The sequence below is a fragment of the Ictidomys tridecemlineatus genome, chromosome 12, assembly GCF_052094955.1.
Source record: "Ictidomys tridecemlineatus isolate mIctTri1 chromosome 12, mIctTri1.hap1, whole genome shotgun sequence".
In the NCBI taxonomy this organism is placed as follows: domain Eukaryota; kingdom Metazoa; phylum Chordata; class Mammalia; order Rodentia; family Sciuridae; genus Ictidomys; species Ictidomys tridecemlineatus.
Window position 1 is genome coordinate 48127658 of NC_135488.1, and position 72089 is coordinate 48199746.

The window sequence follows — 72089 nt, forward strand, 5'->3', positions numbered from 1 at the left end:
AAATCAACAGAAAGAAAACTATCAACCTAAAAGGGCTAGCTGCAAAACTCTAGGGGGAGGCAGCTTGTCCTTCAATATCTTAGGGGAGAAACGGAACCTGAAATTGCAATAGAGAAATATGTGACTCTCCACGTCTAAGGCCTGGACATTCTATCTTACCTTTGGTTTTTTGCTTTTGTGAAAGGATTTGTTTATTCTATATACTTTGACATTAATTTAATATTTGCTCTATGAACAAGGGCCCCATAGATTGAAAGAAATCTCTGGATAGGAATTGCTCTCACAGCTTGTTTTCATCACAGTAGAATAAAAGGTTCTCTCAGCATTCAGTAGATACCATAGAGGAACAAAAGACCTCCAGCCCCTCCTCCTGGGTCAGAACAAAGGAAACCACCATTAGAGGTGCTGCAAGCTTGCTGTGAGCAGAGAGAATTCCCTTAGTTAGTGTAATGAGTAGACACAGCCTCGGAGGTTAAGGGTAAAACTACAGTACAGAAATATGAGTGAAAAATAGATATAAAAATGAAAATCCAAGAACAAACGCGGAATCAGAGGAGACACAGCGGCAGGAAGGTGAAATCAAGATGGATGTTGAAGACCACAGAAAATGCAGAAGATCAGAGAACAAGTGAGCTCTCATTGAAAAGCCCCACAGATGAAATAATCAAAGCTAAATATATTTGTTTATTTTGAGTCATGAAACTTTTGATTTTTCTTTGAAAGGTGTTATATCTGCCACACACACTCCCACAGGCTACTGTTTTTTTGCTTTTTTGTTTTTTGAACCTCAATAAATCCCACCCCAGTTGTAAAACCAAAAAACAAAAAAAAGAGGTATAATATTTTTGTTCTTTTCCTTATTCGTGAAGATTCCTCATCATATTGTTTAATCCTATGCAAATTTAACCCAGATTAATTTTAAAGTATGGGGAAATCCAGCTGAAACTGAAAGTTTTGGGATGTAGCAAGCATTAGTTATTTCTGATGTAGTTTTGGGTTTTTTTTAACTGATATTTCTGCGATTCTTCCTTTCAGTTTTTTTCTGGTAGCTCTCTACTTTATCAGGCTGTAATCTATGCAAACATGGAGGCAGGAGGCAGCCATGGAGAGTCTGATCAGTAGTCAGCAAAAACGAGATGTGTGAATTACCTCCACCCTTTCCTTCCTTCAGATTTATCCCTTCCCTGGGATTTAATATGAGCTGGAAAAAAATTCCTGTCCAAACCAAAATGAATCCTCATGAAAGATTTTACCTGGTAAGAGGGTGAGATATCAACTTTTCCAAGAGTCGACTTGCTTCAAAGTCCTAAGAATTAAGTGAGCTGAAATTCACATTTATGACAGGCACTTGGATATTTTGTTTGCAGGACTTTGCTTTCCAATCCTTTAACCTCAGCTGATAAATATCTGCTTTCTAGCCAAGCAAAATGTGTATCCTTTAAGGACTACAGCACCCAAAACTGGAAGTTTACAGGGAGGGAAATCTTTTTTTTATTTTAATCACCAAAGGATCTACAACCAAAAATTGGCCTGAAACTTAAAATTCAGTCCATATAGAATTCCTTTCAAGGAAAATTCATTGTGCCTTCCGTCATCTCACGTTTGCTAACAGTTTAGCTGGATTTTCATCAATTTTTGAAGACTGCATGTTAATTTCTGGCATCCTCTCCTCTGCCCATGGTGTATGCTTCCTTGTGCCCTGGCTTTGGTTCTCAGATGCAATCGTGCCGAACATTGTTTGAGGACTCTTTGTCCATGGATGATATTTGTACCTTCAAACAAAATGCATCTCCTGAGACATCAGTCTTTGCGAATCTCTACCAGACGAGCCTTTTGCTTGCCTGCGTGGTGTCCTCCTGGCTGCCGGCTTCTGTCCCCTCTTGGAATATCCGTCTTCGCTCACTGTCTCCACTTTGCTTTCTTCCATTGATTCTCAGTCCAGTTCTGTCAGGCAATGCCCTCCTGATTCTGTCTAAATTCACCCACCGGAGCCAGTGTCTGGTTTCAGGACCAGTGTCACTGCCCCTAAGCTGCATGTGGCACAGCCAATGACTCTGTCCTGCTAGAGATGCCTCTTCTCTGGGCTGCACTCTTGTGGGGTCCTGCTCTTCCTTCACTTGGTGCCTTTCTCCTTCTCCTTCATGAGTCCATCCTCACCTCTTACGGAATGTCAGATGCCCCAGGCCTCCTCTCGTCCTTAAAGATTGTCTCTGCAGATGTTTTCCTTTAGACTCATGTTTGTAAATCCTTTTTGTACACCAGCCACCCTGAATCCATGCTCGCAGCCTTAGAACGCTCCCTAGAACTTACATTTTCAACTTCCTCAATGTCCTCTTTCAGTGTCCCTGATTAATATCGCTAAATCAAAAAGGTTGACCATGAACAACTGACTTTTTAACCCACACACACAACTCCCATCAAAGTGTATTCCTCTCACGTTTTTTCCTGCTTCCTTAAGTACAGTCTCCAACATGATTGCTCATCTGTATCTTCGGAATGGATCCCACGGTTTTATGTTCAGGATGGCTCCAGATGTTTATCAGCCTATTTTGCTACTTGGTAGGTGATCTACCTGTGTCATCAATGAGAGTAGAAAGCCCTGGAGATGCTCTCTGTGAAATTATTGAAACAAAAACAAAACCATCAAAATGAGAACAATAGAAAACAATGTCTGGTACCTATTCTTAAAATTTTACAACTAATCTTAAATCAACACTGGTACTTCTCCCACTCCTCCTCCCAATTATTGCACACACACACACTCACACCAGTGCTCAACTAGAGTCACGGCACCTTGCCTGCAAGTTCATGGGTTCCCTGCATGACTGAGCATCATTTGTACGACTCTGTCTTTCTGCAGTCACAGATGTTGTCAGAGGCTCACAGTCAAACACAAACTCTGCAGTGAAATGTGTCTCCACCTTTCCCAATTTTTTTTTTTTTTGCTTTTCTTTTAATATCATTTCTAGCCACAGATGTGTTAGTTTTCTGTTACTTTAAAGGAAGAAAATGTCATTGGGGCTCACAGTTTTGGAAGTGTGAACCTGAACAATGATGTGTGTTGCATCAGGACTATGACAGTTGAGGACATCACAACAGCAGCATGGGGTGAAGGAGATCCATTCACTTCGTGGCCTCCTATGAAAAAAGATGAAGAGACAAAGGTCCTGCAAGCCCCCTGAGAGCATACTCCCAAGGACCTAAAACCCCCCACGAGGCCCCATCTCCTAAAGGCTCCACTGCTTCCCAATAGCATAGAGATGGGACCCAGCATTTAACACATGGTAGACATCGTAGTCCAAACCGTCGCAAGCAGTCAGAAACGTCCATAAGTCATAACATCTGCAGTTCTTTCACTTAGAGGCATAAATTAATAAATCTCGTGTTAGCAGTGGAAAGTCTTTCCTGTCTGATTTCAGTTATAGTTCTCTCATTTTTTCATAGAAAGTGACATTCTCTGACATGTATTGGCTCACCTCTAAGTTTATCTGCCATCGATTATAAAAATACCAATGAATGCACCATAAAAAGTTTCAGTAAACTGTCTGATAAGAAGGAATTTTTACATTTTTCACTTTTAGAAAACAGAATATTTAATATTCTATTTCATTACTGTCAGAGGAAAATAATATTGCCAAGGGCCAGGGCTTTGTGATAGGAAAAATTCTGATAAGCATTTGGTTCTTTCCAGTTATCAATGTTACTGCAAAGGACCACAGGGTCTGAATCCCAGCCTCCTAAAGGGACGAAAAACAATACTCAATAGGAAGCCATCCCATTTCTGCGATCTCCATAGGTGCCATGACTTATTACCTTTCACACAAGAGCAACCCAGAGGGAGGATGGTACCAATTAGACTTACCAGGGAAAGTCACTACCACAGAGGATTTCCAGGCACGAGCCAAGACGTTGCCCGGTCTGAGAGTCACACTCTTCAAACTGCTCGCTGCAGAGAAAAGCTTTGCCTATTTAAATATTTCCAAAGAATAACCAACTCTACGTTTCCCCAGGATGGTTAGAATCATTCATGACTTTTCTTTATTACTGAGGCACAAAATCTAGATATGTTTCACTATAAAAGACTGAGATTTTTCATGGTCAGAAATGACTTATCCCCTTGAAAGCAAAGTCCACTCTGCACCCAAAGGATACCCAGTGTTGAAGATGTTGACGTCTATGCTAGTTATAGCTAGTGGAAACAGGTGACTTTAAATATATTGCAGTATTAGAAACCACCTTTCAATACCAACAAATTTATTTGGCTTTGTTGGGTATAGGAAGTAGAAGAATACAGTAGCAACAGAGACGTCTTCTCTTCTGCAGGTTTTAAGGGAGAATTATTTGCCCCTGGGATCTCTTCCTGTTTCCTGGCTGAGCTATCTGCCTGTATATTCATTTCAACTCATTTCTTATACAAAACTAAGGTGAAACTAGAGTCCACCTGGGACATCATTATTACAAATTTGTGAACTAGGAATCAAGCCAATTTTTGATGTCAGAAAAGGATGCTTTACAACCCCACAACTCTCTTTGAAAAACTTATTTCACAGACCCTAGACAGGCATGCTGTCTTGATGAGGCATTTCCAAGAGTGAATCAAGGACAAAACTCAGATTGAAACAATATTTGTGTGGGCAGTATTACCTCTGAGCTGGTCTAAAAGGTTTCAATTCTACCTCAGAGTCCTTCAGTTGAAAATAAGCAAATAATTCAACATAACCACTTGGCTGTGCATCTCTTGCAACTGCGTTGACTCCTGTCCGATCGGTGTCCATTGCTCGCTATTTTACTAAAAGGGGAATAATGGAAATTGATACTGTTAGTGGGTGGATAAATGACAACTCAGGCAATCGCTTGAGAAGTTTGCTAATGAAAATAAACCTGATAGAAGTTGATTTTTTCTTTTATAGAACAGGATCTTGACACCCAGAAGATGTTCAATAAGTTTGATAAGTTCTCACTAACAAGACACAGGAAGGAATACATGGTTAGGATAGAACTGATGCTCCTTTATGCTTCAATGCTGACGGTTCTTCCCAGTGACCTAGTGGTTACTGTTGGACACCGTCTGGAAAGGAACTGATGGAGGATGAGCAGACCCTTTGGTGGCACATCACATGAGAACGGAATGGATTCCAAAGAGATCATCTCTACAATATTCAATGTAGCCACCCACTTGTGCCAATTTGGATGTGGGGAAATCTGAAATGAATCTGATCTGATTCATGAAGACTTCAGTTTCACAACAACTTTCAATATTTTAAGAGAGGGAATGTGGAATATGATGGTCGAGCTACAGCTGAGCTATGGCTGAGACATCTAAGTCATCATCATTGGAAAAGAAGATGCAGCAGCATTTCAACCAGACCGATTCCTTTCCACTGCAAATTTCCCATGCAGAGTTCTGTTCTTATTTCCTGATTAAATCAAAACCAAAAGTAGAAACCTCTCTTACAGTCTCTCTTGACTTCCTCTCCAGCCTCATGACCCACCGCCCCCGCTTCATGCTGGCCACCTCCTGTGTTTTCTCTGAGGCCAATGAGTTTTCCCATCTTGCCTCTGGCTTCCCTTCCTACGGGACAAACTCAGGCCTGTTATCACAGGCTGCAGTGAATCCTTATGATTTTATGTTGCTGTGGCATCCATTTCAAATGGGTTAGATAGCCACTCCGATGTGGCAGACTGTACTACTAAGTTAGAAAATGAGGCAATACACACTGATGAAGTGATAGCTTTACTTCCGAAAGTTTGCTTGAAAATTACAATAGCTGCCCCCACCCCCACTCATGGTTTTACTTTCTGTGGTTACAGTTACCTGCAGCCAATCATTAATGGAAAAATTCTAGAAGTAAGCAATTCCTAAGTTTCAATCATCAGTCTGACTGGTGTGAAATTCCATGCTATCCCATTTCTCTAGGTGAACTATAAGTCATTCCTTTGTTCAGTGTATTCACACTGTATATACTACCCACCCTGTGGCAGTTTAGAGACAGAGAACGTTCATGTAACTTTTATGACAGAACAGTGTTCATCTATTTTACTATTAGTTGTTATTGCAAATCTCTTATTATATCTAATTCATAAATTAAATTTTACTATAGATATTCACATGTAAGAAAAAATGTAGTATTTATAGTGTTTGGTATAACCTGTTATTCCAAGCATCTTCCCCTCCTGCTTGCTCTCCCTCTCTCCTTCCCTCTCTCTCTCTCTCTCTCTCTCTCTCTCTCTCTCCCCCTCTCTCTCTCTCTCTCTCTCTCACACACACACACACACACACACACACAAACACATTATTGTTCCCAAACAAAGGAACAAACCGACAGTGTGCTCTTCACTTTGCCTGAAGGATTAATACTACATAGAAGAATTAAAATCTACGTATTTATTTAAAATGACAAACTCAATTACTTACTGACATTCTTTCTACCTAAATAACATCTGAACTAAGACAATGCCTAGCTCCCTCAGTGAAGAAATGCATTTTTTTCTATAGATTTTTAAAAAGTTTTTTAAAATTAAATTCTTTTTGAAAATGATACATAAATCATGTGAGTTGTAAGAATGAATGGAGCACCCTTGATACATGTATACCTCATGTGATGTTCAAATCAAGTTAAACATAGCTAACTCTCAAATACTAACATTCCCTCAAGTCAAAAACATTCAAAGTTCTTTCTTACAGCTTTTTGAAATACACGTGTTTTAATTATAGTTATCTCTACACACTTCACTGTCAGCTCACCAGAGCTACTTATTCCTGTGCTATTTATAACTGTGCTTTTGTACCCATGGGTCAAACTTTCCCCTTTCCTCTCTTCCCAACTCTTGACCAGCCTCTGGTAACCACCATTCTATTCTCAACTTCTAAAAGACCATTTTTATATATATATATATATATTCCACATATAAGTGAGATCGTGTGGCACTTGTCTTTTTGTGCCTGGCTTACTTTGCTCAACACAATGATCTCCAGTTCCATCCAAGTTGTCTCGAATGACAGCATTTCAAGCAGTTTTATGGCTGAATAGTATTCCATTGTGTACATATACCTCATTTTCTTCATGCATTCATCCATTGATGGGCACTTGGATTGTTACCATTTCTTTTTGAATAGTGGCTGCGATAAATCTGGGAGTGCAGATGTCTATTCCACAGCACGATTTTATTTCCTTTGAGTATATACCCAGTAGTAGGGTTGCTGGATCATATGGTAATTCTCTTTTTTAGCTGTTTGAGGAAACTCCATACTATTTTGAGAAGAGCAATTTAAATGTGTGAAGTTATACAAGAGGGAATATGAGCAAGACATACTTTATTATCAAAAGCAATGAGGCAGACTTGACAAACGTTTCAGCACAGTCGGGCCCAAGCCTGTAATCCCAGTGGCTCAGGAGTCTGAGACAGGAGGATCACAAGTTCAAAGCCAGCCTAAGCAAAGGCAAGGCACCAAGCAATTCAGTGCGACCCTGTCACTAAGTAAAATATAAAATAGGGCTGGAGATGTGACTCAGTGGGTTGAGTGCCCCTGAGCTCAATCCTTAGTGCTCCCCAGAAAGTTTCAACACAGCTTCTAGAAATGAAGCATTCACCATGGAGTGAAAACCTTAACAGATAAGTATGCAGGTGAGTGGTGTGAATGGAAGAAGTGAGAAACTCCAGGAAGTATGAAGAATTACATGTGGAGACAGTACAGAGTGAGGAAAAGCAGAGACAAATAAAAAATAAAATGTGCAGATTTTGTGTATACCTAATCACAATTTCAGAAAAAAATAACAAGAGAGGGAGGACCTGAAAAGACAAAGGAGGAGAAAAGTCATGAATTTTCAGCTCCAGGAAGGTCAATGACTCTGGATTCTAAATAAAATACATTTAGTGTCAGTCCATGAACAAGGAACTAGAAGAGATAGTGAAGAGAGTGGGGGGAGGGGTGTGGAGGGAGAAGGAGGGGGCTTTTGATGTAAGAGGGATGGAAAGACAGACAAGCCACAGAGGAAAGACTCACTCTCATTAGCATTTAGGGAGATGGGTGGCAGAGGAACGCTGCAGGAATCTCTAGTGCCCTGGGGAATCTAGGTGCAGACTTAGAATTCTGTTCAGAGTAAGTCTTTCTTTCAAGAATGATGAAATAGAGACAATTTGGGACACATGAAAAGTGAGATGCGGCTAAAAAGATCTTGTCTAAAGGAATTTGTGTGAACCTACATGAAAGGCCTGAGGCCCACGAAGGACGGCAGTTCTCAAAGCCAACGTAAACATGGTTGGTTCCGTAAGCCCTCTTGACTCCACTAGGAGGAAGGCCCTTCTAGGAAGCAAGTCTAACTGGACGGAGGGCAGAGTGAGCCAGTGGCAAGGCGAGTCAGAGCCAGGCACTGTGCCCGCTGCTCCGCTGTGGTGAAGGACAGATGTCGACTGCAGAAAACAGCAACGCAGTGTCTAATACGTGAAGTAAACAAAACGGAAACACTGGGAAGTGGCAAAATAATTGTGGGTGATTAGAATTTAGTGTTCTAAGATTGTCGTGTGGTTCAAAGGAAAGTGAAAATATTGTGCTTATCGGGATATGTGCTAAATTTGCTAGAATAACCAAAAAGAAAACACAGAGGATAATGGTTTCCTAGCATGTTAAGCAGAAATAACTGGAAGAGAAAAACAAGAGAGTAAAATATACCCACTGATGAGAACTTGAGGAAGAAAACAGGATGTTACTGAAACAAAGAGCAAAACCTTAAGGTAAGAGAAATCCAAGTACATCAGTATTTAGTATAAATCTAAATAGGCCAAATTTCATATTCAAAAAATAAAGATTGCACAAAATAACTGTTGGATAAGAGACCTAAGTATGCAAAATTAAAATGCAGTTAAAGCATAACTTACAAAAGCTAAGCAAAAGTAATTGAAGCAGCTACATTCCCATGTTAAGTAGACTTAAGGTAAATGCACTAATAATGATGAGGAAGGTTATCACGTACTAGGTAAGTTTCCATTGTTTCAGAAGATACAATGATTCCAAACCTTTGTGACAGTTTTCAATTACAAAGCAAAAGCATATCTTGCAAGTAATGATGAAAAAAGTCAAATTATTGTGGAAGATTTTTGACACACCTCTTAACAGTAACTTAAAACTCAAGAGAAAAAGTCAATTAAGATCATAAAAAATTTGAAGAGAAAATGATAAAGCTCCAAAGCTCTACCTCATTGACCAATAAAGAATGTATATTACCTCTGTCTCCATATATCTATGAACAAAATAAAAAAGTCAGCCTTATTATATAGATGTATGCACAACATTCTTAAGTATTAACGAGAAACATTTATAAAAATTAGTGTTGACAAATTTTAAAGTATTACTAACATCCAAAAGCCAGAAATCAAAATAAAATTAAATTCCATCAGAATTTAAAGTTGTAAATAATGAGTAAGCCTCCATGTATGTAGAAATTTAGTTCATAAAAGAAATCATAATATAACTTGGAAAAGAGTTATAATTAAAATTATAAAATTTATACATAAATAACTTGGTGGATGTGGATAACATAGAATTCGGAGAGAAATATATAATAGTTCTTTGGTATCCATGGGTGGATTCTTCCTGAATACCCCATGCATACCAAAATACGTGGATGCTCAAGATTCCTGTATAAAGTGATGGAGAATCTTCATATAAAATACATCATAGTATCTCTGCATAGCCTCCTGTATCTTTAAGTCATCTCTAAATGACTTGTAATGCCTAATATAACATAAATACCTTGTAAATGCCTTATACTGTATTGTTTAGGGTATAATGACATGAAACAAAGTCTGTAGATTTTCACTAGAGATAGGGTGTTTTGAGGTAGTTGATTGAATCTGTGGATACAGAACTCACAAATACAGAGGGACAACTATAGAACATAAATGCCTGTTAGTAGAAAAAAAGAAGACATAAAATTCGAAAAGCTAAAATATTAGAAAAAGAGCAAGAGAGTAAATACAATTAGAAGAAAAGAAAAAATATTAGTAGAAGTTAATGCAATATAATATGTGTGTACTACTGAAGATTAACATCATCAAAAGTTTCTTTTTTCTAAAATTTAGTAAAGTAGAAACCTATGGTTACGGTAGAAACTTGGATTGTGTCAGAGATGACATTTACATCACTGAGAAAGCAGTGGACTACTCACTAAATCATGGTACCGATCACACATACAAAAATGAGTTTATCACATGTATACAATGCTCGATGGACAATACAGGGAAATATTTTCATGATTTTAGCAGAGAGGGTTTTCTTAAAATAGGTGAAAAAAATAAGTAAAAATTGACAGATTCAAACATTTTGTCAGAAAACATCATCAAGTGAGAATATAATAAACAAGAAATAGTTTGCATGTCCATTAATAATGGAGTGGATAAACAAAGTATATTTATAAAACTGAATAACACACAAAGATAAAGTCAATGTCCAGCAAAAGTCAGCAATGATAAATATTAAAACTATAATGTCAGCAAAAGAATCTTATGGAGCCTTGTAGATAACATAATTTTATATAAAGGGTGTTGAAAACATCAAATTAATATAAAGGTATGTTCATATTTATGCTAGAGAAGATATTAGAATTTGAAATCATAGCTTATAATTCGTATAACACAAGAAGAAAGAGTTTCCATTTTCACCTTTTAAATATGGGTAAGATCTTGCTTTGGCCTAGGGGACATTTTCAAATGTGATAGGAGCAGAAGGTTGAAAAGTAACTGCGTACGAGGGTACATACATGCTCTTTTGCTGAACTTAGAACCCCAAAGCCATGTCAGTGAGCCTGAACTAGCCTGGTGGAAAATGAGAGTACGCCAAGCCCCTGGCTTTCACCTGCCAAATGCCAGACATTCTGTTGAGGCTATTGTCATTCATCAAGCCCCCAGCAAAACGGCACATGAGCAATCTCAGCAGAAATCGGCTGATTCAATCTAGTGAAAGAACTGACCATCTGACCCACAGAAATCAGAGCTAAATAAACACTCTTGTTTTAAACCATTACGTTTTAGGGTAGCTATTGGCACAAGGTAAGTGATGGAAAAGGTATATCTGTAGGACTTCTAAGGTACTGACTGGTAGTGTTTTATTAATTCAAATAGCAATTTTAATCTATTCATTTTATTACTGTCCTTCAATAACAAGTAACTACTTTGTACTTTTTAGTGTATGAATTATTTCATTATAAAAAGGTAAAAAGTTCTTCAAAATTTTCTGTCCACTTTAAGGACTACTGAAAAATAATTAGATATTTTTAGCTAAATAAAAATTGACTTAACCACAGCAGGTACTTATAAAAATCTGTATCTCAACCATAAGCATAAAGATCCTAAAAGAATGTTTTCTGATTTACAAAAGAAAAGAAAGCAAAGAAGTTGATATTAAATCTGAAAAATCTTTGAATGTATAAATAAAGAAGGCACACTACAAGAGCAACATGGTAAAAATCAGAAATTGAAATAGAACATATTTATTATAGAAAAAAAATGTGAAATTTATTTAAGGTCAAGTTTAGCATATAGATTCAAAACTTAAACACTAAAAAGCATAAAGCATTGCTGAAATAAAAGATCTGAGAAAAATGATATGTGTAAAATAATTTTTATATATTAGAAAACAACATTGTCAAAATGTAGTTATCTCCAAACCAATTTACAAATTAAATATAATTCCATGCAAAATCGCAGAATGTTTTTAGAAATGATCAAATTTATTCTAAAATTTACATGAAAAATAAAAATGACCACAGATAACCAGAATCACCTTCAGAAGCTATTCCACCCGATGGCAAGTCTTATTTTGCAACTATAGTAAATAAAAAACTGGTGTAAGAATCACTGAACAGAAGAGAGCCCAGATTAGATTCACGATTACATGTTCAACTGATTCTCCAAAAGTTGCCAGTGTAACCCAAGAAGAAGGGTCATCTTTTCAACAAAATATATTCTATAACTACTTAATTTTTCACAGATAATAAATAAGCACAACTTAATTTTTGCACCACGCCACATGTCAAAATTAACTCAAAATGGATCATATGCCTACAGATAAAAGTTATATAATCATTTTTTTATTGGTTGTTCAAAACATTACAAAGCTCTTGACATATCATATTTCATACATTAGATTCAAGTGGGTTATGAACTCCCATTTTTCCCCAAATACAGATTGCAGAATCACATCGGTTACACATCCACATTTTTACATAATGCCATATATAATCATTTTAAAAGAAAACATGTGAGCAGGTTGTTGCAATTGGGGATGTGCACAAAACTTCATAGACAACACACATAAATCATGAATCATAAAAGAATAATAAAAAGAATAGCACAATTAACCTAACCTAAATTAAAAGTTTACTCTTTGAATACAAAACAAAAACAAAAACAAAAAACCCACAAACTGGAAGAAAATATTTGCAGAACACACCATCTCAAAAAGGACTTGTATTAAGCATGTAGAAGGCACTCTTTCAACTCAATAATAAAAATAAACAACTCTAAAAAATGCTAAAAAGGAAAAAATCCCTTGAAATTCAAAGTGAATGTCAAATAAACTCATTAATATATGTTCATTATAACTAATCATTAGAAAAATGTAAATATATACCACAAGGTGAGACCTGTATGTTCTCATTAGAATGGCAAAAAGTGAACAGAATGAAAATTCCAAGTGTTAACAAAGGATGTGGAGAAATTGGAACTCTCATGTTAGTAGAGGGAATACAAAATGGCACAATCTTTTGGAAATCTGGTGGTTTCTATTACATTAACCACCGACTGGCAATATAACCCCGTGGTTCCACTCCTAAGTTGTTACTTAAGAGAAATAAGAAAAATATGTCCAGGCAGAGATCTTTTGCATGAATGTTCATAGCAGCTTTATTTATACTAGCCCCAAACTAGAAACGACCTCAACACCATCAATAGGAATGTTTAAACGAGATGCTGTGTGCCCATACAATGGAATGGCTTATTTTAATGGAGCTATGTGAGGTCTACAAGCTTACAGTATTCCTAAAACTTTGAAGTTGGCTCTTGTTAGCTGGTGCAAGTTAGTTCTAGCACACCTGTGGGACATAAATAATGTCTATGTGAAAATCAATTTGTTTGCTTCATGTTTGTATAGTTCCTTTCCATTCATAGTATTTTGCACAGATCTTTCTGGAAGACAAAGCATTTTTATTTGTTTAATAAATAAAGCACTTAAAACTCCGAGAGTTTTATCCTGTGATATCAGGATGGATGACTTTGGCAATCAGGAACAGAAACTCTCACTTAAACTGACTTAAATATAAGGAATTTAATATTTTCTCTAATGGAGAGACCCAAGAAAAGGCAAGGTTCCAGACTGCTGATGTGTCTAATGATGTGTTTAATCCCTGGTATCTTCCCCTTTCCTTCGTTCTTATTTGACATTGTTGGTGTTAATGGGATTTTTGGACTTGTTGGGGGAGCACAGCGGAACTCAGCAACGTCCAGTACAAAGACAAAGACTATCTCCTCCTGAGCCCGTGAGGTAGACTCAAGGACCCTCCCCCAGAAATTCCACCTACAGGTTGCTCTCATTTCTGCATTGCCACAGCGGGCCACATGCTCCTGGCTAGAGCTCTCAGCAGACAGAGGATGGGGGATTCTGCCTGACTTTGGCTCAACAGGAAGTACCACTCAGGGTGAGTCACTCTCCTCCAGGATCCCCTGGAAGAAGGTGGCTATCTGCACACATGTGACATCTGTGAAGGAGGAAGAGATGTGGGTAGAGGAAAAAGTGGTGCTAAAGTTCAGAATCTGTCTTCATAATAAAGCACCACCTCCCCAAATACGGCATAAAGATGTTGACAAATATCACAATTCTCCTCTGAACCCGTGTCATTTTGGAATGTTCTTCTTTGACTACTTATTATTTCAATAAAATTATCTGCCTTGATAATCATATCTCAGGTTCTAGGGGTAGGTGCGTATGTGTGTAGGTTTCTATACGAGCACCTTCAGTAACTCAGTATTTTAACCAATTAAATGCCTTTCATGGAAAAGGAGAAAATACCCATTCTATGTATATTTTATAGATACAAAAGCACATGGTATTTTTTTTTAAAAAATATTTTTAAGTTGTCCATGGACACGATATCTTTATTTTTCTTTTTAATTTTTTGTGTGGTGCTGAGGATCAGACCCAGTGCCTCACATGCCAGGGAACTGCTCTGCTATGGAGTCACAACCCCAGCCCACGTGGTACGGTTTTGATGTGTCCTCCAAAGTTCATGTGTTGGATCATCCTCAGTGTCACAGTGTGGGACCCTTCCTTGCCTTTTGCCTCAGGTCAAGTGTAGCAAAGTGCTGGGAGATCGGAGCCTGAGGGGAAGTGATGAATGTCACTATGGAGAGAACTGTCAGTCACCGCAAGAGTGGGCTTGTCCGGAGCTCCCACTTGCTTTCTGGTTTCCTTGCACACTCTTGCCTTTCTGGCTTCTGCCCTGGGAGGATGCAACAAAAGAGTTCCCACCAGATGCCAGCACCTTGATATGGAGCTTCCCAGTCTCCAGAAAGTGAGGAATAAATTTCTTTTATTGGTAAATTACCCATTCTGTGGCAGTCAGCTACAGGAACATAAAATGATCACAAAAGAAAGCTAAACTCTCCAGGTTTCCCTTCCACTGGAGAGTTTGAACTATTTTCCTTAGACTTTCAATATTATTCACAAACAAGAGAGACAAACTTTAAGAGTTACAGTCCCAAATGAGAATTTTTCTGGAAATCATTGCAAGCAATGGAAGATGAAGAGTTACAGCCCCAAATAACTTGCGATTGCAACTATGGTGTTCACTGTAGTGATTACTTTAATGTGCACTGTGGCAGAATCGCAGTTGCCATGGGAACCATAAATTTGATTTTCTGGGGTTTTGTGCGTGCAAAATCTCTACTATAATGCTGCCTCCACATATCGTCTTTTTCATCTGTTCTACATGTACTTGGGTCCAAAGTAGACCACCAAACTGAAGACAGAAATGTTGGTAACTTTCCTCAAGGATTTCTTTAGAACCTCAGCAGCATTTGAGTTAATTCTGAGAGTGGATATATTAAAAATGTATTTTTGATCTTACTTCAAACACAGTAGATTGATCTCTTCCAACCCAGCTTTTACACCATTCCCTGGAATAAAAATTCCCTCTATGTTTTCAGCTTTTGATCTACTCACTTTAAAAATGTTTATGTGAGTTGGTGCTATTCCACATGGATGACAGATTTATTGATGCTTTGTTGGTTATCTTTTGTTTTCTAATAATTCCTTTATATGCTTTTTCAGAGTAGATTATCTCCTGGCTTCAGTATTTTTTAATACAATGAAGCTTCCCTCATTTCCTGAAATAGAATGCTTTCACTAATCCCCGTGATACATGGACCATAGTTCTTTCAACCAATTGACCTCCTTTATTTTTTCTTTCTATGTCTATGAAAATTTGAAACACTAGGGACTCATGACTCAGTGACTTTAATGAAAAGACAGGTTGAATTGCTATGGATATTGCATCCTGGTAGAGTCTAGATTTAGTCTTTATTCCCTATTATAGGACCGTTTTATTTTAGGAGGAAAAGTTAACCTTCTCATTAAGTATAGAAAAAAATCCAAGTCTTCTTAGCTATAGTGCATCAAAGGAATGCTTTCATCTATTTCCGCCCCCTGCAGAGGTCAGTAAGCATTTCCCATGCTCCTGCCGTGGCATGGCCAACACCAGCAGCTCACGTGACTTGGCTGATTCCTGCACATCTTGTGTTATCTATAAGGAATGGTTATAATTGCCCCTAAAACTTGGACCATAGCTGTTTTGCTTTGAAGAATTTACACTGTTAAGTTTTCAAATTTCCTTAATGTGGATGGACAAAATCTAAATTCTACCACTGTCAAAGGAACTCTGGAATTGTAGATAAAAAACTTTACTTGACAGAAAGCACTTTTTGAAAGGTAATGGTTGGAATCAAACATAAAAAAGAATATGACAGTTCCAATGATACCAGTTTCAATAAGGGATTAACATGTAATGCGATGTATTATACTAACTACAACTAAATCAAAAGCTCAGAGACAAGATGGCATATTTAACAAACTCAGGCATTTTGTAGTGATGTGATGATTCATCACAAATGAGTGGAAGACAAATGCAAGGTTCACTGCATCAACATTTCTGCAGGCAGATCGGGTGGTGTCAATGGTCTCCAAGTTGCATGCATGGAATTCATTGGCATCACCTCCAGAAACCTGCAGACTCACGTTGAGTTTTAGTTAATCAGTTCAAAACAAAGGGCGGAGGAAAGAAGATAGCATAAATTAAACACACTCATATGATACCAAACTTTCCTTCTACTCACTAGCTAGATAATTCTACAATTATTGGTAAGATTTAGTGAGCTAGGTATGATCTGAGTAGCAATTGTCCCCCATGTCTGCCAACAAAAGAATAATACAGAGAGATGTGAGAACTGGTTCAGAGAAATGGCCTTGCTTCAGTGCATAAGTGGTCAGCAGACAGCGTAAAAGGAAAAACTACACAGTGGACTAAATTCATGTGGATGGGACTCAGCCCACCAAAATAGATGGAAATCCTGAATAAATTATTCCAAAAATTAAAAAAAAGAAAAAATGGGCTATTCATTTAATTCTAACAAAAATATGATTGAAATAACAATGAAATAGCCCTATATTCCAAAAAATGGTCAGTTGCGAGAGGGGATGTATAAGAACTTCCATGCATTGCTGGTGGTGATGCAGAATGGTTCACTTTGGAAAGAGGATTGGCAGTTTCTTAAAATGCTAACCACAGTATTAAAACATGATTCAGCATATGAGTTGTGCTTCTAGGTTTTATAAACTTATATCCATGCAACAGTCTTCATGCAAAATTTATAAGTGTCAGAAACTGGAAGTGTCCATTTTGTTCTTTAGTAGGCCAGTAGATAAGAGTCCATACATTGCAACATTATTTATCAACAGAAAAGAATGAACTGTCAATATAAAATAAAATAGAGACCCTTCAATTCAACACTGTGAAGTGAAACAAGTGTGAAGAGGTTACATGTAATTCTAACTACATGACCTACTGAAAAACGAAAGAGACTGAAAATGGATAGTGTATGCCAGAGCTTCTGAAAGGTTGAATAAATGAAGCATGTGGATTTTCTTTTTCTTCATAGTTTTATCTATTTACTTATGATTTTATTAAATTTTAAGATGATTTGGGGTTAGACAAATATTGCAAAGATAAAGCAGTGTGTTCCTACACACCCAAACTCAAATTCTCCTATTATCAACATTTTACATGTGTAAGGTATGTCACATTTGTCACAATTAATGAACTGTACCTTACTATTAACTAAGTCTCATACTTTATTCCGATTTTCTTCGTACTGATTAAATGTTCTTCTTGCCCTTCCAAACTCCACCTCAGCCAGCTGATCAAGGCCGACACCAACAGTGACATGTCAGGCTGATGTACCCGTAGCGTGATGTGATGAGGGTGACACTGGATCTCTCGGGATTTCCTCCCAATCACTCACAAAAGTAGTCTACTCATGAGAAACACATCAACAAAGCCCAAAAGGAGAGATACTGGACAAAATGACAGGCGCTCCTCAAAACTGTCAAGATCATCAAGACCAGAAGCATCAGAGAAACTGTCACAATCAAGAGAAATTTAAGGAGACATGGGGTCTAATAGGGTGTCCTGGGTGGGGTCTGGGACAGACGTAGCTTCTAATGTATGTGGGTCAACTTTCCAATAATTTGGCAAATACCTGGAAAAAAGAATTGAAAAGAAGAAAGTTTTGTTTTGGTTTGTAGTTTCAGGGGTTTCAGTCCAGAGTTGCTTGTCTCCATTGTCTCTGGGCCTGGGCTGAGGCAGAACATCGTGGTGAGGAAAACATGGCGGACCAAAGCTGCTCACCCCATGGCAGCAGGAAGCAGGGAGGAGGGGGGACTGGGTATAAGGTCTGGTTTTCAAGGGCTTGCCCCCAAGGACACACTTCCTCCTTCTAAGCCCCACCTCCTAAGTCTCTACCCCCTAACTACCAACTGCCCATTAAATTTTGAATCACTCAATGGATTAATCCACTGATAGAATTAGAGCCTTCATGATCCAGTCACCTTCCAACCTCCCACATTTGCTATGAGGACCAAGCTTTGTGTACATGAGCTTTGGGGGGAATTTTTAGATCCAATTCATAACGTAATGTATGACGTTCTTAATTGGAAAAACTGTCTGTAGGACACCAGGGAACTCTTTGTACTATGTGTGTCACTTACCTATGAACTAAAGCGCTCTACAACAACAACAAAAAGAAGGTTAAGAACTTCTTAACTAGCAAACTTAAGCATAGAGATATTAGATAAGTTGTCCAAAATACTTAAGTAAATAGCATAAGCAGAATTCAAGCATAGCAATAATAGAGTCAGAATCTGAACTTTAAGCACATTTCTATACAATGTCATTAGGTATTGGCATGCTCAGATAAATAGGTGATATAGGTGATAGGTGGATAGATGGATGGATGGATAGATAGATCGATGAATTTCTAAGTGTCAGAAACAAACAAGAAACTAAAGCCTATAAGTAGACTTTTTCCCCCTTAGTGTCTGACTGTTGGCGGCTGCAGGTTGGAGTTTAATGCCTACATGGACTGATGTGGTATGACGCTGTGTGAGGTCAATAGCAAGTGCAGAGAGCCCAGCAGAAAGCAGAGCACTTTGAAGAGCTGAGCTGCCTCTGCAAGAGGAATGAGAAAAACGCAGGCTACCAGCTCAAGGATGCTAGAGAAACTAACTTGTTTCTCAGCCTAGGGCACATTTCTCACTGACTTAAAAAAATCCTGAATGTTGCGTAACATATCACCCCAAAATAGATCCTGAGTGGACCAATGAGTTTCCAAACTTTAGTCCAATCCACAATTTTTTGATAACTTAGAGTCTGTGTGATAAAAAGAAAAAAGGAAAACACAAAACTTCTGCTCTAAGACTGTGAGTATGAACCTGGCCCTGGTTAGCACCTTATACCTAAGAGAAAGATTCACATCAGAACAGGGACAAGAAGGAAAGATGAGCAACAAAGGTACAGACAACTTGTTCTCCTTCAGCAACTCTCTGTCTGCCATGGTGTTCAGTAATTAACAGTATTATTATAATACATAATGCAGTGATTTTAACAGTAGAATGACTCCTTTATTACTTACATAGCTCCATCATCTTGTTTCAGTCTCTTGTTTACAGTAGGAGCTCAGTGAATAATTATTGCACTGCTGGTGCAGGCATTCAAATGTGGTGGGCGTAGGAGCAAGCTCCGTGTCAGCTACCCAGACACCTCCCCAGATGCACATAGGATGATGTGTTGTGCATTGCTTTAAGATCTTTGACCGAATGATGGAACATTTCAAGAGAAATGTTGTCTCTTGAGTCTTGCTGTTACTTCAAACACAGCACGACACAGGCAGAGTATATTCTTTTCTTTCTACACCGTATGCTACCATCTTATTTTTCCTGATATTTTTATCACTACGAAACAGGATGTCCTAGGGATACAAGTGTGAAGGTGAATGTTTCTAGCCATCTGTAACCCCGCTGTCCTCTGACCCACCCTCACACTGACCCTAAGTGGTCAGTGCTCTGCTCAGACCCATCTCCAATGGCTAGAATCACCCCACCTGGGTCCTGTGGAACTGAGAAGTGATTTGATAAAATAATGGATAGAATGTGAACTTGGAAAATGACCTTAGGGGACGACATTCCTTAAGGTCAGGGAGACTTTTTAGATCATCAGCACAATCCTCGGGTTGTAAAAGCGTGGGTTTGACAAGAAAATCTGGGAGTCGGAAATTAAACCCAAGTATCTATTTTATGTATAGATGCTGTTTGACTTCTAATGGGGGTTACACCCCAATAAACCCACCATTAAATGGAAAATACTGTGAGCCAACAGTGCATTTAACACAATCTACTGAACAGTCCGTGTTAACCTCTTTTACCTTAAATGTGCCCAGAACACGCACATTAGTCTACAGTTGGGCAAAATCATGTATCACAAAGTTGATTTTATGGCAAAGTGTTAAATATCTCCTATAATTTATCAAATACCTGTATTCAAAAAAATGCTGGCAGCACAGTACCCTGCCGTGTTGGCTGTGTCTTTTCATGATTTCAGAGCTGACTGGGGCCTGCACTTGTTGTTTCTGCCCAAAGCCACAAAAAAGAATTGGACCACATATCACTAGCCTGGGAAAAGATCCAGATTCAAAACTTGAAGTATGGTTTGTACTGACTGCGAATCACTTCTGCACTGCAAACAAGGAAAGCATCGTAAGTCAACCACCTCAGGCCAAGGGCCATCCTTACAGAGACCCTGAAAGCAGAGAGACCTGAGGACCAGCACAAGTCCACACAGGTACGGAGCTCCAGGGGGGTTCTGCAGGAAACTCCCACCCCGGCTTCATGAAGAGTTGGCTCTTTTAGGTTCAGAACCTCTCAAGGCCATTCGCATTGAAATGTATTTAGTAAGAAGGGGGTGACGGATCCCTCTTCTCACCCTCTAGGCTTTGCATGACCTTACCAAGGGTCGGGGAGGAACAGGCATTTTTAGAACTGCCCCTCCCAGGCTGTGTCCTCAGAGCTCTCTGGCTGCCAAGCGCCTCCAGAAAAGTTTCTCCAGTCGGGACTTTGCGCCTGTGCCGTGGAAGTTCAGAGCAACCTGGATCTAGTGGTCACAGAAAAGTCCCTCTCTGCCCGTGGAGATAAGGCCCTCCAAAGGACTCTCCACAATGAAATGCTTAGGTTCGCTTTGACTGTGACAAAAATCGGGGTCTTTTGTCACAAACCCATTTCTTTTTGTCGTATCTTTTACAAGACCGCAGAGGGTGACTGTTTGCCTTGCTTTAGAGGATGGAGGTGTGGGGGCATATTCATTGTGTTCTGGGTCTTAGAAAGATTCACATTTTGGCTTCTGGTGCGTCCACCGGCCTGTGTGATGCTTTACTTCCAGACGATGTGCAATGAGAGCAGTACCAGCTGCTGGGGGCTGAGGCTGAGGCTGAGCATGCCCTGGCACAGGAGCCTGGCTCCTGCAGGAATTCCTCCCTGGGGCTGGCCCTGGGGGGGCACACCCTTGGCCCCTTGCTCCTCCAGGTCTATTTTTAAAGGACAGCCAGCTTAATCGCTGGTCTTAGGGATGTCCCTAGAGGTCTGCCCTCTTCATTCTTGACCCCATTCACCTTCACAGATGGAGGCGCCCTAGTAACCACCATGCTGTAGCAGGGGCTCCACGTGGGCCCCAGAGCACGCAGGTCAGTCCCCAGGTCACAGCTGTGCTCTGACATCTGCGTCAAGGCTTCTAGTGCCCAACATGAGCACCGTGATAGCTGACCCCCATGGAAGTGGTTTTCCAGCTCAGGGGTAGTGGAGGATCATACAGCCGCCTGTCCACGGTCATTTTCTGGTCTACACCCCAGACCTGCTGTGGTGCTACTGAGGTCAAGCACTGCATCTTCACCGGTTCCCCAGGTGACTCTGACTGGGGTCTTCCTTGGGAGCTTCTCTCTGTTGTGATCACACACAATCTCCTTCTTTTCCAAGTCAACTTTCCATCATGGTCTATACCTTGAGGTTCATCTCTGCAGATGCTTTTTCTCAACAACCAGAGAGTCAAAAACAAGCTTTTTAGGTGGCTCCATTTTCTGAATTGTGAAATGGATTATCAAATTGTACTTGCTACTTTCTTGCCCGAGAGAGAGGGATTGTGAATACCACTGTGCTTTCGTTTAGAAAGCACTCCAAGCTTGAATATGAAAAGTACATTGTAAAATATTGATGACCCATCTGTTCCATAAACCTTAACTGTCTTTCGTTAGGAGACTTTCCTTCTCTGTGTTCGAAGATGCTATTATTTCTGTGGAGAGAAATTTTTCTTATAATAATTATAAACATTCTAGATTCATAAGCAAAACACGCACAGTAATTTCTCCCTAAGTTTTCCCGTGCTCCTCGTCCTAAAATAATAGAAGTTGAGAATTGTAGACATGAAAACTAACCTGACTCACTAACTCGGCCAGAGCTGTTTCCAAATTATTCTGGAGAGAGATTAATACTATTTTAAAATACTTCTTGCTCTAGACAGAAGCAAGTACTTTTTCCTGATGTGTAGAAAGTGTCCTGAATTGCCACTGCCTAGTAAAATGTGTGGCATTTTGCAGGTAATGGACATCGAGGAAGTGAATTTCAAAGGAGGCAAAATATATTATGCCACTGTTTCCACAAAGAACATTATTACCATGGGTTATAAAGAGTATATTTCACATCAGATATAATAGTATACCATAACACAAGTTTAGAAAGCACAGGGCTGGATGTGCTGAAGCAGAACACTTTGCAAAACTCCCCAAAGTCTATGACACACCCACACGCATTCTCAACCTCAAAGAGAGGGTAGTAGATGCCACATGGGCTCCCCAATTGCTGATCTTCTCCGTATACATAGTAGTAGTTAATAGAAAATGGAGCACATATTCTAACAGGAGAGAGTTGAAAAATTAAATCTTCTTGTGCCTGTGGCTACTCACAAGGAAACTTTGCCTACTGTAATTTTTTCTGTAACATGAATAGCTGCCACAAAAGAAAGAGATGGTAACAGTGACCAGATAAGGAAAGAGATGCTTTGAAACATGCAATATACGGAGATATGCTGCAACCCTGTTGAAACTTAGTCCTTGACATCACGTATCAGTGATACTTGGAGAGGGGTCCTTCAACTTGAAGTCACAGCGGGGTGGCTGCTCTGACTGCATTAGGGGCTTCAGGTAAAATGGAGAGGACTCAGAACTGGTGTGCTGGCTCTATTTTACCACGTAATGGCTGATCTCCCCCTCTGTAGTCTTCCACCAGCAAGAAAGACCTCACCAGAGGCTGAGCCGTTGCCAGCATCATGCACGTGGACTCCCAGAACTGTGAGCTAACAAACCTCTCTTCTTTTATAAGTTACCCAATCTGTGGTATTTAATTATAGAAACATAAAATGAATGAAGACAAAATTCTTCCCCAAATTGTTTTACTAGAACAGTGCTACCCAGCTTGAAGTTCCATCTGTGACTGATTCAAAGACTTTGTGTAATTCCGGAAAAAAAAAATGCTACTTTCTCATCTTTATACCATCTTCAGCACAGTGCCACAATGCCCATTGTCTGCTGTGCTACTGTACAACAAGGCCCTGGCAGTACTCAATGCAGCCTCCACCACCACACCTCAGACCCACAGTGACTCACATTGCCGAACTGTGATGGACAAAACCTGGAGCTGAGAAAGGCTTTTTCCATAAATCACCCATCTCCATGTGCTTATTCTCCTGTTTCCCAGACTTATCTGCTGACGAATCCACTTTCCTGTGTAACACTTACAGTGACTTGTGAGACATCATCAGTATTTTGTTCTCCTTGCTTTCGGGACTATCCTCGTTTGGAGAATCTCAAACTCGGGAAGATTCATTAGTAAAGAGCCTTCACACACTAAGTACTGAAAATAGAAGGTACACCAAAGGTAGCCCATACACGAGTCTCTAAGTTAAGGGGGAAAAAAAAGGAATTCCAGTGGCAAAGAGTATGTATCAGATTAAGAATCTCACTTCAGGGAGGACTGAGACATGCAAGAGAAACGTCATGGATATGACTGAACAGTGTGTGGAGAAGGGCCAGGAAAGATGGAAAGGCAGAGAGCAGGGCCCAGGGGCAGCAGAAGTGAAAACATTTAGAAGATGGTAAGTTAAGCGTTGATGCTAGCATTGGCAAGAAATTGCAATAGAGGAAAAGAAGACTTCTGTAAGTAGAAACAAATCCAAATTAACTAGCTGTCTGGAATCCACGGTCCTGACGGTCTGCAGCAGAATGGAAGAGCTTTGCACACCTTGGTCAGCACTATAAGCCTTGTTGTGCGGCCTTGGTGAGCACCAGGGTGACTAACTGCCCTGGTGTCCCTGAAAGTATCCCAGTCTTAGCACTGAAAACATCGGGTCCTCCACATCTCACAACAGCTGCAAGAGCAGGACTGTTGCTCTCCCCGGTTATCACTCATTCAATACACAGTGCAGTCTGGGACACACTGCAAAACAGTTTCTCCAAGTTCTGCATGAAATGATCTGCTTCATGTCTACCAAACACAGAGCTAAGGGAACCTTATAGTATGTGGTGGAGACCAGTGCAATTCCTTTCTTTTCAGAAGTATATGAGGGACGTACAATGCATTCAAACTTAGTTCGCTAATTTATATGGAAAAACGATGCTTTAATGTTTATTTAAAGGTTAGCTTTCTCCCTGTGCATTACTGTACAGGGTAATGCATTAAGGAGGAAAATCAATAAAAATGCTTAAAAGTTTCCATGTTCATAACGTCTTTATTTTTCAAGTATGGGAAAGGTGGGAAAGTCAATCTACGTGGACACGTACATTTTTTGATGATGTTGATAAGGAACCTTTATTTTGTGAAAACATAATGTTCAAATGTTTTTGTGTACTTTCCAACAACTTTCTAGTTACATTTTAGGGCTAAATATTAAGGTTGATTTGCATTCCGTAATCATTTAATAATTCAGATTTTAGGGTGATAGACTGTACACATGCCAAGTGATATGGGGAAGTTCAGCTAGGTTGACAACGTGCCACAGATAATTCACCACGGAGAATCACTTTCCCTGTGTCTTAGACCAAAACATGATTCATGTGTAGAATCGGAATGTGTTCTGCCATGCCTAAGAGCAATCAGGAGAAAGGGCACCCTGAGCAGAAGGGGTGTGATTTGTTCCCTGGGTCAATGTCACAAGGAGGAAGCCCTGCCTTGCCTTCCCCCAAGGAATGGCACTGAGATATGGCCCCATCTCCAACATCCAGTCTTGTGTTGCTTGGGTAAGGGGGAAATTCTAGCCTGGGAAGCAACCAGAGGCTAGAGACCCCTACTTCTCTGTAAGGTAGAGAGAGAGGAGTCGACGGCAGGTGAGTGACAGTCACAGAATAGCCAGCTGAGCAGCTTCCAGCTGTCTGAATTCAGCCTTCTGCATTATCGCACAGCAAGAGCCTGTGCACCTGAGAAGGTGTGCATTATGGATTCACGGGACTCACAGTCCTTAGTGTTCCCCAGCCAACCAAGCCCCACAAGTTTTCAATCCCTTTCCATCACTCCAGTTTCAGTTTTAGTTCCCTTCAATCAGACCTGGGCTTTTTTTTTTTTTTTTTTCCCTTCTACTGATTGATTTATAAAGACAATTCTAAGACTCTGGGGAAAGTGGCTAGTGATTTGGAAACTCCTACAAGCTCAGGAATTCATTTCAGTGAGATTCAGGATAACACACTTCTCTAAGTTTTCATATATAAATGATGTCTAATGTCTTTAATTTAGAAGTATGACATAAAATATTTAATTTATTATAAATAGCTTATTACATAAACAATAAAACTACTCAGTGAAAAGATTATAAAGATAAAATGTAAATCATATATAATCCCCCAACTCATAAATAACACTGTTGTCAATAATTTCATACTTGTAGTCAAGCCTTCTTTTATATTTAACTGTGTTTCAACAGATTATAGAATCACTACATCTTTGTAGAACATTCAGAGAAGACTGTACAACCACCACAACCTTATCAGCGATAATTATTTTTGACAATTTGTTTGTATTATTTTAGTCACACCTCATAAATATACTCACTTTGTTTAAGTTTACAAAATTAGAATTGCATTATCTGTTTCCTTGTCATGAGCTCTTTTTATTCACCAACTATTACACTGTTTAGTCTACTTTAGGAATTTTAGCTGTATCTGACTATGATTTTCTCTGTATTGTATTTCCTCCATTACATAGTCTTAATCTAGTCCAGGTTTTCAGAAAGTATCTCCTATAATAGTGACTCTATAGTGATATTCAATATTAGTGACATCTTTCAGCGGCTATTTTCTTTCTTCTAGCGTTTATGTGCTCACTGTGTTGGGTACTGCGTTTAAACCACAGCCCAGGAGGCAGAAGCCTGAGAAACTCACGGAGTATCCATAACGGGGCTAGGGATGACTGGTCCAGGTGACTAGGGGACTTGAGAGGAGGCCTGGGAAGAGAAGAGTCCAGCATCAATGGCTGGATCAAAATTTTAAGCTAAAGCAACTGGATATGTTTTAAAGACAGAAGAGAGGATTCTCCACTCTCTGCTACACAAAACAGCTTCTCTGAACACATTTATTGACATCAGGAGATGGGGGAAGAGCTCAGGGAGACTGCCAGTAACGTACCAGCTCTATCTCTGGTTTTCTGAAAAGCATCCAGAAGAGGCATGATGTGATGAGATGTGCATTTTATCAAGAACCCCATGGCCGAAGTGTGGTGACGACAATGCAGAGTGTCGATTATGAGAGAGGAGTTAGGAGACTCTAGTGATGGTCTAGGAAAGAGTAGATGGGGCAGAGAATTACCATGGAGAAAGATCTGAGTGATGTTTAGGGTATGAAAGGTCAGGAACTGAGGGTCCATTAGATGTGTACAAAGAGAAGACCTGGAGAGATAGAACTGTTCTTAATCAAGAGAGAAAGCAAAGGATTTTTGTTCTTAGCTCTAGAAGTTTAAGATATCATGCATTCAATTTTAGACCAAACGTAGTAAGAGTTATCAATTTGGCACAACAGATCGATTAGGGCTAGAGATGCTGCTGTAGGAGTCCTAACTTTATAGATGATATTTGAAGCCAAAGGGAGTTACAGTAAAGGTTTGATAATAGAATCATGGGGAAATAAATGTCACATTCCTGGAAGATAATGGCGATGTGGGAAAAGAAGAATCAGAAATAAATGATGTCACAACACCGAAGACCAAAGAGAGGAAGACCCAGAGCTCCAAATATGCGAAGAGGACATGGGATTAAACAAGCTCATGTTGACTGATCTCATAGAAGTTAATGGGCAGCTTTGCAACAGCTGTTCTTTAGGTGTTAGGGACAGCCACCAGGTTTCATTGGTTTCAGGAATGAATTGATGTTGGATACCTGAAATAGTCAAAATACTAAATTCTATGAAGAATCTTAGCAATTAAAGAAAGAAAAGAGCCAGTGTCTTCATTTATATCTTTATTTTTTTAATATTTATTTTTTAGTTGTATTTGAACACAATATCTCTATCAGTGTCTTCATTTAGAAAGACTTTGTAAATGATATTTTTAAAAATATGTGAAATAGGGCTGGGGATATAGGTCAGTTGGTAGAGTACTTGCTTCGCATGCACAAAGCCCTGGTTTTGATCCCCAGCACCACACACACACACACACACACACACACACACAGAGAAGTAGCTCACATATATATACAAGCTAAAGAGAAGCTGGAGGTGAAGAAAAGTAGAGACACAGGAAGCTGCATGAATGTTTTATGGACCAAGCAAGAACTGAAAGAAGATATAGCCAGGCAGCAACTTCCAGAGAATAGTCAACTCCTGCAATTTGTCTTGGGCTGGGAGAGAAAGTTCTCTGGGATAGCACAGAGCAAGTACGGAGAAAAGGATACGGCAAACTGAGGCAATTCAAAGTCTGCTTTCTGATTGGGTAGCTGGATTGCATAGGGAATAGAAAACACTTTGGTTATTATTAACAACAGTAAACCTCCATAGTCTAATCTTCTTTTTAATGTTTGTGCACACATTTGCTCTACGATAAAGACAATGTCTGCTGACACTAGTTGCGTGGCTGAGCTCTTTCTTGAGCATGCCGTCTTGTTCCTCTAAACGTGCACAAGGGATGCAGTCTCCTCCGGTTCTCCTTGTTCGGTCTGTTCTCTGATATGTTACCTATATAAATTCCGCTCAGTTTTAGTCATGACTTATCTGTCACCCCTTTCAACCATCTTTTTCTCCATGCCCTAAGTACCCAGAGGTGCCCCTCCTCAGCTCTGCTTTGTCAGGTGAAACAAGCAATCCCCCAGCGCTCGGGACTTGACACAGTAAAATCCACTGCCAGTCCTGGCCCCGTGTGCAGAGCTGCTTTCTGTCAGTGACTTGACTAGCTCCTCTGCCTTAGTCTTTTGGGTGCAGTTATCTGAATGCAAGGTCTTCTCCACAACCGGAGGCAGGTGAAATTGGAGGATCGTGGCTCTCATGGCTTCAGCCAGAAGTGATGCATTTGCTCATATTTCACCCTCTCTATTGTCAACGTGCTTCTCTTGGGTGCTCACATTCACTTCCGAGATTTCAAAGTATCACCTCTACACGGGCAACTTCAAGTTCAGCCTTCGACACCAACCTCTCCTCTAGTTTTGTTCCAGGTTCCCTGTTTAAATTTTCACATGAGCTTTTGAGGCTTTACAAATTTAGTGCAACTCGAATTGGATTCTGTGCCCACCTGGCAGGGTTCATGCTCCTATTCTGGCCCAGAAACAATGGCTTATGTATCATAGTTATCAAGGACACTGCAGATTGATAACTCCTTGACACAGTCATGGTGGAGTCTCTATCTTCTCACCTCCTGTTTTGACTCCTTTAATTTGTTCCTTTGCTTTTGTATTAAAATTCACTCATCATTTATCTCTACAACTGTCAAGAGTCTATTTGATAATTATAATATATGTTCTCTATACTTCAATATAACTATTGGCATTAAAAACGTGGTGTAACATAATTGAGCACACTAGGAATCACCTCAGTTCAAACTGACAGAAAAAAGGAAAGACTCTTGCTTATCCATGTGACAGCGTGATGTTACTATCTATTTCCCCTTGATGATAATGTCAGAGTCTAGTCCTTATGGCCTGAAATTAGCACTTTAATTTGCGAAATGGTCAAGTAAGAATGCCAAGACCAGACATCAGATCATTTTGTTTATTTTAGCATGGTTTCTATGTTTTATATTCTTCCCTACTCTGAGCAGTTATTCAACATCTGTCATGTGCTGGTGTCGTACTGGTTGCTGGATGCAGCATCTATCTTCTCAAGCACACTTTCTTGGGGTTCTATGGTATCATTACCTTCACACATATCACCTCTGATGGTACAGTCTCCCTTTTCAGGGTTCCCAGAAACACAGTCGAGACAAGGCAGGACACCCAGATCTTTGTTAGAGCAAGCCCAAAGATGTTACTATGTCTCATCTCGGACTCCAGCTCCTTGACTTATATCTTTTGAAACAGTCGGAGCTCCCTCTCCATCTTCATTAAGGGCCCCCGGCACTCTGCCAAGGAGAGCCTGAGGTGAGGATGTAATGTCTGGGTACTCAGGCACAGCCTTGGTTTGGATTTAGAGCACTAGCATATTCCCTGGGGAAGAACTTGGGGCCCAGTTGATCCTGCAGTGATTTCATGATAGTGGAGCGGCTACTAATTTTATTCTGGAATGAAAATAACCTGGGCAGGGATATCCTGTGGTGAGGTAGAAATACCTTTAGTGGTAGGAGCTCCAATAAAATACACAATTCTGGCTGCAACTTCCCAAATGAAAGTGAGGCTGTGGTTCCTTTGAACAACGGTAAGACCATACATCTTCACACTGAGAACACGACAGGTCAAGATTGAGTCTGGGCAGTGGCTGACAGGCAACACCAACAGGGGGATGCAGAGGTCAGCTGCGTACTTGGTTTCCACAAGTGCATTAAGCTTTCCTGTGCAGCCCCCGGAGCCGGTACCTTTTATGCTCAATTCCACAGGAACATTAAACCATCCCTTATCAAAGCACTTGCATTTTTTGTTCACAAAGTTTAGACTTTATTTCACAATATCTAAGCTTTCTAGATGTTCTGAGGTGAGAGTGTGTATCCTGAATTAGCCAACTTGTAAATGTCCTTTTGTTATTACTGAGAGAAAAGATGCATCTTGGACATGGGATTGGCTTATCCCTGGGCAGTGTGTAACAGGACGTGTTTATTACACTGGCAGCAGAGACGGAGAGGGAGGCACATGGAAAGATGGGAGCAGGGGACAAGAATTGACATTCTGATATGAGCCAGTGATGTGTTTGCATCTTCTGGCTGTACTAGAGGAATACTTTTATTTGCTGGGAAATGCATTCTTGCTAATATTTTAATCGTAGAAATCTGGTAATAAGTTGTCTTGGAAACATGCTTGATGTATTCTGTTGCTTTGTCTCATTTTAAATTGAGCATTAAGAGAATGCATTATTTTTGTAGCAACTCTGCCAATCTGTCTATCTCAGAGGCCTGTTGCCATTTCTATCATCAGTGAAATTTTTTGTCCCCATGAAAGATGACAATATTTTTTGTAACATTTTGAGTTGATATGGTGTATTTTTTTGAGTATCAAAAATACTCATGTAGCTTTGGGATTCTGAATTGGTGAATATTTATGATGTGTGGAAAAGCATGATTCAATCCCACCAAATGGGATGCTGTGTTGTGCATAAGAACGACCTGGAGGGACACATCCAACTCAGCTGTTTGTGACTGAATGACTTTGTTCTTTGATTTTTCCTCCCTTTTTTCTGTAATGCCCATATTAACTTAAAAAAAGTAAAAGCTATTTTAAAAACTTGAAAAAATATTCCTTGACCCCTGGCGTTTTAGTTCAGATTTTTGGTTCCTGTGACCCGGTCACCTGACATGAACGACTTAGGAGAGGAAAAGTGTATTTTTGGCGCAGGGTTTCAGAGGTCTCAGTTGATGGATGACCAACTCCATTTCCCTGGGCCCAAAGAGAGGCAGCCCATCACGAGGGGCGAGCCGAGAAAAGCTTCTCAGTCCTGGTGGAGTCAGAGGCAGACAGGAGAAAAGACGGGGAACGGGCCTCAGGGAAGATGTACCCTTCCCAGCACACCCTCAGTGACCACCTCCTCCCGCCATCCCTCACCTCACTCACCCTCAGGCTAGTCAAGCTGGCACGTACTGACCAGGTGACAGCTCTCACAGTCCAGCCATCTCACCTCGAAACACTCCTGCTTTAACAGGAGCTTGTGAGGGACTCCTGACATCCAGATGGCCACACCTGGAGTGAACTGAGGGCTGTGGTGCCCTTGTCATGTCCTCTATCAGGAGGAAGAGGTGGTGTTCCTAGGAGGGGGTCTACGATGAGTGGTCCCAGAACTTCCACCGTCGTTGGCCCACCTACGAAATGCTCTGGTTCCGCTCTGCCGTCTTGGCGATCGTTAAGCAGAGTGTGCTGGAGGCTGAGCCTGAAAGCTAGCCCTATATGGCATCCATGAGTAGGAAAGAAGAGACTCAGGGCTGGAGTGGGAGAATGTCAGTGGGTTATTCCATCCTGACCCACGTCACAGACACGGGAGCAGCTTCTGCTTTCCTCTGCTGTGGTTAGGCACAAAGCCCCTTTGGTAAACTACATTGGTGCTGCATGTGTGGCCACAGACCTTGAAGCTGGAAAATGACCCGTAGGCCACATCCCAGTGGAAGAGACTCATAAACTCTGTTTTGTAAGTGGACACTCTCACCCGTCCTCTTTGCAAACTCAGAGTCAGAAGCCTGTTCCCGCAGGATTCTCCTGGCTACCCCTGTTTCTTTTCCCAGCATCAAGTTTTCTTAGAGACGGCTCCCCTGCCCTCCCGGTTCTGTGAGGAGGTGCATGAAGGAGACCCACAATTCAGACTCAGATGGAAAAGAGATTCTTCTGCCGTTCCTGGGGCTGGCGAAGGACAAAAGGATGGGCAGAGGAGGGGGCCATGTGGCCCAGCGCTCCTGCAATGGCTGCCGTTGCCTTTCCCCCTTGCTGCCATCCCCTCCAATTTGGATCATCCCTTCCCATCGTCTATGCCTGCCTGCCCTTGCAGAATCCCAGGGTAGAATCCCAGCAGGTCCAAAAGGACTCAAGCTGTAGTCTCCCATATCCAGGGCCTCAGCCTCCAAGGAAGCCCTGAGAGTGACGGGGGCAGTGCCCACTTCTCATGCAGGACAGCCTTCTGCCCCCATGGGTCACTCTCACTGCTGGACCCCCCCCCCAAAGCTGGCATTTTCTATGCCACCCTCCCTGTGAGCTTCAACGTGTCCCATGTCCCTAATTTGCTGTGTTCTGCCTCCCTGAGTGGAATGGACAGGGTCCAGCGCTGAAGATAAGCAACATTACCTCCCAAATTGGTGCTCAGCAGAACTGCCCTTTCCTAGGCTATATTTGATCTCTTTCAGGTTAGAACTGACCCAGGGGACAACTAACTAAGTGTTTTGATTTAAAAGATTTCCCGCTGGGTCACAGGCCAAATAGCGGTGAGCACAAGTAAGTAAAAGCTAGTGAATAGAGTTAAAAAAGACTTTTCAATTTCTGTGCTTAATGGTGGTTAAAAGGACTGGCAGTTCTCTCTCTGCAAGAATTGGTGAAGTGGACAAACCATCCATAAGTGGTCAGTATAGACCGCCTTGGGGTCAGCAGGACGGGGAGCTATTTCCTCAAATAGAGTGCCCAGGCCACAGGTGAGTAGTCTAAAAGTGTAGAGATGAAACTAAAACAAAACAAAGCAAAACCTTTGCAAATAAATAATGTGTATGATCTTATAAAAGATAAATATATAAATAAAATTTGCATGTACATTAGTGAAAAGTTAGGGTTTTATTTGGCCATTTTTTAGCACACACAATTAAATTTACTTTCTGGGTCTGAAAGGTCTCTGGGAGGCCTTTGGCAAGGTGAAAAGAAACTGATTTAAAATTCCATTAAAAAAAGATGTTGGATACTAGAGGGCCGGGGAAGACCTAGGTTCAGAAAGAACATGATGAGCGGTGTTTCTGGTACTGCTTCACCAGCCTGGGCTGGCTTTCTGGAAGGTTCTGTGCTATTCTTAACTAAGGAACTCACTCTACCCAAAGCACCCGAGGCTGTCAGAATGGCTCAGTATTCCCACCTATGAGGGCCCTTTTCCCAGAAGCTTCTCACTGTATTTGATTTGAAATCAAAGTGATATCGCATGAGGAGGTGCTTTCTGGCACTAACAAGGAACTATCCAACTCTTCGGACACCAATCAAGTATCCAAAAATTTATTTGACTTTCATACTGACTGTCTAGAATTAGCACCAGATTCCACTGTTTTAAGGCAGTTCCAAGGAAACGGCCTCAGTCCCGATGCCAGTCCCAAGTTCCAGGCCGCCTGAAGAGCTAAGCCAGTGGCTGTGAAGTAAAGACTTTCTTCCATTCCCTCCTGAGGACTGATGATTTGGTAGAGTGGCTCAGAGAGCTAAGGATGGTGTTCTGCTTTGGTTTACTGGTTTATTATAAACACACAGGCAGATAAAGAGGAACAGAGACCCGGTCTTTAAAGGGAACCCAGAACAAGTGCTCCTGCCCAGGTGGCGTTGGGGTGCTCCATTCCCCTGGACATAGGTATCTCCACCCTTCATGAGGTTTTGTAGAAATTCATCTCCAGCGACCCCTCTTCTTGGAGACTAATGCGTGGGTTGAAAATTACAGTTTTCTAAACCGCTTGGTTTTTCTGGTGAGGATCCCCACCTGAGGGCAATCTAGGAACTCAGAAGTCCTACTCTAAATCATCTCGTTAGTGTACATGAGCATCACACCTCAAAAGGGAGGTTAGAAAACAGAAATAAAAAATGGGATCCCACAAAAATAGAAGGGAGATCAGCAGAGTAGAACCCAGAGACTCTGGGGGTTGGAGAAGGGGAGAGAAAGTGGAAGAACTAGGGAATGAAATTATACTAGGAGCATATAGGAATATGCCAGAGTGCATTCCAATAGTTTTTTTTTTATTTAACTATAATCCATCAACTAAAAAATAAATAAATAGAAGGAAGAGCCATGGAGTAGAGAAAGAGGATCAGGGTAGAGAAGAAGAAAGAATGGGGTAGTACTGGGGATTGAAATAGAAAAAAAAATATGTACATTTATGGAAATTTTGAAATGAACCATTATTCTCTATAATTATAATGCAGTAAAAAATAAAAATATCAAATAAAAGGGACTCCTAATGAATATGAAGTCATACAGGAAATTCCAAGGATTGCAGGAGCTATATGCCAGGAACCCAAGACAAAAACCAAGTATGTTTCTTACTCTGGTGTAGTAGCTGATGTGTTACCTGCAGAGCACAGTGCAAGGGTGTCTGTGGGATAGATTGCCTGGGCCACAGCTGAGATCCACATGCCATGGTACCTGGGAGCAGTCGTGTCCTGGGAACTTCTGTAGCAATTGAAATGAAATCAAGGAATTTTCTTGTAAATAAAATGGAGAACGAAATAACATAGAGATGATCTTTTAATATTTAACTGCAAGCAGATGCTTTAATAAATAAAATGCATCAGTCAGCTTTTACTAAGGCCAACAACCTCCTTGGCTTTATCATCCCTTTCATGCCTTTTATAAAAAGATAAAAGCAAAACCAAAAAAAAAAAAGAGAAAAGAAAAAGAAAGATTGCTAAAGAGATGATTATTTTTTTTTAAAAAAGTCACTTTAAAACATCAGTTTCTATGCTTTTAAAAGTTATGGGCACAGTTAGTAAAATCCCAAGGACATTGTATCTTCTAAGATATTAAAATTTGTCCCTCAGGCAAAAGCATCCAAAGATATAAAAAACATACATATCCACTCTGGAAAGTGACTAGTCCCACGTCAAGGCTGTTTTGTTTCTAGAAGAACCCTATTATTGGCAATAAAATTCAGAGTCTTTGTAGGAGAGGTTACTAAAAATGTCTAGATTGATAAAAGTTAACTTGCATTTTCCATGGCAGAACATACTCAAGGTCAAGCTTTGTTAATATTTTTAAAGATCTCTTCTACTTACATAACTTTAAAACATTAGTCTGAAGGATTACACTCCTTCAAAGTATGTGCAAAAATAACTGACCACATACATCTGGGTTTGTCTTTTTTCTGAACAGGTGCCTAAGACAATCCTGCTGGTGCTGTAAATGCAGGTAGGCTTGGCTAGTCCTACGGATATTGAGCTTCACTTCTCAGCAAGTTTCTGTAGTAACAACCTTGAGTCACTGTAACTCAAGAGAAAACAGGGGCAGAATGTGACTGGTAATGCCATAGGACTGATGCCAAGAAAGGAATCATACTAAAAGTGCAGTATTCTGGAACAGAGTGTCCATTTTTCCTTTTCCATACACTGGATGCCATGGATTCAGGATTCAGACTCTAAGCCCCTTTCTCTGCATTCAGATTTCTATATGTGCAATGAACATGGGTGCATAACTGTACTTAATAGCTAAGAAATGCAAACAACACACATATCCATTGAATGATAGATCAATAAAGGAAATGGGCATGTATACACAATGAAATATTATTCATCCATAGAAAGAATAAAAGTGATTTGCAACATGGATAGAATTGGAGGACATCATGTTAACTGAAATAAGCAAGGCACAGAAAGACAAGTACTACATGATTTCACTCATATGTGGAATCTAAAAAAAAAAAAAAAAATCTCATAGAAGTTGAGAATAGAATTGTGGTTACCAGAGGTTGGGGACAGCCAGGGGATGGAGGGATAGGGAGAGGCCTGTCCACAGTTAGATAGGAACCAGAAGTCCATGTGTGCTATTGCACAGCAGATTGACTACAGATCACAATAATGAATTTTATATTTCAGAAAACTAGTGCACAGAATTTTGGTTGTTCTCACGGAAAAGAAATGCTAAATGGTTAAGATGACAGGCAATGCTTGCCTTGATTTGAAGATTAAACAATAATGTTCATATGTATGGAAATATCATCTGCATGCACAATCATCATGTGCCAATTTTTAAAGTATTAAAAATAAAAATAAAATCCTCCTGGTATCCTGGATTGCTGGCACGTGCTGAGCAGCTGCTGAGCCACAGAGATGCTGTGAATTCTGCACCTGATGGGAAGAAGGTGTTTTCTGTTTTAAATCTCAATAGTGTCCCTGAGTAACTAAGAGGCTCACCTTGGAATGTGTGCCCTGCTCACAACACACAAAGTTGACAGTTCTGCCACAGGCAAAGTATCCTAGAATGTGAAACTTGCCTGAAAGTCTGAAAATAAGTACATTCACTAAAACTCCAGCACAGGAAATGTTTATGAGGCAGTTTGCCCTTGAAGATTTTGTGGAAGGACTTTTGGGAATGTTAGAGATTGAACTTGAAGATGACAGACTCTCTGCCCACTCAAGGGACATCTCTCTGTGTCTACTGTTAGAAGTGAAAAAGAAAAAGGAAACCTGAGTTTTGAGTTCAGCCATCAGAAGCGACCTTTCCTGGGGGTCAAAACAGCCAATATGGCCAATTTCACAAGGCTCCACTCATTGGACGTTATGTAGGTGACTCATTATGGTGATGTGGATTAGACCCCAAATGAGGGGAAACAGCTTTGCTCAGGGCTCTGAGGGTTTGTGCCAGAGTGAGAAATCCCACTGAGCCCCACTCTGAGAAGGGCAAGCTCAATTCAAAGCAGCGTCTGTTTCAGAAATGAAAAAAAGTTACTGAAGCCCGGTAGATATGATTGACAGTGAGTTTTCTTTACAAAGGTAGTGTGAAGTCATTGGAATTCTAGGGATTCCGACTAAAGATTCACCTTGAATCCTTAATAAGCAATAAAGATTTGGCCTGGGAATTCATGCTGATTTGGGAAATGATAAGGAGATTGCAATGGAAACAGTTTGTCCTCAAGGTTACCATGTTGGGGCAGGCAGCATTCCTCCTTGCTCTCTAGGAAAGTTCAAGTGATTGCTGTCCCCACACCTAAGGGACCTCTGCATGCTGGCAGTGCACTTCTGCATGCCAACAAACAAGGATATAAACCAGTCAGCTCTGCAAAGGCAGGCCAGGCTGCAGTGCATGGAGAATACCCATTAAGGAGGTCCCCACAGTGGGATTCTATTTTATTCATTATAAATTCATAACACACAGGACTAGCTGACTTTCATGCTGACTCTAGCTCTCTGTTTGTCAGGGCTGTTTAGCTCAGCTACATTACCCTCCTGCCAAAGTCAGCCGCGGCGTGCCTGCATGTCACTGCCAATGATGACAGGTTTGTGTTTGTTTGTTTTTAATAGCATAAAGGAGCCTCCATATCTATAATATTGAAGGATATTAGGCCAGTCTATTCTTGCATATATAAGTTATAAGTCATAGGTTTCTTTTTTCATGAACTAGTTATTGACGTTAAAACGTTTTAGAAATAGCCACTAATTAAACATCACTACAGACAACATAATGAGTATCTGGAAATGCTCTCTCAACATTCCTTTCACCTTTGGCACAAGGAAAAATAGTGACAATTTTTCCACTCTAATGTCAAATGGCCAAAGGGCAAATCTTGAGGACCATGGGTAGCTGCAGATGGTAACGCATATCATTGCATGAAACCTCCATTTTCTCATAAGTAAATGGGAATAATAATACATTCAAAAAAATGTGTGGAATCCAAAGAACTGCACTCAATAAATGTTGGCTATCCTCCTTATTATAGTCATTATTGCTGCTATTAATCCTGATTCCAAAACATCTTCCTTGGAAATTCACTTTATGTGTTTCCCTGCAATCACCACTAAGTGAATTCTTGTTTTCAGTATGTCCTGTTTAGGGGAACGTGACTAGCGACCATGACAATTACTTACTCCCACTCGTATTAAGTGAAGCAGCAGCAATGCACTGAGGACTGAGGAAAGCACCTCATTTCCTCAGATCCCCTCAGACCAACCCTTAAAAACCACCCGTCTCTCCAGCAAGCCATACCTAATGTCTGATTTGAATGGCCAACCATTTTAATTTCTGATGCTCCGCGATTCTGCTAAGAATGTGATTTCCTTCTTTTGTGGCATTTTACTGGTGATGTTTTTCTTGCTGGAACTCATGGGATACAAACCTTTAACCTTAAAAACAGAAACGGAAACAAAGATAAATCGTTTTCCTTGGTCGCCTCTCTCAGTGAATGGCAAGAACACCAGCCACTTGTGTAAAACCCAGTAACGCCTCTGTAGGTCTAGCAGAGGGCATACGCCTAGAGGGAAAGAAGACGCGTCTCCACGTCTGAGCATCCCCTGGTGCACAGGATGGAATACAGCCAGGAGGTCCCGGATCCGGAGGCCAAGGTGCACACAGCCTCCTCGTTTAGTGGCCACCAAACGCTGACTGGTGTTTAACTTTAAAATAAAGCCAAATCACAGTTCAGCATTTAAATTTAAACACTGGAAAAGATGAAAGAAAGAAACACAGAGAGAGAGAGAGAGAGAGGGAAGATGTCCCACGGCCTGTGTGAGAGGCTGGTAAACCCTTCCTCACTGAGCTGTCTGTCCCTGAGACTGGCAGTCTCCCTGCTCCTCAGCCCCACAGCCAGGTCCACGATCCCTGCGTCCTCCCTGGTCTCTGTTCGCCTCTGGGTTCGTGTTGACCTCCTCAGTGCCTTAGTCTCAATGAGATGACGGAGGCTGGCGGCCTCTGAAACTGAACCTGCTCTCTGTGATCTACTGTCGAGTCTCATCTACCTCATTGAGTTTGAATTATTTTGGCAGAATCCCCTTCTTCATTTTTCCTCCTCAGCAGGAGGCGTTTGAATTTCACCCTTCACCTCTTCCAGTCTTATTTCCTGGGCATGAAGACGCTTATCATCCATTGCTTTCTGACAAGGTGACTCTTAAACCTTTGTCAGTGGACAGGAGCCTCGTCCGAATTTTAGAAATCTCTGCAGTCAAGGCTTCTTGAGTAACCCTTTCAAGAGTTGGATTTCTGCTAGAAAATAATTTTTTTCTCTAGTCCTAGCCCTGAGAAATTTAAATGCTCTGAAAGCTCCCCTCAACGTCAGGGCCTCTCCTAATTATTCAATATGTACTAGTCAGTCCACAAATATTCAGCTTCCACAGCACATAACTTATTCCTAAAACTGATATCCAACTTCTTTTTTTTTCTGCCAAAATCTCAGTATCTGAATTAGGGTTACCAGATAGAGAAAGTGACAATTCCAGGATGCCCAGGCAAATTTGGTGTTCAAATGAACGATAAATAAAAGTAAAATATGTGTGTGCTGTGCAATATTTGGGGTGTTTTTTTTTCCACTAAGCATTTAAAATTGTAAATGTAACTGAGCATTCTACATGTTATCTGGCATATTGCAGTCTCATAACCTGAATACCAAATGTGGGTGTTTTTTCACACTAAACCCTAAACTATACTTCCATCAGAATAATTTTTGTTTGTACTTCCTTCGCCTTGTCAGTTACCCAGTTTTAAAATGGTTTCGTTGATGTTCCTGTCATTATTTCCCATTTAAAACTTAAGTGTAGCAGCTATTTTTAGTATAGGATCTGAGGTAGTATAAAATAATTAAGCTTGTTCACCTAACCCTGCCTTAAATTTCTGTTTGCTTCTAACTTGACCTCTCTCTGGTTGTGGGTTGTAAATAGCAACAGTATCCAATAGTAAAAGATGAACAGGGGAAGTTGTGAAGTTCCATGCAAGGCAGATTCTTATGGAACATTCAGCCCTTCATCACTGTTGCTCCATGTGATTTGCTGAAGGCCTGCTTCAAGGTGAGATATGGGGCATCATTAGGACAATGCAACCTAGAAATGAATTGATCTAAGTACTTTCAGGAAGTACTTACTAAATTAACTAATACAATAAATTGCAAACAATGATGGTCAGTTTTCCCTCCTAGATTTATAATACTTAGTAGCAGAGACAGGGAGCTAGCTTCTCATTCAACTGCACTTAAAGTCATTTGCTTTGGTAACTTCCTATCGGGCATGATAAACATGGTTAAAGTTTAAACAAAATTGACCTCGTTTTCAAGAATACCATCTTAAAATACACTGAAATGTTTGCTAATATGAAATATAATTGATTTTTACAGATCTATTTTTATTTTAGTGGGAGAAAAGACCATCTTAGGAACATTGGAGAGTGGCTTCAAACACTACCTCTCTCTATTTACAGGAACAATACAAACAGACAAAAAAGGTCTGAGGTCCATAGTCACCATGCCTCTATGCATTTTCTCTTGACTTTGTGTGACCTCATTTAAGGCAAATCTTCTTTAGAATAGTACAAAAAAATGAACAGTATGGGCATAAAATATGTTGTTAAGGGTCAGGAAAAAAAAAACCTCAGAGTTCTCATTAGCAACGGGCTATAAAAATACTGTAAAAATAACTTTACCAGTGAGGCACTTCGGCTGCCAAGTAGGCAATGGGGCAGGGCTTTTTATTGTATTTTTTCCTCTGAAAAAAAAATATTGTAAACATCATGGTTTATTTTCTAGTACTTACTTTGGTTTCTTAATTAAACAGAGAGATATACTCACCACATTCATGACAGAACAGCTTTTTGGAAGGCTATTTGTGAGAACGGGTACAAATGGATCTTACAATGGACAAGAGGGTCCTAAATCTTGGATGAAGTGTTTTGACCAGTAAGTCAGTGAAGGAAGACTTATTAGGAAAAAAAAATCATTTCTTTAAGTTATAGATGAGCAATTACCCTATTGAGCACATGGATACAATAATAGCTCTATCCAACATGTTTGAAAACTTGGTGACATTTTTTTTTCTTTAAAAAGGAACCTTGTTGCCAAGGATCAAAAGTTCTAGGATTAAAAATGAAGTACTGCTGAGGCAGCAACAAATAGGGTTTGATGGATAATAAACTCTACTCAGATAAAAAGAGCATTACAGGCTCATCTGCACTTTGTTCAATGTCATTGTGCGATACCATACCCAAACCACATAGGAAGATAAATTCGTCTCAGGGGAACTTGATTATGTGACCGGATTTGCATATCAGTTTCAATGTTTAACAGTTTTTACTGCTAGAAATGTCTCATATCTAAGCCAAATAGTGCACAATTACATGTAGCCAATTCAACCAATTCGATACAAGAACTGCATGGTTGCCAGAGAGCCACCCATATACCAGGTGTGTGTGTGTTGGGGGTGAGGGGGGGTGGGGTGGAAACGAGGGTTGCAGAAGAGTTAAGACGACATCCCTGAATGAGAGAAGACTATGCAAAGATAATGAGTAAGTATCAAGAGGTAAGACCAGGGGTAATGCTGGTGAATGGTTGTGGACTAACAAGTTGCTACAATGAAGTCTTCAGAGTTGGAGACCATATCTTATTCTTTAGCACAATGCCTGACACAGGGTAAGTGCTCAATAGGGACTTTTCAGTAGAAACAATGTGATGTGAGGTGTCATCCTCACCAACAAGATGAAATTATGCTTAAAAATGCATTCCTTTGTGTTAAGACTTTGGAAACTTCTAGACTCCAAATGAGGGCAGGCCATCCTTTGGATCCCTATCAGCTATTCATATTTGGTTGAGAATTAATCTGGTTGCATATGGTAGTAAAAAGGAAAAAAAATGGAATGGGTTTGCACTTTGATAACTTGTGATACTCTTACCCAAAAAAATAGTTTGCCATTCAGGCATTTATATCTCTACTTTATAAGTCAGGAGTCAGTAACTTGGAAATGTTCAATAAGCTTCCCCTGACCATGGGGCTTACCAATGATAAACTCAGGAAGTGAACAGAAATCTATTTTCACAGTTCCTATTCTTTACTGTGCTCCATGCTGTCTGGCACAAAGCTGTCCAAAGAGACATCAGGGCCTATGAAAACCCTGGCCACCTGCAGAATGTAGCTGTTGGTTGAGAATAGTGCAGAAGAGGGTGCAAAGTCATCTTATGCAGCTTCTGTCACATGGGGAAGCTCTCATGATACACATTTTTACTGGATCAGCAGCTGTGGAAGCAGAAGAATTAGCAAGGGAAGGTGGAAAGGCAGGCTCCGCTTCCTCTTCATTCTGCTTCAGGCTGAAGTTACTTGATCCTCAGGTTGCACATGGATAACACACACATTTCACCAAGGAAGGAACACTATCCCATAGGCTCCTGAGATCACATTATGCTTCAGATGAGGGGACAGTTTCCCGCTTACCACCTATTTTATTTTACACAGTAAACTTCAACTCTAAACCTTTTCTTTCCCCTCATAGGTCAAATGGATTACAAAAGATCAAAGATTCTAGTAAGAATCTCTTATGATAAAGTATATGGCATCGCTTTGTAAAGGATGTGTCCCAGAAATGCAGGGTGATAGTAATTATAACAAGAAATTTATTGTAACTAAATGACATCAAACCCGTGAAGCACGTTACTATATTGGTGTTTTACTCCCAAAGGGACAGCCTGGCTTTGGTTTTCCCCCAGATGGCAAAATCATTTTAAAAATGAATAAGCACTCTTCCCCTGAGCTACAGACCCAGCCCTGAATAAGGTTTTTTATGCAGAAAGTGTCGTTTTTCTTGTTGAGAGTGATAATGCACATTGATTTGATATAGGCATGACTGATGATACATCCACATACTCCTGTGATACATGTAGGATCTTTCATAGATCCAACAACTACCAGACCATGAGGATACTTCTGGCTTGAAACTAACATTTCACCAAGATATAAGGATTTCATTACCTTTGCTTTGGATGGCCTTTTCCATCTACACCTCAAACATCCTGGATCCTGCTTGTTCTAAGGACACAGGTGTCTCCTGTAGTGCTCACATGACCATCTTCTGAGCCTTTGTTTAGTTGCTTGCATTTTAACTGAGTTAGAATTCATGATCCTTATAGTCTTTGATGGTCTTCTGGCAAGTCGATGCAAAATGCATTTGGATAATGACTCTGCTGTTCTGCTGTTGGTTAGCTATTCATATGAGATGCAATCATTGTGTTTACTTCTTCATGCAAGGAAAGCCATTAATGGCAGAATCCAGTCGTTCAGGAAGAGTTTGAGGTGATTTTTGTGTGTGTGGTGTGTGTGTGTGTGGCTGTTTTTCACCCAGGCTTTGCACACACAGGGGACAGTGGAGCAGCATTATTGATCCTTTCTACTGCAGGAATTACCATAAACAAGTTACAATGTTAATCTGTCAGTATGTTTCTCAATATTAAGATTTTCTTGGACCAGACTCTTCCAATAAAATCATCCATTCGTTTTTGTTTTGTTTTTTTTTTTTTCCTCTCTGGAAGGATAGCTTTAAATCAGTTATCACACTATTAACTCCTTTTCAGGCTAGTAGTAGATACCATTTATTGGCAAAATGGAACTCAATATCAGAACTTGGCAGAAGAGGCTAAAGGGGAAAAATTAAAATATATTAGGTAGAAGATTTAGTTTCTTATGTAGCTTTACCAATTTATGTAGCTTTACACAGTTTCCTCACATTCTGGTTGGCAAGTGAGGATAAAAATGACTATAGATAAAAATGATAGCTTTCCTTTTTTGCACAATGAAATTTTTATCTCATCTGCCCAAACATACTCTTGAGGACAAGAAGATTTTGATGTTTCACTACCCAAGGTAGATTACAGGGGGAACCACTCCATAACATAGTAAATCTTAAATCTATTGAAGTACTTATTTTACACTGCATACTCGTTCACATATTGTGGAAAGTACACAAAGAATCTTGTAGCGGTCTTGGTATTTTATAATACTTAACTAGTTGATTAAATTATACATGGAGTCAACAAGTATTCATTGAGAGATTATTTTAAGCAAGTATTTACAAGGGCAGATATGATGTGGAAAAGGCATTCCTTGTCTTCAAATCTAGTTGGGAGTTTATAATCTAGTTGGGTAATTGGCATGTATACCTAGGAACCACAATTATATGTTCCAATGGTGTATTGGATAAATTATAAGCCTGGTAGGAATGAATCATCACTTCCTCAATAGCAAAGTGAGTATTCCTCTTGTCCAATATGGTAAACAGGACAACATTCCATTTGTTGAGCCTAAGTCATCAGTGTCCTTGCCATACATTGTTAAGTATGTTAATGGCAGGGCGGTGACGGGATAGAACTTCTCATGGGAAGAGAGATGTTATTCATTAAGTAATTAAGTACTGGGCACATTATTTACCAGTTACAGGACAATTGTGGCAGTAATGGGGCAGATTTTAGAACCTAATCATGGACATTTTTAAAAAAAAAAAAAACAAGCTCTTGCCTCTATGGATCTCAAATTGTATTGAGAGAGAAGGAACAACATTAAAAAAATGCCTAACATAGTGTTAGACAATGATAAGTGTTTAGAAGAAAAATTAAGAAAGATTAAGAGGGCCCAGAGATTGATAGAGTAGTCATTTTAAATGGGATGGTTTGAAAGACCTCTGAAAGGTTACCAGGAAGTAGAAATCTAAAGGTAATAAGGAGGCAGACTCTTGTTGTGTTGTTCACTATACTCATACTAGGTTCATCAAATATATGTTGTGCCAAGGATCAAAGGTAAATAAAGCTTATCTCCTAACTTCAAAAGGCTCATTGAGCAATTTTGAAGGCGGGAGTCTATGAATAATACATAGACACCTAAATATAAACATAACAAAACCCACAAGCCAAGGACAGTCACCCTTGGTTTCCAGGCAGGTAACTCTGGGAGCACGGCCTTCCCTAACGTGGATCACCAAATCTGCAGATGCTCACGTCCCTTATATAAACGGCATAGTGGTGGTGCACAATCCATGCACATTCTGCTGTATACTTTATTATTTCTAGGTAATCTGTAATACCTAAGATAATATAAATACAATACAGTATAAAATGTTATACTGCTTATTGAGGGAGTCATGACAAGGAAAGAAGTCTGTATAAGATCCAGCCATTCTAATTTCCATCCACAAGTGGACACCCCACGATGCACACAGTGGATAGGGAGCACAGAGTACTAGAGCAAGCGTACACAATGGGCTGCAGAAGCGATAATGTATGCTTTGAATCCTAACAAGAAATGTGGATTTAATTCCAAAGACTAAAGGAAACCATGGGAATTTTATGAGCAAATATGGAATATGATTTGTGTTTCTAAAATATCTGTCTTCTTCAGAATACACTGAAGAAGGATAGAGATAGAATCAGAACCACTAGTTTGAAAGCAGTGATCTCAACAAAAGAGGCTGTCTTCCTGAGGCCAGCAAAGGAAGCCACAGTACGCTGGACGTGCTGACCAGGTGGAGGTGACAGGGACAGTCCATGCATTGGAGGTGACAAAGGGCTGACATAGGTGCCTGGATTCAGGTGAGGAGCACTCAAGCTTGTGGACATCGACCTTTATCTTTCTCTTCACATCATTAATTTTATATTTATTTTATCATTCAGAAGATCAGGTACTATCCCAGAGAAACAGGGGGAAAGATTTTTCTAAACTGGGGCAATTTTACAAAACTTACCCACAGACACGATTTCCTTTTTTAAGACTGAGTGATTTACATCCTGAGATGACCAGGGACATCATCGCAAATGTGTGCTTTGGTAGGGAAATGGAGAATATCCATTTGAGAAATCACTTTTGTAAGGGATATTTTGTAGAACGCAGTGAAGGGAGCCACGTTAGCCCTTTCAGGTCATTAACCCATTCATCACTTTAGTTTCCAAAAGGAATCGCAAATATATAGCATAAAAATTTATATGCAGACCCAGATAAGTCGATCAGAACCCAGAAATTCCTCTTCAGTGAGTGATGTTTCTTCCCAGCTTATCCCTCTTTCTCTTCACAATTCAATTAGCTATTCAAAGATACACGTAAACGCTGTGGCCCCTTTTCCCATTTGCTAATTCTTATTTTCCGATGCATAAACTACTAATTATTTTACAGACGTTATGGGATATATTTTTTCTCTCAAGTTCTATTTTTATATCTAATGCTAAAATTCCCTGCTTCAATGACATTTTATCCCTTTTTCTTTTTGATTGGCAGTGAGGAAATTTTGTTTGTCATATGCAGCATCTGTGTTAGCCAGCTTTCTGTCACTGTGACAAAATAGGTAGTTCACTTATACGGAAGAAAAGTTTATTTTGACTTATGGCTTTAGAGGTGCTAGTCCATGATCAGAACCTGCCACTAGGCCTTAAAGATCTACCCTCTCCCAGTAAGGCTGAGCTGAGGACTGAGCCTGAGACACACGAGCCTTTAGGGGAAATTTCATATAAAAACTGTAACAATATCCTTTCTAAACTGCAGGAGAAAAATCTATTGACTGTGTCCATTCGAAGGCTTTCATTAAAACAAGCCCTGAATCATCTTAGATGTTCTATTATGTTAATTCCTCTTTCTCACTGTTGTCTTTTGATTTTACTTCAAGGTCTCCATCTAGTTCATAAATTCTAAAATAAGGATGATTTTTGAAAGATCGATTCTATTCCAAGAGAACTCTGTACATGATCACAATTGACTGTGCTCATTTTGCTTATGGGAAAACTTAGACCAAATTACTTGACCCAAGCCACACAGCTGAAAATTCAGGTCCGGATCAGGGATCAAAGCTTCCTTGTTAGACTGTGGAGACAAGTCCTTAATTCGTACCTAAGTAAATATCTCCTAGAACCTTTTTGGTTCCTGGGTTGGTTGGTTGGTTGGTTGGTGGGTTGGTTTCTTTGCTTTTATCCTTCCTTACCTCTGACTATATACACCAGTGGACGTGTCTAACTATCAGAACTCTCCTTCAATCCTCCCTTGACTCTATCCATTTCATAAAGTAGATTTCTTTCATATATTACAGGGACAATGTGAACTTCTGTAGATTGCTGGTTTTTAGAGTTAGGCTCTAGGACCTACTTGGACTTACACCATTTCATCTAGGCTGGAACTTCTTGTAAAAGACGAATGCAATGCATTCCCATCACGGCCCCGTGGTGTCAGTACGTCTCTCTCTGCTGAATGTTCAGGCTTTCCCTTTCTACCCATTTTTGGGGCTAGTCTTAAAAATGTATTCAAATGATCCCAGCTAAAATTTCTCCGGTAAAATCTTATTACTTAAAATAATTACCTCTACCCATCTTCCCTTCATCAACAGCTTCTTGACGTACACATCGGGCCACTTTTCATTGCTTTGATTAAAATACTTGAGAACAACTTCGAGGAGGAAAGGTTTATTTGGGGCTCACGGTTTCCGAAGTTCAATCGATGGCCAATTGATGACATTGCTTTAGGCTCAGGGTAAAGCAGAACCCCGTGGTGAAAGGGTGTTGTGAAGAAAAAAATGTCCATCTTGTGGCCACCATGAAGCAGAAAGAGAATGAGAGGAGTCAGGGGCAAGATATATAACCCCCCATGGCCCATCCCCAGTGACCTGCTTCCTCCGGCCCTGCCCACCTGCCTACAGTTACCACCCAGTAATTGATTCCGCTTATTAATACATCAAATGGATCAATGCACTGATTCAGTTACGACTCTTATAATTCAGCTATTTTACCTCTGAACATTTCTGCACTGTCCATCATGAGCTTCTGTGGCAGAACTCATATTCCACAGCAGTAGATTCAACCTACCACAGATGGAACATATTTTAAAATCTTCATCTGTATGGATTATGTGCAGAGGTTTTTGCCTTTATTCCCCAAAGAATATGGTATAACAACTATTTGCATAGCATTTACATAGGTTAAATGCAAGTACTGTGCCATTTCTTAAAATAAGGGACATAAGCACTTTTGGATTTTGAATCTGATAGCCTTTCCTGCTAATCTAGTGGAAATGATTTTTCTAGAGCAGTTTTTGACTAGCTGAAAGTCAATCATTTGCCCAACCCCTCAAAGCCCTCCTTCTCTATAGCTCTCCCTTCCCGGGTCTTCCTAAGATCTGAGCTTTCCCCAGCATTCTCTTATCCTCGATTTACATAGTTGCCTTCTTTGATTTCAGATTTTCCTGTGACTATTGTTTGTGTGATGCGGACCCTTGAATCAGTATCATCACTCTTCCTCCTTCTCCTGAGCCCTAGACTCACGTCCCTAGCCACGTACTAGATAGCATTGCTTGAAGAGCTGGTGTGATTGTCATGGTATTGTGTCCCAGATGCAGCACAGCACCCCACCTTCCCTCATTCCAAATCTTGGCTAATGATGTCATGTCTCACTCTTATTTTTCAAAGAATAATCCCTGGGCCTGATTTTTCATGGTGTCCGTTCTGGCTAGAAAACAATGTATGACTTCCCATCACCCACTTCCATGCTTTTACGTTTGAAAGCTCCTCTTTGACCTGGACCATTCAAATCTTATCTTCTCCACGACATTTCCCAGACTTTGCAGAGCAATCAGTAGCTCTGACTTCAGCATCTTCTCAGAACTCCAAGAAGCGATTTGCCAAGCAGTACTGTTATAATCATTCACATGTCTGGCTTTTCCCCACCAGGCTGGGAGCTTCTTAAAGGAAACACCCTGTTAAACTTGTTTTTTCATCCTCTATATCTAGCAGACAGGAGCTGTTCAATATTCGTGAAATACCTACTTGACTTCTACTGGTATTTCATGTTACAGGGCTCTCTGGACTCCAAGGCTTATGACTTCATCTCTTTCCATTGGCCATCACTTCCCTGTTACACAAGAACATAGCAGATTCAGTGTTTCAGAACCCTGAAGTGGCTCTTTTTTTTTTTTTTTTTTTTGCATTCAAAACAAGATACAAATTCCTCAACACAGTACACAATAATCTTCCCTGGATTGTGCCTAATTCATAGTCACATCTTTTATTCCTTCCTAGTAACAACCACTGCCCAATATGGGCATGCCATTTTGTCTGAATGTTGCCCAAGTCGGTTTGGGTATCCATTAACTGCTTCCTTTACCCATACATCCCTCTTTCACAACCAAGCTGAACACCATGTTCAAAAAGCAGACCTTCTCTCCTGACCGGGAGTAGAACACATGGCTTCATCCTTCTTGCCTCAGAAGCACAGGTTTTGCTTATGTTGCAATTTGGCCGTATGTTTCCATTGATGCTTGTTTGTGTGCTGCTTGTGAAATTCTGTCTTCATTGCTGGTCAGTGAGGCCTCTGAAGTCAACAGCGAGGTCTAACTTGTCTTTGAAATTGGCTTATATTTGCTTAAAAAAAATAGTATTGACTTAGAACATGTCTACCATTAAATTGATTAGCAAGTATTTGTAGTTTTAGATATGACACTAAAGCTGTGGCTTAATGTTTGCCTTATGAAATCAATTACTCTTCTTGTTAGGCTCCTCAGCTTTATTAAAAAAAAAAAGACATCAGAAATATTCTGGCAGATCCTTTACTCTGTGATTGAAATGCACTCTTCCAATTTCTTTAGATGGAAGGAAAATAACAATGAAAGTTGAGTGGTTGCAGCACACCTGTGTTGGCAAGCTGTCAAGTTCTCTGTCCCTGACATTAATTGGATCGTGCACTGAATGGGGGAACTGATGGAAAAGCCAGGAGAGGAGATGACGGGGGAAGAGTAACTGCCATCCTGCCTCTCAACAGTGATGAAAGTGACACCTGAAGAGTTATCTTTTATCCCATCCAAACAGATGGCTTCAAACCACACACGCTACACACAGCCAGATTTCTTAGGCTCACCTATATGCACTAAGACCAGCTTGAGAAATCAAAAATTAAAATCTCAACAACAAAGAGTACTTCCTGGGGGGTGAGCCACTAAGCCAAAAGCAATTATAAACCGATTTTAAGTCTTTGCCTGCTGTTTCATTAAATGACCTGCTACATGAGAGGCATTCTGTGATGGGAACTAGCCAAACATTAGAGAAAAGCATTTCTAGTTTTTGTTTTCACTAGTTACAAAGAAAAGATAAATAAACAGAAAGCCGCATTTATTGATTACATCCACCTCCTTACTGCAAAAGAAAATAAATGTTCAAAGAAATTTCTATTCATAGTTATGCAGTTGTTTTAGAGAAAAAAATAACTAAAAGTTTGCACACAATTGTTTATGTAAGATGATGTAGATAGAGAAAGGAAGCAAGGCGGTTAAGTGGTTAAAAAAAAGACGCTGTTTAATTCTCTCAAAGCAATCAACGTTGACATGTGTTTATCTGTTGTTATCCTTATTCTATTTAGAACTTTAGCCAATTCCATTAAGAATTATGTTAGACAAACAAAAACCACCATAATTTGCAGTGATGAAGGAACTTATGAGTTGGGCAACGTGTATATGTGTAAGTTCTTCTCACTCCCAGAGAGGAAAGGTGTTTTGGGACTGGTTTGCAGATAGCATGTCATTTAGAATCAGGGAGAAGATGAGAGAGAGGGTGAGCAAACGTGGGAGGAAAGAGGATGGATGGAAGGTATTAAAAAGGTGAATTTTTTAATGCCAAAAAGACCTGCAGAAAGGAGGTAGGTGTGCAGGGGAAATATAGACATTCTAATGGTTCGAAGTGGGTTGACTACATGGCAGACCAGAGTGGATATGTATGAGAAAGAGAAAACATGGGTTCTGAGAAAGGTGGCTTTAGTTCAAATTAAATTCCTTTCATTTTCCTTTGATATATTCAATTGGAGATGAGCATAAATGCTATTTTGTTTTTCTGTTGCTCTTCTGTGATCCTTTCTCTCCAATTTTTTGTGTTGACTGAGCCAAACAAAGTGTCAAAATTTACTAGGGTTATAATACAAAAGACATAATATTTTTTTTCCAGTTCTTTGGTAGAGACCGTTTTTCCTCTTATACGAATTTCTAATATTATTACATCTTTGTATCATTTTCATAGTGGTGCAGGTAAAAAGATTATTTTATCTACATAATAATTTTAGAGGGGATTTTCCAATGAATTTATGCTTTCTAAAAAATAAAAATAAATACATATGATTAATTGAATGAATGTGTGTATTAAGTTCTAGTTCATCTTAGGTGCTGCATAAAACATAAATTCATGTTAGCACTGCTCCCCAGGTCTACGTAGAAAAGACTCAGACAAGGAAACAGTGTTAGTTAATAAAATAGAAACCACATGTGGCTGATGGAGTAATGGCGTTTTACTAAGGATCAGTGCAGAGGCAAAAGTAGGCTTCACAGGGACAGAAACCTGTGGTCTGGATCTTTCAGGAAGAATAGGCACTCACCTGGCAGGAGGTAAGGATAGCTCACTGACACAGAAGAGGTTACGCAAAGGCACAGAGATGTTAAAGGGCATGAGATATGCCCAGGCCATAGAGAAGTCTATTGTGGGTGAATGTGAAAGATGCCCCTAAAGAGGGGACGAGGCTTAGAAAACCCATCTGAAGACTTGGGAGGCACTTTGCAAGTCCTTCTGCGGTCTGACCTTATGTAGGAACCCAGAGTCACCAGATTTCCCTGGTGCCATGAGCAGGTGGAAAGACTGACATTAAGGTCAGCTCGAACGTGACTGCAATGACCCAGAAGAGAACCAATGAAAGCCGGGAACCAGGAAGGGCCAGTGCAGGTGCAGGAAAAGGTGTCATGTTCTTCAGGTGTGCAGGAATGAAGAGCAAAGCCGAGAGAGAGACTGTCAGGAGAAACTCCAGTAGCTCATTTGAATTCTTTTTATTTTGACAGTAATGCCTCTAGGCAGAAGGTTGCTCAGTGGGGAAAGTGGCTGACGAGGGCAAGATAGTGTGGCCCCACGTCTTGGCAGGGCTGTGTGTGGACACCCAGGTGGAGGTATGAAACACAAGCCCAGAGATAGCCCGAGCTGTAGATGCATAAACACGTCTGCCATCTTTGTTTAGAAGTAGATGCAAGATCACAACATAAAGGCTGGTTTTTCTTTGTAACTCTCCTTCTCTAATTCTACCATCAAGCTAAGCCTCACTCCGCACATGCTTTAAAGACCCCAGAGTTTCACAGAGACAGATGCAGCTACCTGTGAAGAGCTTGTGCTTGCCTTGGCACAGCCGACTTGGAATTCTCTCAGCGCCTGTCTGCTTATGGGCCACAGGCTCAGAAACCACTTCCTTGCCCATCCCTGCCTGTTCACTGATCTCATCCTTCACCCTGTGCATTGTCTTCCAAGCACTGACTGTGCTGAGTTCTCTGTGACCCTACGTACATGTCTTCATCCCATGGTGGTCAATCTGGGAAGACTGAGGCTGTGTGTGGTATGTAGCTCATTTACCTCCTTTCTCTGGTACACAGTACATTTCACTTAATCACTGTTGAATTAAGTAATAGGTTTGCAAATTAAACAGGTTAAAGAAAGCTATTTGGGGGACTTTTTATTAATCTAGCAATATGAACATATAAATGTAAAAATGAATTTGTACAAAACAAAGTGAGAATTTTTTCTTTCTTTTTTTTTTTCTTTTTTCTTTTGGTACCAGGGATTGAACCCATAGGTGCTTAACCACTGAGAAACATCCCCAGTCTTTTTTTTTTTTTTTAATTTTGAGACAGGGTCTCACTAAACTGGTTAGGCCCTTGCTAAGTTGCTGAGGCTGATTTTGAACCTGCGGTCCTCCTGCCTCAGCCTCCAGATCATCTAAGGATCACAGGTGTGGGCATCAAGTAAGCATAATTTTGAGGATGTGAGAAGATTAATGTATCAGAAAAAGAAAAGTCGTAATCCTGTGGATGTGCTTTTATCAAAAGGTGTGAGTGTGACATAGGAAGGAGGGCACAAGATTGATTAGGTTAGAAATGCAAGAAAGATTCATAAGGATGGAAAACAGAGGGCAAGTAGTAGTGTAGGAACCCACAGAAATTAGAAAGCACAGACTCCCCAGCTCCCTTCAGAGTCCTAGTCCTTGGTTAGATGTTGAGATGAAGGGTTCATGTGAGAAAGAAGCCAGTAATGCCCCATAGCAGCCATTCACCTTGCAGAGCTCCTGCGAGATCCTGGAGTCTCTCAGTGACCGCTGCGTTGACAGTCTTGCTGTACTGTTTAGAAAATGAAACTCAGAAAGTTTAAATGTTAGTGTAAACAAGTGCTAGACGAGATCTGTAAGCTCAGATGAGCAAGTCATTCCTAGTGCACTGAAGGGTGACATGACACTGGAATCTGCCTTAAAGAATTCTCACTATCGAGCCACCCTGAGTCAGATAGATGGCTGCAGTCTCAAAACTCCACCCCAATTCCTGCCGCCACCACCACCACCGAAAGCTGTGCCTGTCCTGAAGCTGTGCCTGTCCTGATTCATTCACTTGTGGCAAGTGACCTTAGGTCACCCCCAGAGCAGGCAGGATCACCCAGGGCTGAAACCAATGGGTCCAGGTGTGTCTTTCTTTGGGAGAATATGGAGAACAAGGAGAAGGAGGTTGAAATCCAGGATCAGAAATGGAACTCCTGGAAGGTTCGCTCCTGGGTTTTACCTCAAGGCTTTCCCACTGACCTAGGAAACCCACTGCTGTTGGGGTCTGAGCCATTCTGCTGGCGCCATGCAGTGCTGAGTCTCTCCACAGCCAGAGCAGTCTCCGCATCAGCACCCTTCACCCAGGCTCCCCAGTGCAGCCCAGACCCCAAGCCCTCCTGCTTGGCCCTACTGGGTAAGCCGACATGTTCCCGAGATGCTAACTGGGCTCAAGAGGTCCCCCGCTCCCTGGAGCTGCAGTGGGGAAAGGAGACTTTGGTGCAGAGACTGGACCTCCTGCTCCGAGGCACAGAGGTACGCAGGGCAGCATCTGGGCCCCAGTGGGACTAGGGCAATACCCTCTTCCCATCCTGTTCCCCGTCTTCACCCTGTCTCTCCTTTTCCTCAACCTCTGCTTCATTCCCTTTCATTTATTCTGAAGCCTCGAATGTTCCTTCCTGTCTGCTGTCTGGTTTGGACAGATCATCATTTCACCCATGAATCACCTCTAGTTTCCAGTCTCACAAATGCAGCCTCTGTTCCAGGCAGACAAAGCCCCCACCACAGAAGTACAGTCAGCCCCCCGTACATGCAGGTTCTAGCTGTGGATTAAAACCAACCACGAATCAAAGTATTAGAAATGTGACTGTACTGAACTTTATTTCTTGTCATTATTTCCTAAAAATACAGAATGAAAACTATTGACATAGCTTCTATATTGTAGCAGGGGTTAAAAGTAACTTATATTTATCAAATACAAGAGTATGTACATAGGTTCTATGTAGATACAAAGCTATTTTATACAATGGACTTGAACAGCCATAGATTTTTTTTTAAATCTGCTGAAGTCCTAGAACCAGCTCCTCTCAGGCAGGGAAGAAAGACTGAATTCCTTTAAAATTCAAATTGACAGAAAGAAACTAGTAATCTGAAATTTAAGAGTTAACATAAAGTCAGAATGAGGTCATTTTCCTTAACACCTCACATGATGAAGTTGGATTTATTTTTTTTGAATTGCTATGGGAGTTCTTTAGCCATGCAGAACATATCACTGTATAGGAATGTAGGAAACTACATTTCAATATTCACAAACTCTATTCAGTATGCTTTTGTTATAGTTAAAGCAACGTCCCAGGGTTTCATACATTGACTTCCAGACCACTCACGTATAATCGAATCAAGCCTTTATGGAAGCCCAAGGGTGGCTGGCGACTGACCAGAACATAAAGCTGTTCCCCTGATCAGCTCCAAACAATTGCAAGGGCACTCCTTAGAAGCCTGAAAACCACAAAAAAAGGACGTTTGGCAGTCTAGCCAATGCAAGCAAGCCAGGTTACAGAAGCGGGACAGGGCAGTCAGGCAGTGGGAAGCTCAACCAATCACAATTAGCCCAGTCACCCCAGTTACAGAAACAGAGCCCCGTTACCCTGGTTACAGAAACAATGCCCCATTAGGTAGCTCGGTGTTTTTAAAGGTTTCTATAGCAAAAAGGAAAAGAACAACCTGCCCCAGTCATGACCTTTCTAGGTGGCACGGTTGTTTTACAAAATGAAGGTACGAAACAAAATGGAGTCACTTTGGCTTGACTATCTCACTTTTCCTTTGAAACTCATAATTCTGTGAAAGATTCTCGAGTATCACCGTGCCCCCTTTAGCTCTGGTGGTGACATACTGGGAGGTTTTGCTTTGGTCCGTAAGGATGTCTGTGTCCTACTCCTGGAGATACTGATTTAATTAGTCAGAGGTGAATGTCTATTCTTCCATAAACTAGAAAGCTTCTCAGATTTGTTCTCCAGGTCAGCCATCAGGAAGTGGTATACCGTGGACACATGATCAGTCTGGGGATTATCTGTGTGTCTCTGTGTGTCGTCTGTTGGTATCATTCCTAGGCTGCGGACCGTACCTTATGCATAGCAGGCATCGACTAAAGATTGTGGAACAAAAGAGTCTTTGATATTTATTAAAAGAGTCACCCCTAATCTGTGTCAGAAAGCTATTTGAGTGTCACAAATCATGAAAGAAAGTTTCTTTACTGTACAAAATCACATAGGGCATGACTGTTTCCATAGCTGTATAATTAGGCGAGAATACCAAAAATAGTTACAGCAGATGTTAAAAAATCTTTCTGAGGCTTAAAGTATTACAATCGAATCCCCATCGTGCCCAAGGCCCATGTTTGTAGGCAAGCTGTCTCTCTAGGAGCCCATGTCTCCCCATGAGCTTTGGTCCAATCCCAGGGAGGAGAGCAAGCTCAGTCCATTTTCACATTGTATTGTGTATATTCCAGAAATCGACAGGAAGGAGAGTGAACGTAGAAGACATCCTTGCAATCAGGTCTCGTGCAGATGATAGCAAGCATATTTAGAGATAACGAGATTGAAATAATGAAGCCTTCCAGTAAACACGCCGTTCAGCAAAATCCCAGGTGTGCCACACAAAGGCGGCCACGGTACGCACACTGGTTCCTGCAGATCTGGGAGACAGGAGAGTCTCTTGCAATGGAAGAGCTTAGCTTTTAAGGGTCAGTGCTGCTTTGTGTGGGTACGTTAAATTGAACAGAGAATTGTCCGTTCTCTCCTAGGACTATTCATTCCATGTGTCGGGTGATGGGTGAAGGGTGGGGTGTGCTAGTGTGGGAATGGGCAGGGTGGTGGTCAGAGAGGGGACCCCCACCTCTGCCCTCTCTGGCCACAATCGTGCCCATTCCCAGGTAGTTTCTGGAAAGTGCCGATGGCTCCTGCTGGGAACAGTCATCAGCTGCCTTAGAGACACGGAGATGCTCAATGTGTTGCCAAGTTATCTGAGGGACCTAGAGCCATGGATGGACTAGCACTCAGAGTATCTGCACCAGGGTCACTTGCTGGGGGGAGGCTGTTAAAGAGCATATCCTGACTCGGCCAGTGTGGCCTGGTCTGCATATCTGACAGTATCCCAGGTGTCCCCCGCACGCCAGCTCTGCATCACCCTCTGAGCAGTGGAGCCATGATGACCCCATGTTCCAACGACCAGAACAGGAATGAGCACTGCTTGGCTCTGTCTTTGGTTGAAAATGTGACCACAGAACTTTTCAAGGAACTTTCCTTGAATTGCTTGACACTGATTGCTGACCTAAAAATGTGGAACCATAAATTACTAATGCATGTTCATTAGGATTAAAATAAATAAATCAACTGAAGCAATGGTCCTTGAAAACGTTAGGTAACCTATTGAATCTTCCTTTAGTTGCAAAATGAGCATGGTGTCATTGAGGTGTGTGTGTGTGTGTGTGTGTAGGAAGGACATCAGAGAACTTGCACAGCACATAGTGGGTGCTGAAGACATGCAGAGCTCTTCAACTGTCACATGCAAGTTATGCTTTGGTGCTGATCTGAGAATCTAGCTCAAAATTTGAAAGTACACCTGTTCCAGGGATGACATGCTGAGACATTGCTCTCAGGCCACGGAGTTGAAAGAAAAGCCATTGCATTTCTTTTCTGTTCTCTTTTTCTTTTCCAAAGTGTTTATAGTGCCTTGGGAGAATGCCCTTCATTTTACCTGGAGGAAAAATACTGTTTTTAAAATCAGCAGCAAAAATACCCCCATGCTCTACAAGAAATGCTCCGTCTGTCACTCAACTTGCTCCATTTCTGTGTTCTATATTCTCTGCTTATTTTCACAGGTGATAATATGCGCAAATAAAAAAAATATAGTAGCAAAAGGCCCACCTGCCGCTGCCCTAAAGGCTCTGAGATAAAATTGAAGTTTTCTTAAAGAAAATGAAAAGCCTTGTGAAGGAGAAGATAACTCACCTTCAAAAACACATTTTTGGTGTTTCTTTAAAAACCAGTGAACAATTAATCTTATCTCAAAAATTGATTCTGAAATGATGGTGTGAATATTTGTTATCTTTCCACCAGTGTTATCAGAACAGAGTGGCACAACGGAACCACTTGAACGTTCAGATTCCATGTCCCTAATCTGGAAAAGAGGACCTATGATAACTCACTTGCTCCTTTGAAGATGATAGATATATAGTTGGATTTTCCAGTAGATGGCAAAGAACCTGGCACGGTGTTACCATAAAATGAATTTTTTTCTTTTGCATGATCATTCTATCACAAGACAAAATTCACACTAAGAAACTAGGTAAACCAAGATGGACTTTAAGTGGAGTACCACTTGGGGTCTTTTGGGTGGGAAAATTCTCAGAGTTAGGTGTGCTGCAGGCCAGACCTCCTCAGTTTGAGTCATGTTTTTAAGGGTGACTCCCTACCATGGTCATGTCTGGGATCCCCCTGGACCCTGGGGGAAGTTTGTTCACCAAGTGGGATCTATTGGCATCAGAGCCTGAAGGCGACTGAAGAGGGTCCCATCAGAGAGAAAAGAAGTAAAGAAATTAAATAAAGCTACTTTATTCTAGTTGAAATCAGGAGGCGGCGGCGATGCTGAGTATGACCTGGGGTGTTTTACCACAATTGTACTGACCCAGCCAGCACCTGCTGAACTTCACATGGAGTGCAGAGGTGAATGGCTTGTGTCTGCGATTTTAAACTCCATTTGAATGATGACTTAAAAGTAATTATTTATCATTAGTACATTAGCAAAACGTATAAACAACTTGATACTTCGGGCAGTATGAAGAGTCTCGTAACGTCATCCCATAAGGCAGCATATGGAAAAAAATAATTCTGGAAAGTGTGTGAACACACCAATTAGCAAAGCATGTCTAATGACAAATTTCCATTTGCCCACTACTGACAAAAGCAATAATACTGATTTCTAAATTAGGAACGTAAAATTCATCGGCGGAGCCATCTGTTTCTTTTTAAACACCCTGGTCTTCAAAACACGGCCATTCCATCATTAAGGAAATCATTTGGTGGCATTATCCCCATTAGGTAGCTTCTCAGAGTTGCCACTGCAAATCATCAACAACGGCTACAGAGAAGGGCCAAGGTGCACACAGCTGGTCAAAAAGAATCGCCCGCTCTGTGGAGCTGAAGCCTGCACCTGTCTTGGTAGTTTGCCCAGTCTGATGCGCTTTCACTGTGACAGTGTTTTACTTTTACAACCAAGGAGAAAATTGGGCTTTTTCAACCTTTAAAGTACATTTATCTATCCAGCAGCCAACATTTGTCTCGCATTATTAATATTGCTTGGTTTTCATATCTGTGGAGAGTAGTGACTTACTATTGAGTGACTTTCAATCCTAAAAGATAGATTTCTAAGGCAGAAAAACAGCTGAATCTTACTTTATGCCATAGATGAGTTTCTGAAAACTTGTCTTACGAATAAGATTTTGATGGCATGGAAACATAGTATTTAAATAAAAGATATTTTCAAAAGGAACATGACAATAAATTATTTTGTAACAAGGGTAAATGCATCTTGTTTATTAGAGGACTAGGCAATATTTATGCTAGGTATTTTTTAGTTCGGTACGCAGGATTATTATCAATCTGTCAGTCTCCTCCTGTATATTTCTTCTTTACTAAGTCATGTTCTTAAAATTAGGATAGTTAAAAACAAAAATATGTACAAGAATTGAAAATTCTCATTTCTACGTTGTGCAGGAGCTCACCCTTCATATAGCCCACTCTCTACAAAGGTAGAAAATGGGAAGAGATGCCATTTTCAGAGTGCGACCGTCTAGTTTCCATGATTGTAACAAAATTCCAAATATAATTACATTAAAAAGAGGACAGGTTTATTTGGGTCCACAATTCTGAAGGCCCATGTTCAGTTGACTCTGCAGTATTGGGGGCCTGTGGAGAGCAGCACATCAGAGTAGGAGCACATAGTGGAGCAAAACCACTCACCTCATGGCTGGAAGCAAAGAGAATATAATTGGAGGGGCAGGCCCTACCACTTCATCTCAGGACACACTCCCAGACATTTACAAAGAAGCCCTTAGTTTTCTTGATGTGTAGATTAGTATTTTTAATGATGTAGGAAGTTTTCTGTCATTGTTTCTGTAAGTATGTTTTTGTCTTTGTTTTGTTTCAGGGATTGAACCCATGGGTGCTTAACCTCTGAGCCACATCCCCAGACCTTGTTATTTTTTGTTTTGAGACAGGGTCTTGCTCAGTGGCTTAGGGCCTCGATATTGCTGAGGCTGGCTTTGAACTCACAATCTTCCTCCTTACAGCCTCCCAGGTCTCTGGGATTGCAGGCGTAGGCCACCTCACCGACTCTGTGAGTATTCTTCATGCTCCATTTTTTTTTTTCCTCTCCTCTCCTGGTCCTGATGGTGTCCTCTGAATACTTCTTCTTCTTTTTAAAATTTATTCTCCCCTGTTTTTCAGATTGCATCATCTTTACCAATCTGTATTCTTATTAGCTAATTCTTTCAACTGTTCAGTGAAATCCCTTGATTTTTAAAAAATTGTCATTATAAATTTCAACTCAAGAATTTTCATTTGGTTCTTTCTATATAATTTCTACCTCTTTATTAATACTTCCTATTTGATAAAATATTGCCACCACACCAGCTTTTACTATTTCAAGTCTGACTTTCTCGAGTTCCATGAACATATTTATTTATTTTGAAGTGTCATCCTGTTGAAGCTGACATCTGCTCGGCTGAAATCAGCCCGCTCTCATAGTTTGTGGTGGTTGTTTATTTTCCCTTATTAAGTGCATGATACCTTCTTTTTTTGTTTGCATGCTTCAAAATAATTTGTTGGAAATGGGACATTTTAGGTAATGTGCTCTAGTAACCCTGGCCATTACATCTTCTTCAGAGCTTGTTATCATCTGATTGCTGTTGCTGTTTAGTGACTGACTAAGTGATGATTGTGAGGTACATTCCTTCCATCCCTGTCTTAACGTTCTGGTGTTATTCCTCAGGGAGAAGCATTTTTTCAGTACGTCCCGTAATGACAGTGACATTGATGGGACTTATATGCTGTTTTTTTCCTGACCACATCCAGCTGTTAAACTCTATTCATTATTCTATTTTCTGCAAAAATACTCCAGTGAATAAATTGCCCTGTAATCTATTCCCATCAAATTATTGTGTCTTAAAAAGAATGGCTTCTAAGACCACTTTTGCTGTGACCCCAGGACGACTGTTCCTAGCTGTTTTATTCCCTGATTATCTCCTCCACGCTACCCCGTCTACTGCCCAGCCTTTGTCTTCAGTGGTCCACACACTTCCATCCTACTCGCCTTTTGGTGCAGACTCTTCAGAGGAGCCTCAGGGTTGGACTTCTCCACATTCTCTCTCAAAGGAAGTCAGTTCCTGTGGGAAAAGAGTAGGAAGTGTCTATTTTACAAGTGGTTCTTCCTCCCTTTCTGGTACCTCACTCCAGGAAAGACTGATGAAGCAAGATTCTGGAACTGAGGTGGCAAAAGTGGCACAGTGTTCCTGAGTGACGCCCCCACTTTAGGAGCTGTGCAGTAAGTGGGGGGCAGGGGAACACCGCCTGAGGGGTCACCCTGTCCGCCCTGGCGTGGACCACCCACAAGCAGGGCAGGTCCCGTCTGGGCCCCATAAAAGTGACCTGCCCCACGTATATCTTCTGTCTGTGGCTGGAGGCTGGGCAGAGAGGGAGTCTTTAACTACCTTGCCCCTGTTCTTAGTCTCAGCGGCAGCCAGCAGCACGAGATGCGAATCCCACCTGCTCCTGTAGGTAGAAAGCCCCTGACCCACACCTGGCATGAAAAGGAAGCCTGCGTTCTTGGCTGGACGTGTCCAGAGTGGACTCTCTGCCTCACTGAGCTGGGAGGCAAGAGAAAAGGAGGATTAGCTTTGCTTTAAATATCACAGATTATTCCTTTCTTAGTAAATTCTCATAGATTTTTCCTGAGATAAAAATGTTCCCTCATTTTTCTGTTTGCCTTTAGAATCATTTCCAAAAAAAAAATTAGATAGTTAATGGGGTTTTTTAAAATCAATTTTTGACAATTTCACTGCAGAGTGGGTTGGCAGAGTGTCTTATGGTGTCATGATACTTGTTCAATTGTAGGATCCAAGTTCACTAAATGTCTGATTTCCCAATGTCCCCTCCAAACTCTCCCTTCCAAACTAATGTAAGAGCAGAACATGGAACAAAGTAAATGCATTGTAATATAATATGCGATTATTGATCAGTAATTGATACGTAGCTATATACTTAACTCTTGGTGGGATAATATAAAGAACACAAGAACCTAGATCTAAAGAAATGGAGCATAAGTGAAATGTGTGTCCTTGGGGGAAACCCCATGACACATTCTTAGCCACAGTCTCTTTATAAAATAATGGAACTTAAAAATCTGCATCATTCTTTTGACACTTTTAATTTACATATTCTTAAGCAACTTTGGTGGTGATTTCCATTTCTCTTAAAAATAATTTCTCCATCCTGAAGAAATATTAGTGGGTTGTAGGGAAGCCTTTACAAGAGTTAATATAGCAAGATAATACAGAACTTTGGCATGTGAAGTCAGAAAATAATGAGGCTGTGTAAGAGGACAAGTTATAAGAAAGGCCACAGCACAAGATGTTTTGGTCTTGCGGACTGGAAAGTATTTCGTGTTCTGTTTTGAAAATTAGTATGCTAAGACTGAAACAATCGTCCCATCATCAGTTATGTGAGTCTGGAAAAAAAAAAATCATCAAAGATACTCGGCATGTCATCAGCATAGAGATTTTACACATTTCTTCATGCTTGTAAGAAGGGAAGGACATTTAAAAAAAATCTCATGAGCACATTGAATATAAGAAGGCTCGTTTTATAAACTGATAACCAAATCTCTCAAGGTCCATACAAAATTAAGTATAATTAAGGACAAATTAATGTTGATACTTAATGACAATACGTAATTAATTTTCTACCATCTTCTCCATAGAACTAAATAGTAGTGACTTTCATTTATAAGCTTGTTTAAGAATGAGGTTTAAAATATCTCACCACAGGGAAATAAAAGTCTGTGTCTATATTTGTTATCCTCGGGAAGAAGCTGAATTTTGTCTACATGAAGAATTAATTGCACTAAAAATGTGGGTTTTCCCTTCAATCTCCTTTGAGTTTGAAGATAAAACCAGAAAGTCATTTTTAATAGAATTATTCAGAAAATTCTGTTAGCCACACTTCCTAGGCAGAAATAGGGTTTGGTATATAATAAATGAACAATGTCACTATGTAAATTAATCATCACAATGAACCTTAAATCCTATATATTTTTTTTTACATTCAATGACTCAAAACTTTAAATTTTTAATATGCAACATTTTCTCCTGATTCTCTCAATTCTGATAAAAGGACATTTCCTATTCAATTTTGAACTAGAAACAACAAAAAAAGACATTTAGTTAGTTATAGCATTTACAGAGTTTACTACTTCTTAGTCAAAAATCCTGTTTTATATTGTTTTCCAATATATGATGGGGATGTTTGCCAGGAAAATGACAGCAATTATGGAAGTGTCTAAGTGCCTGGCTGAAGAAAAACTTTAGTAATTATTCCCAATATAGTACTTCAGTAGCTCAGAAATGCTTTTAATTTGAAAGCCCAAGGAAGAAATTCAGATATATCTGTTTCCATCTTAATGGAACCGTTAAATCTCTGATAATGATCACATTTTTGTTCCCATAGCCCATTTTTTTCAAAGGAGTATGAAGATGTAAATGAACTCATTAACCCTGAATAGGAATGTTTTCCAAGACCACATTCTGCAAGCCCTATTTAGGGGATCAGCAGGCTCAGGCACAGAGAAGTTAAGCGATCTATATAGTATCAACAGTAGGTCTAGGAAAGATGGGGCTGCAAGACAATTAACTTTGATCTCAGGAGACCAAAGCCCTTTATCTTAACAATGAAGGGTTTGTTATTACTTACCCGGGTTACTTACCCGGGATATATGCATGGTTTTAACAAAGGAATTATCTCTTTAAAATCACAAAGCCTATTTCTTTAGAGTCTGATAGAAATCACTGTGATAGATAATGATATTTATCAACTTGGCTATGGGTATATTTGGCCAAATACCAACACAGAATCTACTCTGATGGTATTGTTTAGATTTTGAATTTACCTGCTTTCACAGTCACATGAACCATGGCTTAATCCCTCCATCTTTCTTTTTCTCTTTACATACACAATCTCTGTCTATCTATCTATCTATCTATCTATCTATCTATCTATCTATCTATCTATCATTTATCTGTCTGTCTCCCGTTTCTCTGGATGATCTCATGTGTTATTTAGATTCCCACTACTGTAAAAAGCACCTAAATTTTAAAAGAGACAGGTTTATTGAGGCTCACAGATTTGAAGATCTCTGTCTATGACTGGTGGGTCCTATGGCTCAGGGGACATCATGTTGGACTCATGGTAGTGGAGGAGGTCGACTCAAAACACGGTTGGTGTCAAAGAGAGAGAAAGGAGGAGACCAGGACCCCCAAGGGAGTGCTCCTAGTGACTTAGATCCTTCCACAAGGCTCCACCTGTTCAGATTTCTACCACGGACTAGTAACAGCAAGTCGAGGACAAAGCCCTTAGTGTGTGAGCCACAGGGGGACATGCAAGTTCCAAATTATGGCACCTTGACTCACACAGGTACCGCTCCCCAAACAGGAGTAGGAGTCACTTAAGATGAGGCAGGGGTATTGCAATTTTTGAGGACCTTTGCCATCCCAGCTTCTGAGTATAGCACTTTGCCTTCTTGTGTGTTTGAAACCTTGATTTTTGCTTCCTTTCGGAGGGGAATGGAGAACTAAAGTCTGAAGAGAAAAACTACAGGAGGTTAAGGGAGATCAAAAGGCAAGACGGTCACCTGGTTAAAACCAAGAAGAGCCAAAACAAAGTGCCTGTCGGAGACGGAGTGAGAGACACTCACAAGGGAATTTCTGTGGTTTATAGAAATCTGATTTTAAAAAACACTTTCCATGTGAGATGATTCCTGAGTTAGAGGAGAAAGCTGAGTGCAGCTGTTGTGTACTGGCAAACCACTACAAGGAAGAGAATCGATGGTGTCTGGCATTTGCCCATTTCTTCAGTGTAAACACTGTCACTGTGGCCAATTTAAGTAACTAATTTGAAGTCAGAACACAGAGCTTGGAAGAGGTACCCCGAAGCAGTTATCATCGGAACCAGCTCCAGAACCTCACCAGATGCAATCCAGTTTCTGCGCTGAGCTGATGTTGTGTGGTTCAGTAGGAGACAAAAGTCACATGTTAGACATGGTCTTATTCCCGATTCTCGAAAGCACATGACTAAATCAGCTTGAAATCATAAGTAACAAAAGAAAAAAATACTCCCTTTTTCCAGGTCTAGACTCAAAGAGGAAGTAGAGGCAAAGTTACTAGTTCTGCAGGGCTGGAAACAGAGGAGATCAAACTGAACACAGATGAAAGTCTTTTGTGTCTTTTCAAACCAGAGTCACTAAGACATATGTGAAGGACTTCTCTGCTCAGATGCAAAATATTAAAAAGCAAATAAGATTCACCGTAAGACTATCAACTACTGGGCAGATGTTAACATTTCCTACAGGGTGGTTCACGTCCCCTGGGAGTTACAAAAGAAGGCCGCTATGTCATAATTTGCTATCACTTTTTGCTTCAGGAATTTATCTTATTTAATGTATCATATTTCTAATGGAAATTTCCTTATATTGTTGTGACCTATTTTCTTCCAGGGAAATGGTCTACAGTTGCATTTGTCAGCTTTCTGTTACTGTGACATACTATTACTTAACATTTGAGATAATGAACCAGTAAATAGGAAAGGTTTATCTTAGCTCACAGTTGTGGAAGTCCCATCCCATGTTTGACTGGCCCATGGCCGCTGGGGCTGTGGGAAGCAAGTGCATCCTGGTAGGGAGCAGATGTTCTGCAAACCTACTCAACTCACAGCAGCCAAGAAAAAGAAGAGAAAAAGAGGAAGAGACCATCCTCTGACCAAGATCCTCTGCATGGGCACGCTCCCGGTGATGGAAAACCTCTCACTAGCCCTTACCTCCAGAAATAAAGGTTTCACCACCTCCCAACAGTGCTACATGTGAGGACTAAGCCTGCAACACACAGGCCTTTGAGGGATATTCCAGACGCCAATTATAGCAAAATTGAAATACTAAAGGATTGGGGTTGTGGCTTAGCAAAGTAGAATACTTGCCCACCAAGGGCAAGGCCCTGGGTTTGATCTTCAGCACCAATAAAATAAAGGTATTGTGTCCAACACTAAAAATAAATACTAAAAATTTTTAAAAATACCATAATGAATTTACTCTGTTAAACAGACTAATCATAATATGCAGGTTATTATTTTTTCTTATTGCTACAAAAATGGTTGGTATAGAACAAATTATTTGTGCAACAGGACAAAATTAAGCCTTTCTTGTGAGATATGGCCATAGACTTTATGTCTTTTGCATTAGATTTCCTTTAAAAAAAAATCAAATCTTTTTATTTTATTTTATTTTATTTTTATTGGTTGTTCAAAACATTACAAAGCTCTTGACATATCATATTTCATACATTAGCTTCAAGTGGGTTATGAACTCCCATTTTTACCCCAAATACAGATTGCAGAATCACATTGGTTCCACATCCACATTTTTACATATTGCCATACTAGTGACTGTTGTATTCTGCTGCCTTTCCTATCCTCTACTATCCCCCCTCCCCTCCCCTCCCCTCCCATCTTTTCTCTCAAATCTTACCATTTTTTTTTTTTCCAGAAATGGAAAACTGTCATCTCACAGCGCTTTACAGAAAGGGAAAGCAGATTGTTTTGACATACAGGTGAGCTTATTTGAGTTTATTTACAGTAAACATCCTTCCTCTCCCTGTCCTGGGCCTCACCCCTCCTCCCTCTTCAGCCTCCCCTCCGTCCAGTTTTCTTCACCCTTAACTGCTGTTTTCTCACCTGCTTCCCTGATCAATGAACCATTTCTCACCTTTGCAGGGGAAAAGTCAAAGTCGCAGATATCTCCTTGGATGTTTTAGACACCAACTTCAGAGTCGTTAAAAAAATAAAATCACCGAGATAAAAGAGGAGCTGTCTTTTAATTCAAATAAAAAGGAAAACTAGTCTCTGGCACACTGTGTACTTTAAAGCAGAAAGTTTTCAGCCTAAATAGAGCATTTAGTGAGTTAATCTGGTTTTATGAAGTTCTCAGAAAAAGAAATGGTTTGTATAAAAGGTAAGACTGGTTTCTTATGCTCTAGTCTCTTACATCAATAGGAACACTTTAAATTTCCTGTTGGCACGTCTGACAAAAAAAAAAAAAAAAAAAATGAAACCAACCAGCCATGAAAATAGATCTCACCATTTCTTCTTGGCTCAAAGCCTTGAGGTATTAAAGGCTATTTCTGTAGAGTTCTTGCTTCATTAAGAAACTTTTCTATACATTTTTTTTAAATCTGATATAACCTTTTCTGTTCAAAGAGTAACAAGGTGAGGACCAGAGGGGCTAAAGAAAGCTTAAATGACTCTTTTGTGCATTTGAGGAGGAACAGAAGTGGGAGCTATTTGCATCCCCTTAAAAGCACCAGGGATTTACCAGAAAAAGAAAGTAGTTCTAACTAATATACCTACAGGCGCTTCTCTGGAAATTAATGAGCGTAAATTGGTGGGACTGTAGAAAGAATTGAAGTTCATTGTTTTCCTGAAATTCCTTTTATTCTTCAACTAACTTCAGACCCTCTGTAGGAAAAAAAAAAAAGAGTGTGCATATTTCTCTCTTTATTTCATTTGTTCAGTTGGACTTGGATGGAAATCAGTTTATGTAATTTCCCAGCCTATTAAAGGACATATTATCGAAATTCTTTCAAATTAGACTCTTAAGTTTTTCCTCTCTTCTCAGTGTTGCCTATCAATAATTTGCTCTTAATTGAACTCCTATAATCCATGCAATAAGACGTTGTTCGGATCACACAGATCACACGCCTGGGTTTAGCAGAGGTACCCCGAGGTCTTTGACATCCTCCTGTATCTCTTAAGGGACAATATGGAATCTTGCATATCCAAAGCCTGAGTATTTGAGTTTACTGTGGGATTAATAAGTAGAACATCAACTCTTCTAACTAAAAGAGACAGCAGGCCTCCAGTAGGGTCTCCTATGTTGGAGTCCCATGTCACCCACCCAGAACCTAAGGAGTTTACTCAGAAGGACAGGCTTTCAGAGAAGTCAGGAGAGAGACAACAGCCAAGTCCCATTAAACCAAGATTCCAGTTACATCTCCTTCAGGAAAGGAACCCTGAAGCCACCAATCTGCTATTTGTTCCTTCTTCCTACTTTCCTCTGTGTTTTCTGCCTATAAAACACCCTCTCTCCGTCTACTTCATCAGAGTTCCTTTGTAGCCTAAATGCTGCCTGGTTCAGAAATCTCTCTCTCTCTCTCTCTTTTTTTTTTTTTTTTTGAGAGAGAGAGAGAGAGAGAGAGAGAGAGAATTTTAATATTTATCTTTTAGTATTTGGCGGACACAACATCTTTGTTGGTATGTGGTGCTGAGGATGAACCCGGGCCGCACGCATGCCAGGCGAACGCGCTACCGCTTGAGCCGCATCCCCAGCCCAGGAATCGCTATTAAAAGCCATTCTGATCTTTGAACTATTCTTTGACAAGTCCAACTACCGACCTCAGAGTAAATCGAAAAAATTCTACCCTCCAAGTTAAAAAAAAAAAAAAAACTGTCCCCAAATTTTTAGTTTCATTCCAAAGAGAGACCAAGAGACCTAGTGGGTGGAATTGAGAGTGATATGGGAAGTTTAGAGACCCAAACCAGAAAGACTAGGGAGAGGAAACAAGAAGAGAAATTAGAGGAAGAAATCGGAAATGAAAGCAAAGACCTTGTAAACTATCTTTTGAAAATACACAGATTAGATTTTATTTTATTTTATTCAAGCATAATTTTCAAAAACAGACATCATGACTCACACAACATGAATACTTACTAAGGATTGCATTTAATACAGCAATGAAGGAACTCGTAATATGCTGAAGCAGGTTCTGAAATGTTAGTGAGATAAAGAAGGCAATGTGGGGAGGTGGGTGCATGGGGAAGACTGTCGGGAATAGAATGGGATTGGGGGCATATTGGGAAAAAGTGATTTTTTCCTCCACCCTTTGAAGTTCTGGGCTAGCAACCCCTGTAACAAAAGACAAGGGGAAAAAAAAGAATAAGGTTTTTTTTTTTTTTAACACGTATATTTACTACACACAGGGGAGAAAACTCAGGGAAAATGTAGCTCAAAGCCGTGGCCTAAATGCTACCTTCTATAGCATCTTTAACAAAGAATAATGCATGTTTAGAGAAGTGAGAACAGAGGAGACTCCAAGGGACACCAACTGTGGGATGGCCTATCTCCCAGAAACCCTGGGTGGATACAGGATACTTATTAAATGGATTCCTTTGGTACCATCTCCAGCCTGGAAAAGGTGTGAAGGTGTCTCCAGGGATCAACGCTGGTTCCTCCTCACAGGGAGACAAGGAGGGACACTTTTGTAAATTCATGTCCTGCTGTTAGTCTTATAGGGGGAGGACAGAGCCTTTCTGTAAAACTGACTTCTTTTCGATTGCCTTTGGTTAAAAATAATCCTGATTTCAAAGTGGCATATCTCACAGTGACATGTTCTACCACCCTCCAGGGTTCAGATAGACTTGGTATTAAATTTCAGCTTGAGACTGGGAGAAAAGACTCCAAGCCATGCTTGGCTTTCTCATAAAACAGAAAAATGTGTCAAAAGACCAAGAAGTAACTATCATATAGTAAAAAAATCCTAGAACCCTACAGTGATAGATATACTCTAAAATAGTAGTGATCATCAGTTGTGTAAGTAAACAAAATTAATCAAAATAGGTTATCTTTAAAGATTATAACTAGTTAGAACAAATTAAAAAATGAGATAGAATTTAAGTCACAACAGTAAACTATTTCCTTAAAAACAAAAAAAAAGATGACTCCTCTCTCATGAAAAAAAAATCATGCACACTGAACTTTAAGTATTTTGTTTTGGGAGAAGACGCTACTTTATATTCATTCACCAATTTCTGGATAGGGTCAAGGCTTATTCTCTAAGTGTCACTGCTGATCAACATTTTATAGATCCGAAGTGAAATGAGAATGAGAATTTAAAAATATGTGCAAAGTATACTGCAAATGCAAACAAACATCTTGTTCACGGAGGGAATGTCGGTTTTGTTTTAACTGTTTAAGAAAGATAACTCAAATTTGTGAATACAAAGTTAAGCACCCCCAAATATTCACTCAGAATAAGGAGAGTAATCACAACAAATTTAAAAATCTCAAAGACCTGAGAAATACGACAAAATTGCAAAGTTGTTAAAATATGATATTTTAATAATCATCTGTTTGATGTAACTAATAATAGCCATTTCTGGGTTTTTCTGACTGCATAGGTTTGATTGCTTCTTCATCGGACATTACTTTTGTAACATCATTGATTATAAAGAGAACAAAGCAATCATTTAGAAAAATCATATCGAAGAACTGAACTTTTCTTTCATGATCAAGTGTTTGGCTTTGGAACTCATTATTGTTCATGAGCAGCATATTTAGGATTAGTATCAGATTCATAGAGGACATTTTGAGTTTTGTGAAAGAGTGACCTTTGTCACCCTCTGACCTGAAAACATATGTCTAAGGAGCTCCTGGGCATGCTCGTGGGAGGTCTGAGCACCTGCAGATTCCAGGGCAGGCTCCTGGCTTCCTGCATTCCCAGCCTGCTCATGGGCTCTGGTGCCAGCCTGGGCGCCCTGGCACACGTTTTCCTCCCAGGGTGCTCTTCCCTTCACAGGGTCTGATGAGAGAGCGTGAAGGAACCCTGCGCTCCTCTTGGAATCGACTCTCACAGAAAGAGAGTTAACGTCACACTGACACAAAACGTGACTGCTGACTGCGAGAATTCACTGCACACACCAGGGCTGATGTGTCCCCACCGTAAAGGCCCCTGAGTGAGGACTCTCGACAGCTGCCTCTCTCCCAAACCACCCCACGGCAAGGGAGGCGTAATGGAAGTCCAGCTGCAGTGGAGCATTCAGAGACCTTGACCCAAGGCCCTTAAGACAACTTGGGCAGTTTACAAAAGCCCACCGCCAGGGCCTTCCCCAGGCTTTGAAAGAACCTGGGTCATAAAACATGAGCTGCTTCCCTTCGTGCCGAGTCTGCGTCTGCCCATTCCAAACACAGAAGGAATATTTCCAGGTATTTAATGAAAAGTACCTTTCTACTAAATGGTAATAAATCTGTTTCCATAGAAGAATATTGTTGCTTTATAAATTTCCTCTGCCAACGTGATTCATAGTGAAATTATCTATAAATACTGATGTATGAAGGTAAAGTGTAGTTTGGGGACAGTCACAATAATTCTGTGTGTGTGTGTGTGTGTGTGTGCGCACCAATTATGTAATATAGTCCCTGACTTACCGTGGTTTGACAAGAGTTTTCTACTTTGTGAAACTGTATATATTTAGTAGAAACTATGCTTAGAATTTTTATCTTTTTCTAGGCTAAAACTATGTGGTACAGTGGTCCCTCGTGATGCTGGGCAGGGGCAGTGAGACATGAGCCATGTGATCAAGGGTACCCAATCCTCTAGGGAAGGCAGTGTTGCTAAGCTATGATACTTGGATGGTTAGGCATATTAAATGAGGTTCACCTTATACTATTTTCAACTTAGGTTTATCGAGATTTAATCCCACCATCAGTTAAGAGCCTCAATCGGTGTGCAGTAGAATTCACTACTTAACAAAATGAAAGAAACAGTCAATGAATGCAAAAACATGGACGATTCTTAAAATAATTGTGCTGAGTGGAAGAAGCCAGGCAGAAGCATCGCTCGTCCTATGATTCTTTTTATGTGAAACATTCAAACCACAGTCACAGAAAACAGAAAAAGTGGTTGCCTGGGAGCCCGGGGAAGGTTTACAAATGAGCAAGATGATGAGCTGAGATGCTAAAACTATTACCTTTGGGTGTGACCGACATATTCACTATCCTGGCTGTGGGGATGGTTTCTCAGATTTATGTATGTGTCAAAATTGATTAAATTGTCCACTTTAAAGATATGCAGCTTTTATATGTCAATTATACCTCTATAAATCCACTTTAAAAGTATTAGGACTGCTTGCTAAGGGAGGAGAGCATTTTACAGTGTGGGTACTGCAGACCTGGGTCCAGGTACCAGAAGGAACCAGGGACATGCTGGGGCCACATGTCAAGGTGCTGGTTCAGGGGGACTGACTACCAACCTAGGTAAGTGGAAGTGTTTTGGTGCAGGGTGCTCTGCTCTGACACAGGATTTATCATCTTGGCAACTACCCCAGGGAAAAGATCTAAGACACCACTCTTGGAAGGTTGGCAAAAGCAATAGCCCACCTTAAAGAGAGACTATGGAGGTATGTGAAGGAAAGAGTCGAAATACTCTGTGAAACTGGCATGCTACCAGGGATCCACTCTGTTAGTTCAGGAAACCTTCCAGAGACTTCCTTCTTGACAGTTATCAGAGAAACAGGAAGGAAATGCAGGTTAATGAGGATTCTCAGTGGTAGCTGTCCTTGAAGGACAAGGAGACGAGGGGGGGTGCTAGACAGAGCTAGACTCCTCGAGCAATGGAGATGTCGAGGCTCTTCCTATCTTCCTACCTTCCTTTGCCTATTTGTAAATAGGCAGATATTAGTGCCCAGTGATAAGGACTTGGATGTCCAAAGCTGGGATTTTAGGAGTGAAGGGCTGATTTATCACTTATGTCTCAGCACGAGGTAAGGCATCTTGACCAGCAGCTTCTGGACTGGGAGATGGCGTCTGATTTAAATATATATGTACACATATCCCTGATGACCTCAGAAACAACTGCAGCAGCAAAGCTCATACTCTACCACAAAACGCCTTTTCTATAGTTTTTCCGAGAAATTATGGCCAAGTAGCTTCTGAGTAGACAGAACATGGGTAAGATAAAACCAATAGGAGAACAGTGTGAGTCTCAATGATGCCAGTTTTTCATTATAGGAATTGCCATTAGTGCTCTGCTCAGATGTGCTGTGGGTGTTGGCTACCGGCAGCTCTGAGGGAAACAACTTACTTTTGAAAAATGAAAAATGAGACATGGAAAATTCCCAATTCTGATATACTTGGACAAAGTACTTTGAATATGATTCTATATACTTTTATAGTAAATATGCTGAAG